At 29.4% G+C, this 70,798-nt stretch overlaps 1 protein-coding gene across 1 annotated transcript; it reads right to left on the bottom strand.

The window, feature by feature from the left end:
- Positions 1-10,846: 10,846 nt before the first annotated feature.
- Positions 10,847-27,676, bottom strand: LOC141904018 (small ribosomal subunit protein mS37-like). The gene is made up of 4 exons (XM_074792458.1): positions 27,501-27,676; positions 23,673-23,791; positions 11,053-11,174; positions 10,847-10,979 (listed from the first exon to the last, which is right to left on the bottom strand). The coding sequence occupies exons 1-3, from the start codon at positions 27,640-27,642 to the stop codon at positions 11,061-11,063; spliced, it is 375 nt and encodes a 124-aa protein (XP_074648559.1). The 5' UTR covers positions 27,643-27,676; the 3' UTR covers positions 10,847-10,979; positions 11,053-11,060.
- Between the last annotated feature and the right edge of the window lie 43,122 nt (positions 27,677-70,798).

Genomic DNA, 70,798 nt, shown 5'->3' with positions numbered 1-70,798 from the left:
AATGAAATACTAGTGTCTATTAATAAACCATGGAAATGTAATAATGTACGTTATAGCTTCTGTATCATCAAAATATATTGGAGCCCACTTAGGACTTAAGTCCCAGCGGGCTATTGCGTTCACTTTTTTTCCATCTTTTTTGAAGGCGCTTCATTGAATCATCTTGATCTACCCTAGACACATCTTCAGCCTTAGGACTGCCAACTGGCAGCTGTTTGTCAAAATCAGCTCTTACCCGGTAACATACATTTTTGAAGTTTTCAAGGAAATTTTGAAGATGCTTCTATCAATTATAATGATCTTTCACATTTGATTGAATTACCTCATGGTACATCAGTCTAAGAAAAATTTGATCAATCAGACGCAAGATGGCTATCCTGTGATCCTGTAATCCTTACCCTGAATTATAAAACCTATAGCTTCCTAATTGTTTGTCATATCTGATGAACCCAAAGATCGGACAGAAGATGGCCGGCGTATGACCTTTTTTGGCAGCCATTCACAAGAGTGAGAGAATTCTCTTTCCAAAATTCTGACGTAGAACATCTAATGTCAGTTTCGCAGTATGGGTTTCATGTGTGTGAATTCTTCATTTGAATGAAGAATTTAGTTAGCACATACTCCCATAGCGTGCTCCATTTATGGTAACAGCTTCTCCATTCTCAAAAATGTAGGGTCCAACGACCTGGTCAACCGTCACATTAAATAAGGATTCCGCACAATAACGCTTTTCAGCAACTCTAAGCAATCTATGTAACTTATTACGGTATTCCCTATATTGTTCGAAATGACACGGTCGCTTTGTTCTTTTATATTTTCGGTAGTATTTACTCTTAGTTCTGATGGACCGAAGAAGCCCTAATGTTAGCCTTGGCTAAATAGAAAAAAGGAGGTTTAAATTATAAAATGCATATTTATATTATATCTGATGCGCAATTAAATATTATAAATTCTCAATTAGATAGTATTCAATATTAAAAATATTAAGTTAAAATTAACGATATATAAATGGGGGTAAAAAACTCCTAATCATAAAGAAAAATATTCAAGAAATTTATATTATAACCCTGAGAGTTCGGTTGCTTATTCTTCTGCAAAAAGTATATGGTGCCAAGTAAAACAAGATAAATTAGATAAGATAATCCCACAAAATTTAGTTAAATATAAAGATATAAATGATTTCATGTTAGAACAACCAACATATACTACACATAAAAAAATTGTTAGAAAATATAAAACTCGTAAAACTATGGTAAGTTATGTAGATCAACAGTGGCAGTGAGATATAATTGATATGAAAAATCTTTAAAAAGATAATAATGATTATTGGTGGATATTAAATATAATTGATATTTTTAGTCGTTATGTGTGGAGCTTCCCACTTTATAAAAAAGATGCTGCACAAACATCATTAGTTTTAAGAAAATTTCTTTCAGGTGGTAAACTAAAGCCAGAAAAAATACAATTTTATGATGGAAAAGTATTTGATAGATATCAAAATATTTCACAGCAAATAATACTTATAAATGGATTGATATTTTACCAAAATTGAAATTCTTTGGAATAATTTATATGGAACATTTCTTGTAGATGATTTTTGTGAACCTAAATTTAAAATTGGTCAAAATGTTAGAATTTCTAAGTATAAAAAGATATTTGACAAAGGATACGATCGTAATTTTACTAGAGAAATATATAAAATAAAAAAGGTAATAACAACAAAACCATGTCTATAAATTAGAAGATTTAGATGGTAAAGAAGTTGATGGGTATGAAGAAGAATTAAGTTCAACTACTGAAAATCTAGAACAAGAATATAAAATTGAATAAATACTAAAAGCAAAAACTGTTAAAAGAAAAAGAAAAAAAATTCTTTTGTAAAATGGGTTGGATGGCCGGATAAATTTAACGAATGGATACTCTCAAGTAAAAAAATTAAAGATATATAAATGAATAAGGAATTATTTATATTTGAACCTCATAATATGTTAATTTCTGGTGTAACAAATTGTGGAAAAACTTATTTATATTAAATTTATTACAAACTTTATAAAAACTATTTTGATAATATAGTATTATTTTGTCCAACGTATGAATTTAATCAAACTTATGAGAGAAATATTACTAGAAATAATAAATTTATTGTATTAGATTCTAAAACAGTTAAAGAAAATTTAGATAATTGTATTAAAATAGCAATTGATATTCATAATGGAGCAAATACATTATTTATCATAGATGATTGTGCAAATTTACATGATTTTAAAATTAGAGAGAGTGAATTATGTTATTTAGCTTTCTCTGGAAGACATTTTGGGATAACAAGGTGGGTTTAAATCAAAAATATAATTCAATTGTTTAAGATTTTAGAGAAAACTTTAGATTTTTAGTATTATTCTACAATAAAGATAGAAAATCGATGAAAAATGCACTTGAGGAAAATGATATTATTCCACATGATTTACATCATGAATATACGGATAAATTGAAAAATAAGAAGAGATCCACGGATATTAATATCTCGGGCGCAGAAGGGTATCTTTGTAATGTATAGGCGCCATCTGATTGATGAATCTTTAAGGTTTTCCTTGAAAACTTCATGGATGTGTAAAATCTGCTGATTTCGGTGAACAACATCATCGAAATCTAATCAGCAATCATCGCGGCAATACACGAGGTTTGGGCCTATTCGATTGTGCGCGCATAATCTTCCGTGAAGTAGCGTATCGATTGAATCTTCGGTTATTTGCATAATGAAATAGATATGGGGAGACGGAATCGATACTACGGCTATCAAATTAAAAATAAACATATAAGACTCTCCCATGACTGGGAAATGAGAAACTAGAGAAACTAGAACCGAGCAGATTAATAGATTAATAGATGAGAAGATCAAAAGACCGGTTTGTCTGCGTCAATCGAATATGCCCTTACATTGATTGACAGCGGGAGCTCAGCCAACCGCAGGGAGCAGTTATTTTACTTCAATGTAACGTTGTACATCGGCCTTCTAGCCGTTTTATGAAACAAAATGCTCCTTGAAATTTCTTTAAAAATCGCCACAAATTCGTCGATTTCTCGATTACGCGATATTCAAAATTCCATTTCCAACAGATTTTAGCAGCTGATGAAGCTACATTTTGCACATAAACATAGTAGATTGCATGACTTCGTGTCAAAGTTATAACCTCGTTTGTAAGCAAAATTTCGATTTTTGGACCCATTACGATTTGTGGGCTTCGCTCGAGATAATAAAAGGTCAAAATTACTATTTCGATTTCAACACCCATTTAAATATGAATTTATTTAAACTCAACTAGCTTGGTAATCTATTATATCTTTAGTTGAAATTAGTTATTGGTAGTTGAAACAAAAATCAAATAAAAGTCAACAAGAAATAAATAAAAACTATAATATTTCAACTAGCTTGTTAATCTAGTATATTTTTAGTTACATTCTAGTTGAATTCTAGAGTGAAATTCTAGTTGCAACAACACAATTAATTTTTTTGTTATATAAATGGGAGGTGAAAAGAAAATAAAATCTAGAAATAGTGATGTTCCAATTGAAAAAACTGGATGATTTAGGTGTAACAGAAACAAAATTAACACCAGATGATAATGGTGCTTTAAATGATATTACTACAAACAATAATTATGAATATTATCTTTATTGCAAACACCAATTTGAAATATTAATAGCATCTGGGAAATATAAAAGTTTTATTAGTAAAAACTTAACTTATAATGAATTAGATACAATGAAATCAGATGAAATTATTAAATTATTTAAGATTTATGAAACTGCGAGAATAGCTGGAATTAATGATGCGATATCAGAAAATGTAGTAAAAGTTTATAGTAAATTATGTAAATATATGCTACCAATTCAAGATGAAAATAAATTATATTTCGATTTAAAAAATTATTATTTAGTTATGACTGAATTAAATGAATGGATTGGATATTTATCAATTCAATTAGGTGGATTTATGACATTATTATCAACTGGAGTTATAACATTTTCAAATATTGAAAGTAAAAATTTGTCTTCAATAAATAAGCGAAGTGGAAGAGGTGAAAGGATTAACTGTGAAGAAAAAACCCGAGAACTCAGAAACAAATTGAATGGTCTCGGCAATTAGGAATTAAATCAAGAGAATTTAGAAAAGCTATAAAAGAAAAAATAAATAATAAAGATGTTAATAAAAATGGTGGAAATATTGTTATTTCTAGTCCTTCTGATAATAGAATATTTGATAAATATCTATATTTTACAACTGGATTTGTAATTGTATTCATTTTGATTGGATGTAGTTGGTAAAAAAAATCAAATAAAATTTATGATATTTATAATTCTGAAACTACTACTATTAAAAATAAAAATACTTCTGAAATTCCAAACTTCACAATAAAAAAAATGGATTAATATTTTAGAAAAAAAGCAAAAAAAAATAATATCATTTTTAAGTAATTGAATATCTCACTACTTTTGTCTATCTATGCGGAGCATAAATTGTCCAGATAAGTCATTTCGGATTCTTAATATTTAATTAATTTTATTATCAATTTATTCTTTTATTTAATCAACAACTTCTAAATCATGATGACCGTATTCATTTTTCCCGTGGTAAATTATTTTAAATCCTTCTAAATCTTTTAATTCCCCTGTACTCAATGAAACCCATTTATCAGGTAAAAATACTTTAAATTCTCGCGTTGTACTAACATTACAGTAACTTAAATTTGCTGATATTGTATCTCCGTATTTAGTTTTTATCTTTTCTAATCTTAATATTTTATGTTCAATTTCTTTTGTAACATCGACTAACTTTTTTATTACAAATCGTTTTTTTTGCTGGTGTTATTCTGTTATTTATTGCCGCTAAGAATGCATTTCTATCTCCCATTTATTTAAACAAGAAAATTAACTTTAATAAATTATTTGACGCCTGCGAAAAAATGTAGAATTTCTGGGATAAGCTAATGTGGAATTGCAAATTTGAAAATCGAAGTTTTAAGAAATTTGGGGAATTATGAGATTTGGCGATTGGGTAGATGATACTGAGTCTTCGACTGGTCTAATTTAAAAAAAGATTGTCAACTTGTGACCGATTTCGATTCACTTTTGCCTCTAAGCTGGTCTGCAACTTCATTGCCTCCATGGTTGAAGAAAGAGCTCTTCTGATGTCTGCTGCTTCATCATGACTTCGAGCATATCGTGTAGCTAGCCGGCCCGGTCGACCGGGATCCCGGGGCCCGGTTTGGCTGTCACTCGATAGATATCCTAGACTTGAGTCTGGGTTGAAGTAGACATTGTCATTTAAATAACTTATTCATGTTATTCTGTATGAATTACCCGTGTGTCTTGTATTTTGTATTTTCTTAGTTTAAAATTTGTAACTTTATTGAATTTAGGAATTTTATCCCGGAATTTCAATGTAATAAGGATCAATAAAGTATTGAATTGAATTGTCACCTTATACACATGCCATCAGTGGACGCGGAGCCGTATATGACAGTTATGCTATTATAAATTGCTAATCTCATGAAACCTGCATACCCCTAATATCGAACATATTTTCTAAAACATTTGAATATTGAAATTATATGTTTACACGTGTTTTTATATAGACCGCTTGTAGCCGCCGATGAAATTCACACCGGCCCTACTCAGATCGTAGATAGCTTCGTCATTCCACTAGCATCCCCATGTCAGGGTCTGACTTTTATATCGGACTTCCAAATCGTGTATACATCCGCCATTTAACCGAATAATCCGATTTACTTATCATTTCTATTTATGCCTGCCGCTCCTGATATAATCAAACATCTTTTACTATTACAATACGTCTTCTCATGATATTCAATGCAATATAACATTCCGGTGTTCAAATAGAGGTCATTATATAATCACAGGGAGCCATTCTACATCTTTATCAATAATATTTTGCCAAATAGCTTGTATGTGTACACATAAACCTGTGACGTTTTGCACATCGATTTACGGTTGTCGTTTGTAAAATGACGCTGAATGGTTAGCATTGTTTAGGTTTCATAATGGTAACGTTTTATAAGGCGTCAAAAAAAATTACTTGTGGTGATGAGTGTGTGTCGCCCTCTGATCTGAAGCCCTGATTTTCCAATTACTACTGGCGTATAAGCAATCAGCTGGCTTTTAGTTTTGTCCTTACGATCAGTGAAACAAATATTACTTCCAAAATATTGAAGTAGTCGTTTCTTCAAGTTTTGGTTGGTGTACTTTTCAGCATCAGAATCAATGACACCATGCTTAATAAGTAGAGATTTGTACACACTTAAAACCATCGACATGTCACAAGCACTCCGCTGTACAAAAATGACTGACTCCAATTCTTTCATCAAATCCTGAAAGGCAAGCTGGTACGCGCCAGATAAAGATTCGATGGTACAGAGAGTCCTGTCATGTTTGGATGACTGCTGATTGCATAAAATACAGCGGTCCCAATTATTTTTCTCGCACTTGGGTCTCACAGCAGATTCGAGAACATTGTTTCCATCCGAGAAAAAATCTTATTTGCATTTAACTATTCTGTTAATATTTGTCTTGCTGGTATAGGAACCATAGCAGTTCCGGTGCCAAAATATAGTATTCTCGTCTAGACTGCCAATTCTGTGGTAAACTCTCCTTTCTTGCGCTGCTGATAGGAAAACATTATATGTTTTTTCTGAAGGAGTTTTTAAACTATTATTTTCCTCTGGTGACAAACTGTCACACTTTCCACAAATTACACATGCTGGTTTTGACTTTCGTGGCTTTATGTTTGTAATTGTTTTCAGCGGTATTCGAGAGGTTATATTAGATATCTCCTAGTCCTACCTCGATTGGTTGCAGAGATATGGTAGAAAACTGCATTTCCAGTGATGCATCATATCATCTATTGTTGTCTTTGTAACCATGGAATTGACTATTTTTGATCTTTTACCAACAATGGACATGAAGCTGTTATCATAGACTATCATTTAATGCATGCAAAGTTATCCAAATATTTTGAGTTAATTTTGTAGGAATAATCAATCTGACCGAACCATGGAAAAAATGCAAATTACGGAAAGAACCGCTTAGTTCAGTGGTAAATACCTACATGAAGTATTTATATTTCATAGATAATGGTTGACAGTTATCCGCAATAATATTTTATTTTGAAATTTTAAGGCTACATATCATAGTTTACCAGTTATTGCTGATTTTGTTGATGCTCAGAAATAAGGTTAAACGAAAAAAGAAAAGCACCGTCGTCACCTTGACAACCGATTATTGCAACACTGCACTTGTTGTCAGGGTGACAACACCCAGCGTCCGAAGCCCCAAGATGTTGTTTTTCCATCGGTACCAAGAAAGTCCGTATGGCTCGCCGATTGAACAAAATCTATTTTCTAGCCATCTTTTTGACAGTCATCTCCCATACTAACATTGTCTGACTACGCACAACGTTGCACTCTTGTTCCGAATACATAACGACGCATAAATGACATTGATATACCTCTAATGATCTTAGGTGACCCAGCTTATCCATTACTTCCATGGCTTATGAAGCCCTATTCAGATAACGGATTATTAACAAGATCTCAACATAACTTTAACTACCGTCTTAGTCGTGCTAGGATGGTTGTGGAAAGTGCACCTGTTTTAAGCCATTACGATAGTATCTTATTAGCGGAGCCATGTTTAGGCCTATATGTTGTCATCATGACAATTTCTTTTTTATGCAGACAGAAAATAACTTGTTAAAATGAGTTGAAGTTCAGTTTAGTGATATTATTGGCCACACTTTAGACTAAAAAGTTGACTCTTGTTTCTAATTTCTAGCGTAAAGTTGACTATCTGACGATTTTCTCCATACATTTTCTTTCGAATCAAGATGTACTTCGAACTCTATAGCCGTCAAGATGATGGATCTGTATAATTAACGCATGGTCACATTTTCCACATAAATAAATTATCATGACTATTTAAATCTCTTTCTGTTCTGATAAATAAATCTATTTGTTTTAACCACATATATTCATATATTCATTTATAGTTCATTTTCATATTTTCTATAGTATAATAAATCTATAACATTTTCATCATCATAATGTTTTGATAAATATTGAAGTTCAGTTTAGTGATATTATTAGCCACACTTTAGACTAAAAAAGTTGACTCTTGTTTCTAATTTCTGTAGCGTAAAGTTGACTATCTGACGATTTTCTCCATACATTTTCTTTCGAATCAAGATGTACTTCGAACTCTATAGCCGTCAAGATGATGGATCTGTATAATTAACGCATGGTCACATTTTCCACATAAATAAATTATCATGACTATTTAAATCTCTTTCTGTTCTGATAAATAAATCTATTTGTTTTAACCACATATATTCATATATTCATTTATAGTTCATTTTCATATTTTCTATAGTATAATAAATCTATAAAATTTTCATCATCATAATGTTTTGATAAATATTGAAGTTCAGTTTAGTGATATTATTAGCCACACTTTAGACTAAAAAAGTTGACTCTTGTTTCTAATTTCTGTAGCGTAAAGTTGACTATCTGACGATTTTCTCCATACATTTTCTTTCGAATCAAGATGTACTTCGAACTCTATAGCCGTCAAGATGATGGATCTGTATAATTAACGCATGGTCACATTTTCCACATAAATAAATTATCATGACTATTTAAATCTCTTTCTGTTCTGATAAATAAATCTATTTGTTTTAACCACATATATTCATATATTCATTTATAGTTCATTTTCATATTTTCTATAGTATAATAAATCTATAACATTTTCATCATCATAATGTTTTGATAAATATAAAGCTTCTAATGTGTAATCATCTTTAATATTTTCACCTGTTGTCTCTGGTAATTGCATTAATTCGAATATATTTATTTTTAAATAATTAACTTAAAAATAATAAATAATATAATAAAAATAAAATTTTATTCAATGTTAAAACAGAAACTTCAAAATATCTTTCCTCGATATGTCTTATAAATTCATTAAATATTTTTTCTAATTTCTTTTATTTGTGTTTTCGAAATCATTTCTTCGGAATGTGTTTGAATATTATACTCCATTTTTTCTTCTGATTTTATGAAATTTACTTTTCCAGAAATACTTATTTTTATAAATTCAACATCTGTTACAGAATCCATTATTTTTCTATTATTTCAATAAATTTACTATAATCTTCAATTGTTGCTCCTTTAAAGAATCTAAATATTATAGCTGCAGGTCCAATTTTACTACGTAATATTTCTAAGATTTCCATTTTATCTTTTATTTCTAGTGAATCGATATAATTTCTAACATTTTCCATATAAGGTTTATTTAGAATAGATGTAGTTTTTTTAATAGATTTTCTCATTTGTTTAGATTTATCATCAAAATATTTTGTTCCTAAAATATTTTTACTTAAATTTTGTTGGTGTTTTTGTGATTCGAGATGTCTTTTATAATTCGTTTTAATTACAAAAATCGCATTTTATTTAATCTTTTTTTTCAAATTATTTAATTGTTCTTTACTTTCATTATAATGTTCTGGAGTTTCAAAATCTATAACATTTTTTCATGACGAGATTTATTAGATTTATTGATGTACTTTTTACAATACGGACAATAATATTAATTTTTATTAACATCAATTTTTTGGAACTCACTGTCTCCCATTTATATAGAAAAAAAATAATGAGTAGTGATGAATGGTGACGAGTGATGTCTCGTCCTCTGATCTGAAAACGTCATTTTGTAATTACTTAAGTTCATACCCATATATTTATTCGATTGTTCTGGAACCCCCGAACACCTTTTGGATCACCAACCATTTGAAAATGATGCTTGAAAATTTTGACCGAGTTGGTTGACATGGTCTAAATCTGCTGCATTGTAGTTAAATGCTTTGTTTTAAACACATTTTAGAATTTCACGATGGCAATCAACGGCTTTTGCCGATGATGTATTATTTATAGCCGTTGACATTGCCATCTATTAAATTTCTTTAAAATGCCGTTGACAATTTCAATCACTGACACCAGATTTTGTTATCAAAATTCTGTAAAAATTCTGAAAAGTTTGGCATGAAATCAAAAGTTACAGCGGCTGATGCCTTAACTGTATGTCGTACAGTGCTGCCACCTTGCAAAATTCCTGTGCTAGCACCAACAACTATTTCCATACAGTGCTGCCACCTAACAAAAACAACTGCTATTAACATGAATTTTGATCTGAATTTCCAATACATGTAAGCCCAATTTTCATTCCTTCAATAGTTATGCACAGTGCCATATTCTATCTTTGAGAAATTATAGATTATTAGAATATAATCTGTTATAAGTTCTTTCAATAATTTAGTAAACAATTATTCAATTTCAATCACAAATCATTATGAACTAACCCAACTCCAATGATTTCATTTTTTGTGTTTAATTTATACAAATATTGTTGACAATATAATAATTGATTTGATACACATTTAAGTGTTTAAGTCAAGTAACCAAATAACAATGACTCTCATATAGAATTGGTTTTCTATGTTCATGGAATACATAATGAACCAGGTATTGTTTTCAAGATAGGCACTTGCTGTGGTGAGAGCTAGACGCCAGTTTTTGGGCTGAAGATGTGTCTAGGGTAGATTCATGTATAAACCAAATATCAAGACATTAGATTGAAGCGTCTTCAAAAACTTCCCAAAATAACTGGATTCTGTCGACGAACGAGGACAACGGACGAAAAGTGAACGCAATAGCCCGCCGGGACTTAAGTCCCAAGTGGGCTAAAAACTAATCTATTATATATAAAATACTTATTTCTTCCATGAATTAAATAACAAACACTTTAGTTTTACTTTGAATTCAATTTTCATTTACATTTCATTTACAAACAACTTGTAACTCTCAGATACAGTTCACGTCGTGTCAACAGCATATAGTGATTACCCATACCTGAAATAGAGGACCAAAATTTACATTCTGCATAAACTAGAGATTAGAGAATGAAGCGGAAGGATACACTTACTGATAATGCTAGGATTTTGGTTGGGGAAATCGTTTTAGTAAATTATTCACTTGATGTTTAGATAACTTGCCATCACTCTGAGTTTGTTCAGTTGGATTTTTTCTTTTAGCCATAGCCGCTGCCTGTTGATAAGATGAAATATGATCATTAATTCCCGTTTTTAAATTCAGAATGAAACAAGAGTTTTTGTGTTCACCTTACGATTACATGTATATCAGGGGCAGATACAGACAGTAGCATCATAGGGACATGCTACTGCCATGGACAATATTTAATCGTCCCTAAAAATCCCAAAAGTAGAAAAGGGCACATTTAAACAAGAAGCACATAATTCTAAACAATCCATCAATATGCATTCATCGTCCATCAATACCAAAAAAAGAAACAAAAACAAACTAGGGGTCCAGGGACACCAACGCTCCCTAGTGACCATATTCAAAAACCAATGACCTTGAAACCCACCACAATCATAGAACATGTCAGCAGCTATGATTTTGTAATTGATTGTGATAACAAAATATGCCTCGTTACCAATTTTATATGGAAATACTAAGTTACTCTACTATTCAACGCCCCCTGGTGACCATATGCAAAACCCAATGACCTTAAATTCACCACAATCGTAGTACATGTCATGAAATACAACTTTGCAATTGATCATGGTAACAAAATATGCCTAGGTACCAATCTAATAAGGAAATACTAAGCTATTCTACTATTCAACGCCCCCTGGTGACCATATAGAATAACTATAAATGTCATTAAAACTCACCAAAATCATGGAAGATGTCATGAGCTACAACTTTGCAATTGATTGTGGTAACAAAATATGCATAGGTACAAATATAATATAGAAATACTAAGTTATTGTATTATTCAAAGCCCCCTGGTGGCCACATACAAAAACCAATGACCTTGAAACTCACCAAAATCATACAACATGTTATGGGCTACAACTTTCCAATTGAATATAGTAACACAATATGCTTAGGTATCAATTTAATGTGGAAAAACTTTTTCCTACCTACGAATGAGTACTGATGACACCAAGATGGCCACCAATTGCGTCATAATTGACTGATCAAAAAATACCTGTCTTAGGTATAAAACATCCCTTTCCAAAGAATACCCATCACAAATTGCAATGAGAAATGGCAAACCAGTAGGAAGTTACAGGACCTAGAATTCTGGCCAAAATTGACATTTTTGGGCACGAAATAGGTCATAGGACGGCCATCTTGAGTCAGATCGACCCAATTTTTCTTATGCTGATGGGGCCTTGGTAGATTCCAATACAAACGAAAGATCAAGGTAATTGATCAAAGCGTCTTCAAAATTTTTCTCAAAAACTTCGAAAATGTGTAAAAAGTGCTGATTTTGGCGAACAACAATGGCTGCCAGTCAGCCATCTTGAATCTGACAGTGCCAGTTTTTGGGCTGAAGATGTGTCTAGGGTAGATCAGAGCTGCCAACCTCAGAAAGATGTTGTCAGTACAATTTTTTGAGTTTGTCAGTATTTTCTTGAGGTTGTCAGTATTTTTCCAAGAATAACGCGACACGAAAAAAGCTTCCAGTTCCTGTCCAAAAATGGAATTTCTAGCCAAAAATAAATGAGTCGACCACAAGATTAAGATATTGTAATAATTAATGCTAAGATTTATATATTTTACATCGAAACTGAAATAATATACATGATTCATTTTACATATTCTATCTTGATATTCAATAGCAATGTGGATATATACATGTTGTGATTTATTCTTTTAATTAAATAATCCATCTAAACCCTCAATAACTTTGTGAAGATACATCATATTGTTTATTCATACTTTAAATCGTTAATCTTAATCTTTAAGCGCCTTATATGTTGCAGACTTTGATTTTCTCAGTAGTTCTTCACTCGGTTGATACTGATGACACAGAGGAACTGATGTTTTATGATCATCAAAGATTCTAGAGTTTTTGGTTCTAATGATGCCCGAAAGTCAGTTACATTCTTTCCTACAGTGCTGAAGACTCTTTCACAGGGAGAATTCGAAACTGGTATTAATGCTACTGACAGCATTAACTTAGGTAGTTGTTTGAATCTGAAAAGACACAAAATTAATATTACAGATCTGAGCGATACTTTGAAATAAATTTATTTTTAGAGACTCCGTAGAATGAAACATACCTTATCGCAGCATTTTTATTTCATTTTTCCGATCATTCTCCATTGGTCGCCTAGATCTCTGGGAGTTTGCTCTCTGTCATGGAAGAAAAGTCCCTGTGGCAATTCTTCATCGCTGAGAGACTGGAAATCCAAGAATTCGAGCTCCAATTCATCTCGTTTTTGATGTCCAAGATACAAGGAAACCTCTCCAAGAAGTATGTGCAATTAATGAAGCTCTTATCTTTTCGTAAAGATACATCTGCAACCTAAAATACATAAAGAGATAAAATAACATGATAATCATTAAATGTACTATCATTTTATTGATATCTAATCCATTTTCACTGCAAGTGGACAGCATGAGAGAAAGTTACCCTACCTCAGCATGTTTCCACATTTCGTTATCATCGGGGTTGATCTTTTTCTTTACATATTGGCAGACAGACTTGTAGAATTCCACAACAGCTTTGAAAAACTGGGACTCTGCATCCTTCATTATTCTTGATTCAGTCTCGAGCCTTCACACCAATTACAATATCCTTTTTATCTTTGATATTGTACCTTTGTTCAAAGTCCACTTGCATTACATCATCAAAGTTTGTGGCTGACGGTTTTACAAAGCAGAGAAGCATCTGCTTATAGAGTTTCAATATTAATCTGCGTATAACATGTATTTTAGCATTCTCGCTTTGTAGTGATGCATTTGTACTCTCAAGCAGCTGAAAATATTTTAAAATTAATTAATAACAATGAGAAACTTATAAAAAGTTTGATCGAAATCCACAATTAACTAGACCGGTACTTACAGCAGGAGCATGCACTAGGAAAGCACAATATAATTCAGCTGTGCGTCGCTGGAAGAATTTCTTGGCAGTCTTAACAATTGACTCTGATGAAACTATCTCCCCACTATCTTCATCACCGTCATTATCGGGAGACTCTTCTTCGAAGAACTTCTCTAACGCAGCCCATTGTTCCAGTAATTGGTTAAGCGCAGGCCCCAAAGATAGCCATCTTGTCGGGACATGCTTGAAAATTTTATGTCCTGGACAACCAGTTGCCTCCTGACACATTTTGAATTTGTGCGATCTTTTACTTGATTTTCCAAGATACCAATTGACCTGACGGAGTAAATTGTCGAAGTCAAACAGGTCACCTTGAAACATCTTCACACCTTTTTTCGTTGCAAGGTGCAGCAAGTGACACACACATCCTGCCAAATGAAAGTCCTTGTGTTCATCTCGAACAAATTTAATAACACCTTTATGACGTCCTATCATTGAATTGGTGTTGTCACACACGAGTGAAAGACAATTCTGCCAATTAATGTCACGTTTCGAGAACTCTGTTTTCATCACATTAAATATCGCTTCCCCAGTATGCGATTCTTTATAAACTGGATTAGCTAATAATTGGGTGCAAATCAAATTTGCATCATTGACGTCAGGGTCTTAGCCAGATATGAATATGTACTTGTCAAAATTGGAACATCCGATATAATCAGCCAGTCCAACTCAAGTGGCGCCGCAGGCGACACCCGAGGTACCGCAGGTACTGAGACGGGGGAGCTCGAGGGGGTGTCCCCCCTCTTCAAAGGGGGATTTGGGGGCCCAACCCCCCAAAATTTTGAATTTCGGCCACAATTTAAGTGATTTTAAGAGCACTTGGAGTCAGAGAAATGGATAGGTATAAAACCTGTCTGAATGTGAGCAATGATAGAAATAAAAGAAAAAAAAAACGAAGCTTAATTTAACTGATTAATTTATCATTTACTAGGACTATCGGAGGTTGAGCAATGTCACTAGACACTCGTCTCAGCACTGATATACATACCAGCTGTTTGTCATACTTCCATACCATGATAGGTGCGGAAGCTATTTTTAAGTTTGCAGGCTACAGTATCATGACATACATTTTTCGCTTTTGTCCGTCCACATGCATATTTCTATGCAATTGAATTTCCTGGGAACATAATTTTAAACAGTTTTGATGCATGGTCTGAAGCACTAAGGGAAATATTGTGCTCAACGAGAAATATCGTAAACATTAATTCCGCACGAATCACTGATGTGTCCACTGTGCTTGATTCAACGTTTGTGAAAAAGTTTGTGATTTTCTTGGACTTAAGGCTGGTGTATGTCGACAAGCAACGCGACGCCTAGCGACGCAACTGGGTTTATCGCTGATTAGCAGCAACAAGCGGCCTACGAGAAGCCGCCAGTTGCTGCTCTATCGGTTCGACATAAGCCGGCTCACGACGGCAACCCGACGCCTACCGACTTGTCGCAAGCCGTATCCGGCTAGTTGCCCATGTTCTACTCCGGCCTACGGTAGGCGGACAGTTGCTTTCGATCGCAACCGACATAAGCTCATCTGCGACGCGACGGAACTGATCACAAGGGTTCCAGCCAATAAGAGACCGCATATACATAGTACAAATTATGATCGCTAGTTAGCGTCATTCGTAATTAGTCATAAACTTTCAAATTTAAGTATTTCGAAACGTAAACCAAACCTACAGCACGGCAGATGACTGAACCGAAGATCTAGAAGCGAAATTGGTAAAATTATGGTGTGAGCGGCCATCTTTATATGATGTCGCTAGCACATTGTATTCAAAACAGAATCAGACAGATAAAGATCTTAAAGAAATAGCTTTTCTAATAGAAACATACTTCCCAATAATTCAAAACAAACCTAATTCATCCTCAAAATGTTTATCACGTGACCATCTGAGCCGTTGCAGTTGCCAGTAATCGTAACCGACATAAGCAAGGAAGCAACTGGGACGATCTCGTATCCCGATAGTCGACCTCAGTTGCTGCGAATCGGAGCGCAGTCGACATAAGCTGGGCTGCGATCGCGGTCGCTCTCAGTTGCGTCGGTAGGAGTCGCTAGGCGTCGCGTTGCTTGTCGACATAAGCCAGCCTTTAGATTTTTCTATATGACTCTTGCATATAACATGTCGCCGAATGTCATCCTTGCCACCATGCGATATGACAAAGTCGTAATCACAAACAGTACATTTCGCACGGTATCGACTGCTTTCTGACGGCTTGATGCACGGAAATTCCACTTTTTCAAGAAAACTTGTTTTCTTAGCGATTTCCCACCTACTTTCTTCTTCAATTTTGAGTCCGTTCTAACACTATCAGTATCTAATGCTTGCAATTCCGTCAATATATCATCATTAACTTCCATAATATCCAGAATCGTAAAGGCGCACGGGATTAAATGAAATCCAAAACAAGAACTGCGACATTTGTCACCAAAATAAAATATCAACTGACGATGCTGAACAAAACTCTTCAATAAATAGCGGTTTTCATTCTAAATCTAATTGCTTTATTAATTTATAGCCCCTTATATCAGTTTATGATTCATAAATCTTATTATACACGTAATTTAAAGCTTTTATTATCCTTGAATTAAATTATAAGACGCGCGCCAGAGCTCTCCGCGTGCGTCTCAGAAGTGTTGCAATACAGCGCATGTATTAATAGCCATATATGTTCTCTATTGATCACAGCTAATACAGCAGGGAAGTGTGTCTGTGTGTGAGACTATAGTATTACAGAAGCATTGAACGGTGCGCAGGCTGCGCGCCAACACAGGTGTTGAAAGACAAAACAATACTGACGGGAATAATGACTGTCTACGTCCAAAATTTCGTAGGGTACAGGTAGGCGCGGCATTGGAAACTATTTTATATTTTCGAAAAAATATTTTTCACAATATGAAAAAATATTCAAATAAAATTCATATGATGTCACATATCAGCGGGTGGCTGAATATTGAGTCTTGGAAACAAAACCTCTTCCAATGTATGGCCGCGGAAGCTAAAACACCGGGGCGTAGTATTAAATCCTGGAATTTACCACTACAAAATTGAGACCTCGACCTATACCTATAGTTTGCAGCTTAGTATTTTCAGGTTACAAGAAATTAAAATTTATTACAAATTCTATCAAACAGAAAACACAGCGCTCATCTTCTACTACGACGATTATTCAGCCTGTTATCATACCAAACGTGCACGCGCCAAGCAGCGTTACAGCATCTCCGTAGTCTGTATGAGCGTGTGTTTGTGTGTATGTTTAGCACTCCCGTCCCGCCCACGTGGAGGCCTTGTGTAGTGAACCTTCGCTTCGCTTGGCTTCACTTCAATCTCAATCAACACAATCACCGGGTATTAAAATGAAACAATACCTATGGCGATATGCGAAATAGTTATATTCCCACCAGCAATGAGCATTTAGAATTCGCACCTAGTCCAATGAAACGTTCGCCATAAAAGGCTTCCCCATAATTATTTTAGTAGCGCCGGAATTCCCCGTTTATCCCAAAAACAGCCACATTCACTCGTAGAGACGACGCCCCCAATGGAGGTCATTGCAATTTTATACTCGAGAGCTAAGAATTTTCCCGCCAAAAAAGTTTTTCGTCGAATTTAAACAGTGTTGACCATGTCATCGACGGAGGTTCGTTATGTCTTCAATCGCATCGATTATACCTCGTTTAACCCGAGAACCAATGAAAAAAATGCTCACATAAAAAAACGTACCGCGATTTTACATGAATTGGCTCGATGCCAACTTCATACTGCTGACAAAGGTAAACCAAAAATTAATTTTTCCACTCATTTACCAACTTTTCCACCGATATGTCGGAAGGCTGAATGTAAGGGGTTTCATTGGGGTATAATTTCAGGCCTCATCATATACGAGCTGCTGAACCGTTTCATCCAGCCAAATTGTTTTTTCCTGGCTGTTGCCATCTTGGATTTTATGCAGATGGCAGCACCGGCTGATACTGATAGATATGCCCTTCTAGAAGAAGGGTTAAGTGATACCGTATCACAGACGGTACGGGTATACTAGCTTGACAATTTGTACCGTATGCCATACGGTAGTGGTATTGTAAGGGTTAACACTAACATTGCGGTGGCAATGTCCCTTGTATTGAACTCAATTCTAGATACACATAATACTTTATACCACTCCAGGTACTCTTCCTGCAGAGCCGATGGTAGGTAATCAAATCAGTAAAGGTTTAGGAGGCATTTAACATTGAGTGGGAAGGGTTTGATTCATAATACTAATGGCTGACTATCGGGGTAAGGAACCAGTGCAAATACACTTTAATGAAAATAAAATAAATAATACTGTGGAACATGGTTGAAAACTGTTAATTTCCCCAACATGTTCCACTGATCTTCAATTGGACGTGTTTTGTTGATGTCTTTTGATGATGGAAGGGTAAACAACTAATGACGTAATTCTGAATCTTGTAATGACGGAAGTCCAGGAACTCCATATGTAACTCATCTTGGTCAACAACATCTGACAGGCAACCAAATCTCTCGAGGAAATATTTGATACTAGCCAATGACGAAATCTGCCTTCTCGTGATATCAGCCACCTGAAGCGAAAGAAATTTCAAAGATATGTTCCTTTTCAAAATACATGGAGCAAATGACTTATCATTTAGACCTGGGACTAAATAAAGTATGCATATTACTTTCGTAGATTTGAATAATTTGCATCAAAGGCAAAGCTGATTGTGGTCATAATTAAACAATCGATAGTAACCTTTCTTGTTGTAGGGCACCAAACTTAAGACATCCTTTGATCATTGTGGCTTATCAATTTCAGTGAAGATATTGACCTGAGTATGATACCACAATGGTTCTTTTTCAGGGTTGATCTTTTCCTTGATACAAGAACATCCTGCCCGGTAAAACAAGACAACTGCTTTGTAGAATGATGATGACTTTTCATCATTCACCAATTTGAGGCATTCCATTGCCTTGGTTCCTATTATATTTCTTGTCCTACAATTTAAATCATAATGTTCAAACTAGGCCAAAACAATCTAGAAACGCTAAACACAGCTGGTTTAGAATTGGTAAGGTTGAAAACAAGAAGGTGGCAGCACCAGCTTGCTAGATGAAACTGATGTTGGGACAGATTATCAGTATCCAGGCAGTTGTGATTTAGGGTCAAATAATACAGGCTATACCAACTACACATCGGTATAGGTCTTTTCACTAATTTTCAAGTGCACTACACTTACCCGTACCAGATTAGAAAGGCTATTTGAAGTAATCAATACTGACAAAACGTACGTAAATATTGTAACCATTTTACTTACATCCAGTCATATATCATCAGCCAGACAATGACAGTCATTCTCGCATTCTAGCACTTTCTAATTGGTTTATATCTGTGCACTGAATAAAAAAACGAAGTCAACATCAATAAATAAATCAATTTATCTTTTATTTCAAATTGTCATGTGTTGAAGATCAATGATGAACCAGTCTGAAAATACTGCTCCTTCTCCCGCCCTCCCATGGGAAGTGCAGAAAATGCCTCATCTTCACCAGCCATCGAACTGAGAATACAAACATCGGAAAAGACAATTCTGCCCAGATGATGATTTAGAATAGGAACATTTAATAGGGGCCTACCACATTAAAAAAAATTATGGCTATGCTTTCTTGATTTATATGCTTTAGTTGGCCAAAAATGATGGACTGGATTTGATCTGAACGATTGTAAAATTCTGTACCAAGCAACTCCCCAGGGGCGGATCTAGACGGGAGCACGCGGAGCACGTGCTCCTGTCGCAAATTCTGAGTGCCCTTTTTGCAAAAAGTGCGAAAAAAATTTTTCATTCTATAAAGTTCATTATCACATTGTTTCCATATCAATAAATTCCCATCTCTTAAAGAATTGTTGCAGAATGTCATTTTTGTGTCTCAGGTGCCTGGAAATTGCATTAAAATGGGTTGAAATTCAAATATTTTCTGGGAAATGTCTCCATGGATAGTGCCTTTTCTTATGAATTGCCCTTTTTTAATGGTATGGTAATATATAGCCTAAGTCAAAAAATCCATGAAGTCACCAAAATTGATTCCTGGTTGCTGGAAGCCCCCGCTAAACGAGGAATACATTACTAACCTTTAGGTTATATCTGCTGGTGAAATCAGTGGACAAGACACAGGCAGTACTTTTCAGTGCAGCAGGCTTTATGAAACAGTCCAGCATCTTTTGGAATAATCTCTCCAAACTCCTATTCACGATGTGTATGGTGCCATGATTCGTCTGCAAACTTTCGTTTGTGAACTCGAGACTCTAAAGATAAAAGTTTATTGCAGTTTAAAAACAAGCGGAAAAACGAGGAATTATTTTTGTTTAGCCTGAAATTTCAAAACCAGGCCTTTTGTTGACTGATTAAATATTCTTTTACTGTTACTGTTAACACAACTGACCTCGAGTGCTTTCACCAAGGAGGCAGCATATAATCTTGTTGTCCTCCTGTTGAAAAACTTTTTTAATGTTCCCTCGTCACCTGGCTCGTTCATAGCACATTCTTCGTTGAAGAATATTTGTAATGCCTGCCACTGACCTAGAAGTCTCATCAAAGCAGGTCGCATAGAAAGCCATCTAGTTGGTACATGTTTAATTATTGCCTGCTCGGGAATGTTATTATCTCTTTGAATTGTAGATAGTTTTGCTTTTCGTTTAATTGACTTTTAAGGGTGTTGTCAAAATCAATATCCCCTTGGAAGGCTGTAATTGCCTTTCTAGTAGCCAAAGCCAATAGATGACACATACATCCAGCTAAAAAGCAGTCTTTATGTTTGTCTCTATCATAAATCTAATCACTCCTCGGTGTCTGCCGACCATTGTATTCGTATTGTCCGCAGCTAGGGCCAGACATTTTGACCAATCTATATCGTGCCTTGAAAATTCATCTCGGATCACTTCAAAGATACAAACTCCGGTATGCGATTCATTTTGCGTAGGTTGTGCTAAAAGTTCCATGCGGATATTGCCATTTGCATCTATGTATCTAACCACTATCGGGTAGAAAGTATCATTGTCAAATGTGGATCCATCCATCCCAATAATGAATGGGCCCTGTCCCATTTGCTCCACGATTTGCGCTTTCACCTCCTTAGCCAAGACTCGCATGATTGCGGTAGACTTTGTTCTCCCGCCCGAAAAATTTTCACAATCTTTTTTGAACACTTTTTTGAAGAGTCGTGTAGCATGATCTGATACAGCAAAAGCTATGCTGTGTTCGACCAAAAAATTAATAAACATCACCTCCGCCCTCAGGGTGACCTATTTGTCTGCTGTTGGAGTATTTGATGTGAAATAGCGAGTGATTTTAGACGATTTTGCCGTAGCTTCGTCACTTTTGCTTTCTTTACAATGTTTCCTGACATCCGTCAGCCCACCATGTGTAACAAGAAAATCAAGGTTACAGACAGTATACACAATGCATCACTATTTGATATTTGAGATGGAACAATGCATGGATACTTGGACATATATTCTGCTTTGAATCTTTGATTAGTGACACTGGTTTTTTTCTTCTATTGTTCGTTACGAGTCCTTTGTTTGGATTTTCTATTCATCCCAGTTACTTCACCTTCCGATTCGCCTTCATCATCATCAGGATTCGATTCTTTTACAGAAAAATCAGACAACTTGACATTCAATTCAGTCACGTTAACAAGTGTACACTAAATCCAACCCCCGACTATCACATTTCATGATCGCTTATTGATAACTCCACATGCGCACACGCCAAAGACTACCATCCTGTGGATAGGATTTAACAATGACAAAATTGAATTGGGCGTATTCGATTGGCATTCTAAGGGAACATCAGAGTGAAATTGATTATGAGCGTATTCGATTGGCATGCTAACGGAACACCAGAGTGCAATTGATTATGAGCGTATTCGATTGGCATTCCATCGGAACACCGGAGTGAAATTGATTATGAGCGTATTCGATTGGCATTCTAACGGAACACCAGAGTGAAATTGATTATGAGCGTATTCGATTGACTCTTCGGCGGAGTACCGGAATGAGACCAACGCTCAAGAGTAGTTTTTTCACCACGTTCTACTGGTGTTACCGTAGCAAACTCTTGATTGGCAGACATTGGCAGCCGTGCATTCAGACTATTATAAAGTTTGAAACCCAAGCCTCAGATTATTCAATTTGAAGAAATTGGAAAATTGTGAAAATTCATAAGAGATGGACATGGACAAGTTTACATTTTGTTGTGGTACTTACAGAAGGGACAATAGGAAACATAAGTTGTCAATTTCACCAATAAATATTTAACCATTTGGCCTCACATTGTATTGTGTCCATCTCAATGAAGTTATTTCAAACATTGTAGCGCTCATCAGCTTTTTCACTTAGACTGAGGTTTTTTTTGTTCCCAGTGATGAGATGATGAAAAATACGTAACGTTTCTTGTATTTATAGGATGAAGGGCAGGTGGTAAAATACCTAATTTGATACAATGGCAAACTTCACACTCATTTGCGTAACTGTATATTTTTTCACAAATCGATAGTTATCACATGTATGTATGGTTCGAATCCTGTTCATAATTCAATTCAAAAATATTATTGACATTATTTTAAAATCAGACAGATCGTCATTTCAATGGCAATATATCGACAGACATTCGCCATTCGGCCCTAGTTCATAATGCGAGACATTAGACATCCAAACGACGCATCCTTACGCATGTTATCGACAGGCTTTCGCCATGCTTACAAAAACTGATCGTCGATTCATCAAAAAAGTTGACATTTATCGTCTCAGGGGGGTAGGTACAGACAGCAGAATGATAGCTGCATTAAGGCGAATTTATTGTCATGAAAATTCCTTTATTGCAGAAATTTAAAAGAAGTATACACGCAAATCATCATAAAGAAATATTCCTGTGTAGCAGAGCACTAGATAAATTTGGAATCTTTCAGCTTTTTTCGAGGAAAGATTTACTACATGTCTCAGAAATTAATAACTTTAAAACAAGCAGTCCGTGGGCCTTTCAACGGAACTACAGGTAGACCTCGCCATCAAAAAGCAATGGCGGTGGAAGCTTATTCAATTTGGTCCTACTACCGCTTGTTTTCACTTCGCATAGACACACTACCCTATAGGTTCTGAAGCCTTAAACGCATCTTACTCAGAGGTGGGCAGGGATAAAATTAAAAAGGAACAACCAAATTAAATAGTAAAATATTGGTCAGGCCAATAACGCCCCAAACGCCCCAGTTCCGCAGACTGTGAAAAGCCATACTATCAAAAGTAAACATTACAAATTTAAATCACAGCTCATCGACCTATTTACAATTGATTTATTTGCTCCTTTCGAGCATCGATGGCTGAAATTACATCGCCAACTCATGTAACTTGTCTTAAGCCAAATTTTTCATGGTCACAGATTTTAAAATGAGCTGAGTTTATACTTTCATCAGCCAATGAATCAGCAGAGGCATTCAGACTATTAATATCAGTTTCCAGGCATTGTTTTTTTTCGCAGTAAGCTCATTCAATTTCCTATAATTTACACAGTACAATCGTGTTTTCATAAGTACACAGACAGGGAGCTGGCGAGACCAGGGAACTGTTTGATTACTTACAATGGCATCGTCCCAGCATTTATTAAAAGTCTGTAGTTCTTTTGAACATAATGATTGATTATAGTCGTTCGACTTCCAACACGATAATAACACTGATAGGTCGTGAATGCAGATTGGCTCTGGAAATATATGAAGAAAACATTGGTCAATCAGCAGCAGAATCACTAACAACTGAAGAACAGAAGAAAGTGTCTTTTGAAGCTACAGTCAACCTAGTTAGTTACCTAATCGTTGGTGGTAAGCTTTTTATAATCGGATGGGCTAATACCAACGTTAGGGATGACAAGGGCCAAAACACGGTTGAAAAAAGTAACACTTCAAAAATATGCTTTCTATTGACTTCAGTCCATAATTAATGGCTTAATTCACAAACTAACACAGGTACCTTTTGAAATAATCCAATTTTATGTATGTTTCGAGTGATTAATCAACATTATTTTGAGAAATTAATTCATTTCTCTACAAATTTCGCCATTAGCTACCATTTCTGTGTATTGCATACATGTGGCATGATAGACAAGGTGACCTACAAGGATTTATATAAAACTTCCAAAACGAAACGATAATTTTTATTTTTGATAGTTTTCCAACTTATATTTCAAATCTTTGTGTTTTCCATAATAAATAATAAATAAAATAAATTCTGGTTGAAGAAAAATGTAAATAAGTGTTGATTTCTTAATTTTTTTCAATTTTGTCGTTTCGTTTCGTTAGTTTGTGTTTGTGTTATTAGTGTCAATAAAGTATTTTCAATTGGTCCTGGCCTCAGTCCACAGGTGCCAGCACCCTCCACAAGTTTTCAAAATGGCCGCCGTTGAATTGACGGAAATTTACTCTCACTTTACAGCCGATTTGCACATGGATTAAGATCGTCAGGTGAGGTGTTATAGGTATCAAACAAACTACGAATCTGTTGTGCGTTGATTACAACAAAAATTAGACGGATATCTCAAAAGACCAGAAAATGCCAGGCAAATTACTCGTGAGTCAAATTGACTCACGAAGATATCATTGAAAAATGACCTTCCCATTCCTGACTGTGGTTTGTGAAAATATTCGATCGTGAAACTAAACCACAGTCAGGTTACCGACTACAGTCAACCCCACATAAGTCGTAGTCCTCGGGACTGACGATTTTACTACAACTTACGTGATGTACGAGTTACGTGTAAGTTGTATTTTTACGAGTTATTTATAAGTCGTGGTTTTATACAAATTCCCTGAATAACCCGTGAAAACACGATATATACGACGCTCAGATTCCAGCATGGTTCGTCATGTTCCCGATCGTATCATGAGCAGATCCTACAGATCCTATATCACTCAATCAATCAATTAAAGCTGCCACGTGCACCATGCAGACAACGTCACAAGAAAATTACATTGTAACTGTCTGAACACTTACACTGACAATATTTTAGCGTATTTTTATCTGCTGCCGGCATTTCGGGCTACGACTTGTAAACGCGGTGTATTTTGAATGGAATCAGAAGATTTGGCTTCTAAAATTGATACGACTTATATGAAAATACGACTTATGAAGTACGAGTTATATAGTGACAAGTGACATACCTATCAACCGATCTGACGGAGAGTTGGCTCCCTTGTTTTTTTATACGCTCAGACAATTTTTACGACGCCGTAAACAGACGACACTAGCTATATTTACGATGATTCATTCTGATTGGCTAATTCACGTTGCGCACGCGCACTAGGGTGCGTGACTTAGAAAATTCAAGGCAAGTGTGGAGAATCGAGAGAAAATAGAGCGGATAGAGCGAGACTCGAACCCGGGCCAGTAGCCCTACTAGCGCAGCATAATACCACTAGACCACCGAGCTCGTTGGAAACCGGTCAAATGTTTCAACTAAATATAGCCTCACCTTACCCTAATCTTATCCCTATGGGGTAAATAGGACTCTTTACCCTAACCCTAACCCTCTTCTCACCCTCTTGACTTTAATCCTCTCCACTCTAGACCATAATCCTATATTCAATATAAAACCGTCGTAAATATAGAATTTACGACTGCTTCACGATGCCGTAAATATAGCCACTTTGTTTTTTATATATAGTACCTAGGATACTGGGGTCAAAAATTTTTTTTCAGAACCCTGTGGTGTTTTGGCCCTTGTCATCCCTAACGTTGGTATAAGCCGATCTGATTAAAAAAAGCTTACCATCAACGATTAACCATAACACTATTCTTTAATAACACTAGCGCCACCCACTGCCAGTGGAGAGGTGACCCAAACTGCAGAGACCAAAAGGTCAAATGAAATAAATAAATATCGAAGTGGCTATTCATACGGACCCGTACGGATTATTCCGGAAGCTATTCGTACGGATTACTCCGGAGGCTATTCGTACGGAACCAACGGACTACCGCGCATATGTATATGCTATAGGCCTTAAAATGTTCTATTTTAAACTTGAAAAAAATAATTGTTATTCATGTAAAGTAGTTTTAATCATTTCTTTGGTGCTGTTGTATAAATTATTGTAAATTGTAGAAATCTTTGTTGATTTATTTCATTTGTGATACTTTATGATAAAAAACCTGCATTTAAACACAAAAATGTTGTTATCTTAAAAAAAGGAACCGTACTACGGAGGACATAGTCAATCTGATTGCGGTCCGTCAGAATAGAAAATGTGTTAGGCCCCTATCCGTATGGACATTCTCTTCACGTAGCGAGGTCCGCCAGAATAGAATTTATGTGTTAGGCCTATCCGTACGGACATTCTATTTACGGAGCGAGGTCCGTCAGAATAGAATTATGTGTTATCCGTACGGACATTCTCTTCACGTAGCGAGGTCCGTCAGAATAGAATTATGTGTTATCCGTACGGACATTCTCTTCACATAGCGAGGTCGTCAGAATAGAATTATGTGTTATCCGTACGGACATTCTCTTCACATAGCGAGGTCCGTCAGAATAGAATTATGTGTTATCCGTACGGACATTCTATTTACGTGTAGCGAGGTCCGTCAGAATAGAATTATGTGTTATCGTCAGAACGGTCATCCTTATTACCGAGATGACGTATTTTACCGAGATGAAATGAAATATAACATATCTATTTATTGCTTATCGATTTTAACAATTGAAATCATATTATATCGGTAATAAATGCCTGCTGGAGTCATATTTTAAAATCGGAAAATTCGCATTTGCAAAGCTGGAAGATCGCATGGATTAACGAAACAACCGCAATATTTAGAAAATATAGAATGTTTTGCGCATTTGAAGCCCTCGATCATCAAAATCGGTGAAGGATTTCATGTCGAACTCAACGTTTTAAATTTCGAAATCGGCAAAAACCGGCGTCATAGCATTTTCGGTCCAGGCGATTTTGGCCCTAATTTCGCGTTCAAAGACATATAATTAATGAACTATTCATTGGAAGTTAACAGGATTAGTTTCGTTAGAATCAGTAAGCTATTAGCTTTCATATCATGCCTGGATTATCAAAATCGGATGAGAAATAACGAAATAGTAAGCGACTGACGTTGAGTAGTTTGTGCGCGTCGTTAGCCCCCTTGTAACATATACATTGGATTAACAGATTATCGTTTAATTACCTACATTACAACTCTGATAGCTTTCGGAGTGGTCCATACGAATAGCATATACCATACGAATAATACAGAATTTGTTATGTTTTTTTCTTCATTCACAATCGTACTCTTGATTTATGATGAATAAACATGAATAAATTGAAATTGAACAGGTCCGTACGAATAGCTCCCGGAATAATCCGTACGGGTCCGTACGAATAGCCACTTTGAATAAATATTTAGGCCTAGGTTTTTGCGCTACTTACTATTTCTAGGGTCCCCTCTACTGGATACTTTATCCGCTAACTGCAATGGTAAAGCTGGGTTATACCTGTAACCCGGTGGTGCTTGTTTTATATATTGTTTCAATATATTTTTGTCTACTGTTTGTGTTACTCTGCGAGCCATGTTTTAGGGTGCGATCTAATACGTACCCGCTGGAATGACAGTAGCCCGGATGTAAACAAAACAAATCATAACAATAACACCAGCATCTAAAATATTGAAGGCGGTTTCGAATCCCACCCGATCGAATCATTTCTTATATCAGAAATGAAAAAATATAAAACTTTTATATCAATAATTATACAGCACAATTATTTCGTCTAGACATGAATAAGTTTTCTGAAATCATCGACGAAAATGTCTTCCCTTTTTGATTGGCTACTTACACAAAACGGTTTCAGACCGACTTTTTTGAATTTGAAGAAAATTCAAACTGAATGTCCAAAAGTTCGCAATGAATTCCAATAAATCCTTAATTACATTTGAAAAACCAATCAAAAAACCTACAATGGTACTAATTTCATACCGGTATCGAAGTTGCTCTATCTTTTCGATATGTTTTGTTAGTTAATGTGAATTTGGTAAAATTCCTTCAATTTCTTTTTTAAAGAGTGATATCACCGAGCTCACCTTCTGCCTTAGCTCCTCTTGTGCATGATTGATAAGGTTTCAGAAGTAATACTTAATCATTGTCGAAAAAATTCAAAATATGAAGGTTTTGTCATTAGCTTATCATCAGTAATTTTTGTGAAACTCCATGCTATTTAAGGGCTCTCAATTACAATTTTCGTCATCGTATTTCTTTATGAATGATTTACAAGAAGTTAGTTTTCTGCAGGAAACGATGTTCATTGACGTGAATCTCGTAGACTGTCCGTAGAGCTTAAATATAAACCCACTGACTTTAGATGTTTCATTGATGAACTTGAACTTATATTTTTGCACCATATATAACATTTATAGGATTCATGTAATAAATCGACAAAATAAAACATTGACAAGACATTCATTAAATACTCAAGTGTTTACATTCTCCCTCTGCTGGGACTCGAACCCGATGACATTACGAGAAATCCGGAAACAACGTGTTTTCAGTCACCGGAAATACATGTGCTTTGTTACTAAATATAGACCGTCATTCCAGCGGGTACGTATTAGATCGCGCCATGTTTTAGGGGATTATGTGACATGTAGCGCCACTGCGGCGTGGTGTACCAATTCAAGTCAATTCAAAACTTTATTGCTCATTGTGATTTACAAACAATACAGGAACCGCACCATCTCCAAATATTTTCGCAAAACTGATATAAATCATGGTCAAAGCTAAAAGAGGAACCTGTGAAACTCATTCATAGGAAACCATATTTAAAAAAGCGGGACAGTATTTTCTTGTCAGCCGTTTGGAACAGGCGTCAAATTCATCGTTGTGCTAATCTTAGGCGAATTTATCTTGTTAAATCAGATTTGATTTTCCTAATTATAATTTGCTACTCACGTGTAATCTAATGAAATAAGATTTGCACAACAGGATGAATTTGACGCCTTGTTCCAAACGTCTGACAAGAAAATACTGTCCGGTTTTTAGAATATTATTTCCTATGAATGAGTTTCGTTTCTTTTACAGTTTTGACTTTTATATCAGATTGTTGGCACAGGCCAACAATCTTATACCCAAGTGTCAAATAGGGTATCAAAAAAACACCCGTACTGCTGACCATGTGCTCACTCTTAAATGCCTTATCGATAAGTTCACAAGAAAGTTGGCTAAAGGTCGTCTGTATTGTTGTTTTGTTGATTTCAAGTCAGCTTTTGACACCATTAACCGAAAGGCACTGATCTTTAAGCTGCTTAAGTTAGGTATTGGAGGTAATTTTTTACGCGTTTTAGATAACATGTATTCTATAGTTTCATACATGGTTAAGTGTAATAACGGCTTAAGTGCACTCATTAATCCCAACGTTGGTGTAAAGCAGGGCGGTGTCCTGAGTCCTCTTCTATTTAATCTATTACCCAGGACTTGCCCTCGATTTTTAAAGAATGTGATCCAGTTAGGCTACACGATACAGATCTGAGCTGGCTAATGTATGCAGACGATCTAGTCATTTTATCTAGAACTAACGCTGGTCTCAATTGTGCGCTTAACAAGCTTGCTTCATATTGTGCTAAATTGGGTCTTACCGTTAATCTTGAAAAAACAAAAGTAATTGTCTTTAACAGAGGAGGGAAGCTTTTTAATTCAGAAAAATATTACTACAATGGTGTGCCAATCGAAGTTGTCAAGGAATACTGTTATCTTGGTATCCTATTTTACGTCTCTGGTAATTTAAAAAAAGCCTGTGAAAGACTTGTAGATCATGCTAGAAAAGCTCTTTTTAAACTAAAAACAATGAATATTCCTGACAATGTTCAATCGGCCTTGAAACTGTTCGAGCATCTAATCCAACCAATCCTAATGTGCTGTTGTGAAGTATGGGGAGCTTTTCATTTCAACAAAAGAAACCCAATCAACTTTTACGCTCTATGCGAAGTAACCCCAGCTGAAAAAGTCAATCTAAACTATGTTAAATATCTTTTGGGGGTTGGTAAACAAACATCAAATGCAGCAGCCAGAGGAGACATTGGTCATTTTCCCATTCTGGTAAAAATTGCCCCTCTAATTATAATATATTGGTTAAGAGTTTGTGATTCTGACAGTGCTAGCCTTATTCACAAGTCATACATAGACTGTCTACAAACCAACACAGATGACAACTGGGGGAATTGTGTTCGATCTCTTTTGTACCATTTCTTCCTAGAAAACACTTGGGAAAACCGAGGGAGTACCGCATCTGCCAATAAAGTGGCCTTTTCTCTAAGCAAACGAGCAATGCACTTGTACTCATCACAATGGTATGATTTTGTAAATGACTCTGTCTCAAACCCTAAACTGCGCAAATTTAAACTATTCAATTCAAATTTTTGTTTGGAGAACTACGTGGTCACAAATTGTTATAGTCGTAGCAAAGAATTTTCAAAATTAAGAGTCAGTAATCACAAATTACGAATTGAAACGGATCGTCATAAAAGACCAAAAATCCCGATAGAAAATAGAGTATGCCTCCTCTGCAAAAATTGTTCGATTGAGGATGAGCCGCATTTCCTCCTAGATTTGCTCGAAACTTGGGCAAAAAGGCATTCCTTTTTTTCCCAAATCTCTGACTTCACTATATTACAGAGTTTATCATATGATGACCAATTTAAATTCATCATGTCATGTAACCAAAATGACACTGAAGTGGGTAAGCTGGTTTGCAACTTTATTGCCTCCATGGTCGAGGAAAGAACTTTTCTGATGTCTGCTTCACTGTGACTTGGGTGTATATCGTGTGGCCTTGCCCGATCGGTTTTGGCTGCCACTCGATATCCTCCTGAGTCTAGGTTGAGGTAGGCATCGTCGTTTGAAATAACAGTTTGACCTATGCATTGTAGATTGTATTTTCAAGTTTAAAAAGTGACCGGCGGGGAGTGGTATTCTTTGAAAATAGCTCAAATTTTTCTCTCTCCTTTTATGTTATGTTATCATTTGTCAGTGTCTCTTTGTATTAATATTTTATTCCCGTGTCTGTCCTATGTAATTTTGTCGTTATACGGATGCAATAAATTTTGAATTGAATTGAATTGTCTATCGTTGTGTTTAATGTGCTTAATTCTAATAGCCCTTCACCCACTGGAACATCTCCATCAAAATCAACGGGGGTGACTACAGGTCCAGGTATGGGCGGCAGCGTTAAAAATGTTGATGTTAGTATTAGGAAAATGGCGCTTTCAGATCAGAGGTCGGAGGTCGAGCTCACTAAACCTCTCTCCCTCTAAAATGAAGCCTAAATTCCCTATTGCTCTTAATAATTTCATATAAATGAGCATTATTTACATGGATTTCATTTATTTTAAAATTATTAATCCATTTTTTTTTATTGTCAATTTTGGAATTTCAGAAGTATTTTCATTTTGATAGCAGTTGTTTCAGAATTATTAATATCATGAATCTTATTTGATTTCTTATACCAATTACACCCAATCAAAATGAATACAATTACAAATCCAGCTGTAAAATATAGATATTTATCAAATATTCTATTATTAGAAGGAGTAGAAATAACAATATTTTCACCATTTTTATTACTTATTTTTTCTTTTACAGCTTTTTTTATATTCTTGTGATTTAATTCCTAATTGCCGAGACCATTCAATTTGTTTCGGAGTTCTCGGTTTTTTCTTCACTTCTTCCACCTTGTTCATTTATTATAGAAATATTTTTACTTTCAATATTTGAAAATGTTATAACTCCAGTTGATAATAATATCATAAATCCACCTAATTGAAATGATAATTATCCAATCCATTTATTTAATTCAGTCATAACTAAATAATCATTTTTTAAATCAGCATATAATCTATTTTCATTTTGAATTGGCAGCATATAATTACATAATTTTCTATAACCTTTTACTACATTTTCTGCTATCGCATCATTAATTCTAGCTGTTCTCGCGGTTTCATAAATCTTAAATAATCTAATAATTTCATCTGATTTCATTGTATCTAATTCATCACATGTTAAATTTTTACTAATAAAACTTTTACTATCTAATATAATAAATTTATAATTTCTAGTAATATTTCTATCATAAGTTTGATTAAATTCATATGTTGGACAAAATAATACTATATTATCAAAATAGTTTTTATAAATAGTTTCTAATAAATTTAATATAAAATAAGTTTTTCCACAATTTGTTACGCCAGAAATTAACATATTATGAGGTTCAAATATAAATAATTCCTCATTCATTTATATATTTTTAATTTTACTTGATAATATCCATTCATCAAATTTATCTGGCCATCCAACCCATTTTACTAAAGAATATTTTTTTCTTTTAACAGTTTTTGTTTTTAATACAATTTTATATTCTTGTTCTAGATTTTCAGTAGTTAAACTCAATTCTTCTTCATAAAAATACCCATCAACTTCTTCCCCATCTAAATCTCCTAATTTAAAGACATATGATTTTGTTGTTATTACCTTTTTTATTTTATCTATTTCCCTAGTAAATTTTCGATCGTATCCTTTATCAAATATCTTTTTATATTTAGAAATTCTAACATTTTGACCAACTTTAAATTTAGGTTCACCAAAATCATCTGCAAGAAATGCCCCATATAAATTATTCCAAACAATTTTAGCATTTTCAGGTTTTCTAGCATCAATAGGTTTCATTCCAATAGAAGAATGATAAGAATTATTATATCCTTCTATCAATTTTGGAAAAACATCAATCCATTTAAAAGTATTATTTGCTGTAAAATATTTCCACATTCTTGTTCTTTATGTTCTATTAAATCGTTCAACAACTGCTGCTTTTTTATCCGATTTTGTTGAAAAATATCTAATATTATGATTTTCTAAGAGTTCATGAACAAGTGAATTATCAAATTCTTTTCCATCATCAAATTGTATTTTTTCTGGTTTTAGTTTATCATCCGAAAAAAATTTTCTTAAAACATGTTATGTTTGTGCAGCATCTTTTCTATAAAGTGGGAAGCTCCATACATAACGACTAAAAATATCAATTATATTCAATATCCACCAATAATCATCATTATCTTTCTTAACATTTTTCATATCAATTAAATCTCCTTGCCACTGTTGATCTACATAACTTACCATAGTTTTACGAGTTTTATATTTTCTAACAATTTTCTTATGTGTTGTATATGTTGGTTGTTCTAACATAAAATCATTTATATCTTTATATTTAACTAAATTTTGTGGGATTATCTTATCTAAATTATCTTGTTTTATTTGGCGCCATAAATTTTTTACAGAAGAATAATCAACCGAACTCTCAGGGTTGTAATTTAGATTTCTTAATTATTGTTCTTTAGTATTAGGAGTTTTTTTATCCCCCATTTATATATCGTTAAATTTAACTTTATATTTCTAATATTGAATACTATCTAATTGAGAATTTACAATATTTAATTGCGCGTCAGATATAATATAAATGTGCATTTTTAAAGTTAAACTTCCTTTTTTCTTTTTCATGAATAATTGTATTCCATCTTTAGTGTTCTGTAGTTTTTTCCCAGAACCATGTAATAAATTATCTTCAGTTATTCTGAAATCTAACCATAATGCATATTTATTGCCGGTATAATAATCAATTTGATTAATATTACAATTTTCAGATGATTTTACTTTTTCATTCATAAAATGTTTTCTGATTTCTGGCCATTGATCTATCATTCTCATTCCTTGACAAAATATTTTATTTGCTATTCCTTCGATAGTTATTTCTACTTTTGTTATTTCAGGATTATAATAATTATCAACATTTATTGCGCCATTAGAATATGTTGCAATGGTAAAAAATATTAATACGCCTTTAATAGATCTTCTTGGGAAGTTAATATTCTCATTAATTATTTAATCATTTGCATTAATAGTTACAGTTTTAAATTTATCAATATAATGATATGATGATGAAAATCCTTGATTGTATTGAGTTTGAATTGAGTTAGCAATATTTTCATCAGTTACTGTATCATATTCTAAACATATATTTGATAATTTATAACCCATATCTTTAACAACGCTAGATAATACAATTTCATTTACAGGAGCAAATGTTATTTCGAATATAACATCTTCTTGAATTGCGTATTTATATAAAGGTGCATTATTATTTATCAATTCAAAATCTAATGGAATTTTATATCTGCTTCCATAAATCTTTTTAATCAAATTATCTACGTCATTAGTTACTACTGCATTATTGGCTTCAGATCTGAATTTATTTTGGTTTTCTGATTGGATACCTTGAAATATCATATTATTTCTATTTTCTTTAGTTAACCATAAATCTTTGTAATGCGTAAATAAATTATAATCATCTAATGAGAAAACTGTTTCTGGACCAATCTTTATAGTTAATTTTTTAATCAAATATCTTCCAACATTATCAACAACATAATTATTATTATTACCAGTTACTTTTATATCAGCTGATAAATAAATACTATTTGGAACATAAAAAGTATTTTGTGTTAATCTAGGGATTCTAACATATAAAGTTTCATCGGGATTAATATTAGAAGGATTATGAGTAATTATATGATGAGATCTTTCTGCTTTAATAGCATTAGATATTCTAGAATTCTTAGAAGGACTTATATAACTCCCACTCATTTATTTAACAAAAAAATTAATTATTTATTTTTTATCATGTTTAATTGATATTTTTTGATATCATATTCACTAACTCAAAAATAATTGCACTTACAACTGAAATTAGAAATAAAATAATATGTTCAGCAGCAAAGTTAAGAATATTCCCAGCAGATTTCAATATAAAACCAACAATTGATGCAATAACTCCGGGTAATGCTGCAGCAGATTTTTTAGATAGTTCCCATAAATATTTTGCTAATTTTTTTTAAACCATCCTTAACTTTATCTTGTATAGAATTATCATCATTCGGGGGTTTATCTGGTTTATTTGGAGTAGGAGTAGATTTTAATGAATTTGACATTGCTAAACCAATTGTTGTAAATACCATAGTTACAGCGGTTAGAATTGAAAGAATTGTTATACCTTCTAACTTAAATAATAATTTTATTCTATCTTTCAATGATATTTCAGAATCTGGTTTAATCAACAAATCTTTAAAAATAATTTTTAATCTATATTAATATTATAATCATATGATTTTAATAATAATTTAATTTCTTCTTTCTGTACTTCTAAATTATCTTTTAAATTATCAATTTCTTTTTCTAAACGTAATTCTTTTTGCCGATATTCTATTTCATCAATTACTTGATGATCTAAATCAGACTTTAATTGTTCTATTTCTTCATTTGTATTATTCAATTTTTTTTTCTAAAAATCTAATTTTAATATCTCTTATACTTTTATTATATGCAATTTTATCAGCTTCATTTCTTATACTAATAATTTCTCTAATTGCTTCATCAGAAAATATATTTAAATCTTCTTATTCTTGATCTGTTGCATCAAGTAACCCATTTTGTAAAAGTTTTTCAGTTTGAACTTCGGTTGATTTAAGTTTACTAGTTTTGTAATTAATAACTTCTTTAGGAATTGTTTCTGGTTCTAAATGTTCATTAATTATCTTCAAAAAATCATCATTTCTTCGTTTAAATTCTATTCTATTTAGAGTTATCTCTTCTTCTGTAACATCAGTTATAACATCATTAATGATTTTCTTAATTCTAGATTGTTCTAATTTAATTAAAGTTGGTTTTGTTATTATTTTATCGAGACTTTTATTAGAAGTTATCTTAAAATAATAATCATCTTTCAAATGCCAATAATAATCACCATTTAAATATTTCAAATCTTTTACTAAATAATTCATACCTTTATTAGTTATATTGAAACCAGATTTTTTTAATATTGGTTTAAATTTATCAGTTAATTCTTCATATTCTAATTCTTTTTTTAATAAACCTAGATTTTCATTTTCAATATCCAATCTTGAACGTGCTTTATTAACATATTCATTAGTATCAGGTCTTGCTAAATTAGAATTATGTGCTGTTTCATTATCGTTACTAAAACTTGTTTCATCAAAATCAGGTGGTTGTTCATCACTTATACCAGGAGCGTCATCTAAAGGATCCAATGGAATATCTACTTTTGCCATTTATATAATAGAAAAATTAAAAATTAAAAATATAATATTCCTCCGATTACAATTCCTATACAAGTTATAGCTAATTTAGCATTTTCATGGGATTTATTATCATCATTTAGTTTAATTATTTCACCGTGTGGGTGCCATACGGCACCATTATCATGTTGAATATTGTGCCGTACGGCACCATCTTCTGATGTATTATAATCTTTTATTTTAGAATCATTATTTAATTTAATATTCTTAGTTTTAGTTTCTGTCGATTGAATATGTTTTTTATTTTTTTCACCTTCCATTAATTTTGGAGCAGTAATAATCTTTTTATTTATATCATTCAATCCAAATGAATTATATATTGTTGCAGTCTTAATTAGATTATTATAACCAATTATATTTCCCACCTTTATACTAAATCATTAGAAATAATTAATAGATTAGGGCCTATACAATAATTTAATCTTATATGTGATTTATCTAAATAATTTTGATATCTTACTATGTTTTCTGGAATCGATCTATTTTTATCATTATGAATTGTATCTTCAAATGATACTTTGAATTGTTTCTGTGTATCAAATGATGTATTTAAATTTCCAATTATTGGGGATCTTGTTTCAACTTGCGCACCTAAAATACATATCAAATAAGTTCTAATTGATTGATTTATTCTTTGTATTCCAGCTTTAGTAAAACCTTCACTATTTTCTAAAATAAAATTAATCCAACCATTATTATTGTCAATTTTATAATTATGATAAGCCCCAATTCTATGCATACAATCAATTCTTTTTATTTCATACTGTCCACCAAAACCTTGCAATTTACCATGCGCTCTAAAATCGGAATTAATATTTATATTAAATTCATTACATATTTTATAAAACTTAGATACATTAATATTATTATCCAATTCTTTAAAATATTTAGATCCGGGTAAAGGACATTCTAATTCATTTAATATTATTCTGATTTGAAAATATGTGTGAAATCTAAATATTGTGTGAATTAATTTTAAATCAGAATAATTCAAATTTGTATCTAAGTTATTTGAATGATCATTCCAACTTATACCACAACCAGTTGTTGCACAATAAACAGCAAAATTTAATTGATTCTGCCAATAGATTTTACTTTATATATATGATATTCATCTGGAGTAAAAGTAACTTCATATGTATTGAATATATTTTCCATTTTAGAAATAAAAAACTGTGATTCAGTAACATAAATTTCTAAATTAGTTAATGAATTTAAAACTAAATTTTTATATGTAATATTTTTGTTAAAATCTATTGCAGGAATATTATATTTAATTGATTTTTTATATTGGAAAGCTTTTGGAAACCCCATTTATATAATAAAAAATTGATAATTTATTAATTCTTCTAATAATTTACCTTGTTCTTCAACTGTTATATGGCCATTTAAACTTATTATATAATCTAGTGTATTCTTCAATTTATTAATTTCTTTTATATTAGTTTAAATTTTTTCTTTATGACTTTTTATATTTAATTTTTAACTTATACCAGTTAAAACACTTGAACTTAATCGTAGCACACCAATTGATATAGCTAAAGGTGTTAATGGACTGAATATTGCTAGAAATGTTATTACAGAACTAATCGTAACTGAACCACTGATAATAAAATAATATATAGTTATACTTTTTAAATATTTTTTTTTGTTTTTTATCTTTAAGTCACTTTCAAATTCTAATATCTGTTTTTCTAAATATATTTTTAATTTAGTTTTATTTATATCATGAGGAATAATATCAATATTATCAACTTTATCATCCATTTATTTAACAAAAAAATTAACTAATTAGTAAATTTATACGCTACAAATATAACAATAACTGTTCCACCTAAAATCCAAATTATTTCATATTTCTGTTGTTCTTTACTTGGTGTATAATAATCTGATAATTTAGGTTTATATAGATGTAATTTTTCTTCATTTGATACTGCATTATATAAACTCATTGCATCATCAACTGATTGAAAATCTCTATGTGAAATCTTCTGATCATATAATTCCTTGCTAATATAATCCATATAGTTTTGCCTCTTTTCTCTATATTCTTCTGCAGCTTATATTTCTCTAATGCTAAGTTATGTCTTTTTTGTTCTGATAATGATCCATTTTCATCAATATGCTTAAATAAATAACCACCACCAGTAAATGCTAAAGCGTTAACAATTGCCGATCCTATAATAGTTATAACTGCAGAAGCCATTTATTTAATGAAAAAATTATGCACTTCTTATATGGGAGGAATATATTTTTGTTTTTCCAAATAATCAATAGTTAAATTAGATAAATAGTTAAATTAGATAAAGTAACTGCTAATGTTAATTTTAAAATATCATTTATATCAAATCTATCAACATTAACACTTTCCATTTTAAATACTTTTTTAATACCATTGAATAACCAACAGTTCCAACTGATAGTACGGCTCCATTATATAATCCAGTTATTATCCACTTATTATCACTCATTTATTAATCAAAAAAATTACCATCTTCAAAATATTTAGTTATCTTAGTGATGATTATTTCAACATTTATTTCATTACTAGTGTCATTTGTATATATTTCAATTATTTTTTTTTAAATATCATCGATAATAAAATCTTCATCTAATTCATAAAATCTTAAAGATTCTCTAATTAAATTAGTAATCTTTTCTACATTTAAAGTTTCTTTATCTATTGTTTTTTCATACTCAAATGTTGTTTCATTAGAAAATGCAATATTTTTAATATGTGTATGTATATGTATCAGTAATGTTAAATTTCATTTCTTTCTCACGTTTAAAATCAAATCCAAAACATATGCTCGGCCCAACAGTTATATTCATTTATATATCAAAGAAATTACTCTTTACATCTCATAACTAATTCGTAAATTACAGGAAAGTTATTCAAATCAATTAAGTATCCATTGTGATTTCTTACTTCTAATTTGAAATTATTGAAATGTGGAATACAAGGTTTAAAATCACACTCAGCTAAATTATAATTTATTTGAGTTCCAAATTGTTTAACGTTCTTCAATGGTAAAATATCTAATATACTAGAATTACAAATTGTATCTTAAGTTGCTTCAAATGTTTTTGTAGGATCAATTAAATTGCAATAAATATAAAAGTGTGTAAAAGTCATTAAATTTGTATAAGTTTCGATACTTGAATAATCTCTATCTGGAAGAATTCCGAATAGTTTAGCTAAAGGTTTTCTTACTAGAAATCTATGTTGTTCATTAGTTAAGTTTATTCTTATTTTATTCGAACTATCACTTTTAATAAATTTAATTTCAAATCTAGCAGCTGCACCCATTATTAAACGAGCTCTTCTATTAATTTCCTGCGCTAATGTTTCTAAATAATATAATCCTGGTTTTAGATAAAGATGAAACCATTTATTCAAATTTCTAACATGAATTTTAAAAGCTAAATGATCAAGACTTTTATTCGATATATTATGAAAAGAATTACATAAACTTACATTAACTAATTTTAAATCAACACAATTCTTAAATTCTCTATCTAATTGTACTAGTAAATTATGTGATTTATAATTAGTAAGTCTTCTAGAATCAACAAATATTCTGTATTCTTTTAATTCTACCATTATTTACAACATAAAAAAATTACCGCTCATCACTAAAAATTAATTTTAATAAAATTGTTCCTAAATAAATGGATGAGAAGATAACAGTGAAATTTGTGGTGAACTTCTAAGAAAAAGTAATATGGCTCGACATATGAAAAAACATGATGAAAATTATAAACCCCCTAAAATAAAATGCCCAAATTGTAATAAATTATTCTCAAGAAATTATGTTAAATAAAAAACATTCAGAGAAGTGTAAAGTTAATGACACAACGGTTAATGTTGATAGTAACGAAAGTAATAGTAATTCTGTTGAAGTTGAACCTGAAATTATTTGGAAAAGACCTTTCTTATTCTATGATAAGGATAATATAAAAGATCATTTCTGTGAGCCTTGTCGAATAAAATATAACCCTGAAAATATAGAAGATTGGGAGAATCATCAATTTCGTAAAGTACATATAGATAAAATTTCTAATAAATTTGAAACAGAATTCAATGAAAGAAAAAATAGTTTATTAGAAAAAATAAAATGTGAGAAAACGTTACCAGATAATGAAGAAACAGTTGAAAAGTTAGAAAAACAATATTATGAGTTAGTAAGAAAAACATATTGTAAATATTGTAAATTGATTAGAGTAATTTAAATCTACATAATAGAACAATAAAACATAAAGAAAACGTAAGTAAATACCAAGAGCTAAATGAAGATCTATTACCAAGAAATGATAGAAAAAATGCCCACAATGTATTTATGAGTACTTAAGACAAGAAGGTCCTGTGATATTTTGTAATGAATGTGGATGGCAAAAGAATTTATGGGGTGATGAAAAAACTAGAGATATTCTTATAGAACCAAAATCAAAATATCTAGATGAAATTTTTAAGATATTTTCTATAGAAGATCATACACCAGAATATAAGCAATGGCTTGAAAAAATGAAAATGATAGAAAATAAAGATGGTGAAATAACAAAGATATAATAAAAACAATTATTCCATCAACATGTAACACAAAAGAAAAGAAAATGTATTTATATTTATTATTCAACGATTATTATAAAAAACCTAAATTAACAGAAGATATGGAAAATATAAAAGAAACATTCAAAAAAATATTAAGATATTATATGGATAATAGAATAACAGATTCAATTAATTATGAATTCTTTTTAAGATGTAACAATATTGTAAATTTTTAAAACCTCGATATTATAATTCCATTTGATGAATTAACGAACAAAAAGAAACAAAGAGAGCGAGATGAAATGTGGTACAAGATAGAACTTTATTTAAATGAGAAAAATGAAATGGAAGAACCTAAACAAATTATACAAGAACAATTAAATGAAAAAGAAGAAACCAATAGTGATTTCGAGTTTGATGATATTGATTTTATGTTTTAATAACCATAAGGTAATGTTTTTATTCCATCATCTAAAATATGCCTTTTATCATTCAAACTAGTTTTTTCAACTTCATTAATGTACATCTCGTGATCTTCTGATCTTAAACAATTCATTTTGTGTTTCATTACAATTGAGTTATATAAACACTTTATATAATCTTGAAATTCTATATGTTTATCAACCACGTGCTTTGTTATTCCTTTTAACTTTTTAGCTTCATGATCCTTTGTTCTATAACTGTACATTTTACTTCTTATCCCAACAAATTCAATCATTTCATCACCCCCTAATTCATCTTTAAACTTACCAAGAATCTTTTTATTATCATTTCTAAATAGTTCATGATCTTTGGGATAATTGCTAAAATCAAAATAATGTTTTAATGTTTTTAAGTCTTTTGTTATATCATTTGTCTTGATTTTTAGTATGTAGGCGTCAGTATTTTTTTAGGATTAATGGGAACCCAGAATTGAATGTTCCATCATCTGTTGATAAATCATAAACATAATCTGTTGGGTTATATATTTCGAATAAATCATTAACTTCTTCTGTTAATTCTTTTTCTACTTGCCTTAAATTAAAACAATTTGGTTTAGATTTAATTAATTCAATATTCATATTAAAACCTAATGAATTTCATTATATATTTAACCCTGATATTGCAACTTTTCCTTTCTGTGCAAAGGTTATCTTTTTATCCTTTGTAAATTTTTTAGTGCCATCTGCAGCATAGAATCCAATGAAGAACCATTTTCTTAAATCATATTTTGCATTTAATACATAATCTGGCACTATCTTTTCTTTAGTTGAAGTATTACTTTTCACTATTGCATGAATATAGAATTCATCATTATATTCTGTAGCAAAATCTTTAGGATTATTTACAAATATTCTATAAACCGCTGATGATTTCATATGATCCACGATTCTAAATATTTTATGTGAAAATTTCTTAATTCATTCTAATAATTTCAAGTCTTGATTGCATAAATACCAACGATATTGAGTGCGATTAACATAATTATACACACCTGCTGAACCATCTCCCATAAAAAATCCTTTGATAAAATATTCTTTTTCTTCTAATGTATCGGGTTCTACATTATAAATATTATCAATTATTTCATAAAATGACATATGATTCATTCTTTGGAAAAAACTTTTATGTAATAATTCATCTCCAATTTTTATATCAGTTGGTTTTATTTCATCACCATTTCGTTTAATTAAACTATGATCTTCTGTAACATCTACAAACCCTAATTTAGTTCTAACTCTATAGATTTTCTTATTTGTTTTATGCCTAATAATATTCTTTAATTTTTTCCATCCATTTCTTGTCCAAACATCTATTAATTCATTTATTTGTATTAATTCTTTTTCACCATATGAAATATAACATTCATTTTGTTTTGGAATTATTTCTGAAATTCTTCTTACCAATATTTTTCTATTACATTTAAATAATATTGGGGTGTCAGCTGTTACAGAATCAAAATATAATATTTCAATATGCTTTTCCCCAAAAAGTGGTTGTAAAACATTATAATAAAAATCATACATTAATAATTTTGATACTTCTAAAACAGTTGAACCAATGAATATAGGTTTATTAGATTTCATTGACGTTCTTTTTAATTTAACTGCTGTTAAATAATCTTCAAATCTTTTATTTCCTAAATGTCTAGGACTTGATTGTAAATGTCTTAATCTTTCAGAATTATTTACTAATTCAATATCACTTCTATTTCTAATATTTTCACATGTTTTACCATAAAAACTATTATTCATTAATTTGAAGAAATCTTTTTCAAAATCTGTTTTTGATATTTTTGGTATTAAAATCTATATATTTTTCTAACCTCTTCGAATGATTAAATTCAATAAATCCATGTACTTTCTTTAATTTCATTCCTTGTTTTAGATAAAATTTTAACATTCTATAATGAACAATATTATCATATTTATCATTTTGAGTAAGTATTAATTTTTCTGTAAAAACATGATCTTTCGGTTTTATTTTCTTCTGGTATTCACTTAAATAACCATCATCTACAGCTAAATTTTCTGGACAATATGGTAAGTTTCTTGTTTTAAACTTTATTTTATCAGGATATTCTAAATCAACTACAAAGAAATAACCAATTGGTGCTTCATCTTTTAAACTCGCAATTGCGCTTTCCCAATCAGTTTTATCATCATTTTCAACTTCTGTTAATATAAAAATTTTGTGTGGTTGAGGTTGCATCATTGCCCAACCATATAAATTATTAGCGTCAATATATAATAATTTATATTCATCATTTGCTTTAAAATGTCTATCTCCTATAACACCACTAATTCCACCTCTAATTGATTTTTCAAATAATAGAACCATGTCTGGTTCTTTTAATAAATCCAATTCTACATTTGTATATTTTAAACCACATTGCCAGGTTAAACCAGGAATTGAATAACAATAACAAGGATCAACATTAAAATGATTCAAATTAACTTCTCTAAATTTTTCAAATATGTCAGCTAATATCATAACATCTGATTTTAAATACAAATCTACTAATTCACCATGATTTTTTATCTTAAAGTGATTCCAAATATTTAATGTTCTATTAAAAACTTAATCTTTCACATACTCCTTTTTTAATTGATCATAAAATTGTCCTTTTAATAATTCTGTTACATTAAAATCATCATGTGTTTTATAAAATGAATAAGGAATTGCGCCTTTATATCTCAATAATTCAAAATCTTGTTCATTTGGGTAATAATGTCGAGTTATTATAAAATCATTATCAACTAAACTTTATGCTAAATTATCTAATGAACTTGCTAGAAATCTATAAGAATCTAAAGATCTAATGCATCCAAATTGAAATGAAATGTAATTTTCAGATGTCTTAGCTAATAGTTTAAAATCATATTTTCTTACATTTGCGCCATTCATAGCATTATATTCTTCTATTTCTTAATTAATTGTGCCCAATTTTCCTGATAACTGTTTTATAAATAGATGGGTATCATAACCCGATAAATTATGAAATAATATTGGTACGAAATTAACTTTCTTAGTTTGTAAATTACAATCTTCATGAGCAGCTCCACGATATTTTGAATTTAAATGATCATGATCTCTAACTTTTTTATCAAATGAATGAAAACGTTTTTCACAGTAACAACAATGAGTTGAGTAATTAAAATCAATTTCATCTTCTTTTGTCATAACTATTCTTTTATTTTTGTTTAATAATTTTGCAAAATCACTTTCTAATTCAATTATTTTGTTTATTAACTACATCTTCACCTCTAAAAGGAATATATTGACTTTGATATAATTCAGGATAATTTGATTTTATGTAAATTCCATAAGCAGCAGCTCTTTGATGAACTTTTTTAATTGTGTTTATAATTGGTGGATCTTGAATTATATCTTCATTTAATTCATTTCCTTTATCCATTGATTTTAAAATTTGCTTTTTATTATATATTTCTTTTCTATCTTGATTAGTTAATTCGTTATTTAACGATTCAAAATCCCCATAAATTACAAATGGAACAATATTTTTAAATTTATGATTAGTAAATTTCAATTTATAATCTTTTTCTGTTGGCATTATTAATTTGCAAAAATCTTTATTATCACATAATTCTTTATGTTTTAATAATGTATTCTCAGTTCTAAATTTAGATAAACATTTTCTACATAGATAAATCTTATGATGACTGTTGAAATCACTTTCTGTTCTAAAGAATAAATCAATTTGTTTTAACCACATATAATGTTCATTTTCATCTTTTTTGTAATATAACAAATCTATAACATTTTCATCATCATAACATTCTGTTAAATATAAAGCTTCTAATGTATAATCTTTAATATTTTCACCTTTTGTCTTTGGTAATTGTATTAATTCGAATACATTTATTTTTAAATCATTATCTTTTTCTATTTTAGGAATCATTTTTATAGTTACTGGATATTGATCAATTTTATGTTTTTTTTCATATTTCTGGTAATTTGTTGTTCTATAAACATTTTCCTGAGTTGGGTGTAAGCGACTAATAATTGACCATAGAAAACATTTATTATCTTCATTTTGAATATTTAGTACTGCTTTTGTTGTAAATGGTAATTTGATATAACTTGATGCTTTAATATCCTTTTCTGTTATAAAGTTTGAATCATTTTTAAACATTGTTTTACTTTTTGATGTTTTAATCATTTTTGTATTATAAACATTTAAATCTAAAAATATAATTTCATTCAATGTTAAACCAGAACCCTCAAAATATCTTTTTTCAATATGTCGTTTAAATTCATTAAATATTTTTTCTAACTTCTCTTTTATTTGCGTTTTTGAAATTATTTCTTCAGAGAGTGTTTGAATATCATAATCCATTTTATCTTCTGACTTTAAAAAACTTACTTTTTAGAAATACTAATTTTTGGATATTCAACATCTGTTACCAAATCTAGTATTTTTTCCATGAATTCAATAAATTTATTATAATCTTCTATTGTTGTACCTTTAAAAAATCTAAATATAATAGCTGCAGGACCAATTTTACTATATAATGTTTCTGAAATTTCAATTGTATCTTTTATTTCTAGTGAATCGATATAATTTCTAACATTTTCCATGTAAGGTTTATTTGAAATGGATTTAGTTTTTGAAGTTGATTTTTTTACTTGTTGAGGTTTATCATCAAAATATTCTGATCCTAAAACATTTTTATTTAAATTTTGATAGTGTTTTTGTGATTCGAGATGTCTATTATAATTCCTTTTTACTATAAATTCATTACAAACTTCACATTTTATTTTATCCACATTCATATTTTCTATTCGTTCTTTTCGTTCATTGGAATTTTCGGGGGTTATAAAATCTATTACATTTTTTATATGATTTGTAGATTTTTCATGACGCGATTTTTGATATTTATAAATGTACTTTTTACAATATGTACAATAATATTTATTTTCATTAACATCAATTTGTTCAATGTGTTGTTCACTCTCTCCCATTTATTAGGAAAAAAAAATTACTTGTGGTGATGAGTGGTGTCTCGACCTCTCGACCTCTGATCTGAAAGCGCCATTTTCCTAATACTGACGTTAAGCGTCTCCGTTTTCGCTCTAAAAACAAAATGTTAATATTTTAAACATCAGCAGTTATTGGTTTCCATAGACAAGTGGCTGTCCAATATCAATAGTAGATAAAACCCACAATAAAAGGAAAAAACTATCTTGTAGCTTAACGTTTCAACTCAATTCTATGAGCCATTTTCAAAAACTGATTTATTGTACAGTTAGAACAATACAAAAAATAGCAACAAGGTAACTAAGTGATCCCTATAGCTGTTAGTATATAGTGACTAAGGAGTTTATTTTGGGGGGAGAAACCTAAATTGGAATTGACTGTGAAGTCAGAGTTTTTTTAGAATAATAGCTGACTCAAGGATTCGACGTTTATATAAATCAGAACAAGGGTATATCAACTGGCTAGAGGAGAAGTCAAAAATATGGCCAGTTTCAAATGTGTGTGAAAAAATAGCACTCTGTGGTTTGGCATTTACGACGTCTTTTTGGTTTTCTTTTGTACGTATATTCAATGATCGTCCTGTTTCACCTATATAGAATTTATCACATTTACCACAAGGTATTTCATAAACTCGGCAGTCAATAGTATTATCTTTAGGTTTATAGGAACTTAAGTTGTTGATAAGTTTATTACTATATTTGAAAACTACTCCAATATCACACTCAAAGGTTTTTTAAACCGACTAAGGGAAGGAATATATGGGACAACTAAGCATTTTTCAAACTTGTGGGAACAGGAAGCCTCATTATTTCTGGAAATACCGAAAAATCTAAATCTAGCTTTCTTATGGGCACGATTCAAAAAATGTGTAGGGTAAGCTAATTTAGACAAAGGTTCAAATATATGTTTAATTTCATCGTGCAAGAATTCATCACTACATGTTTTATAGGCTATCAACAGATTTGAAGCGACTCCAAGTTTGATATTTAATTCAGTAAATGAGAAGAAATGAAGATATGATTCAGCATGAGATGGCTTCCGATAGACGGAAAATCTTAACATGTTTTGGCAATTGTGGATTAGAACATCAAGAAAAGGGATTTTTCCATCAACTTCTAATTCAAATGTGAATTTCAAACTGGGATATAAGGAGTTGAGATAATATAAGAAGGAATCGATGTTAAAATTGTCGTTAACAAGGCATAATATGTCATCGACATATCGAAACCAAAAATGTGGTAAAATATCATTATAGAGTGGGAGCAGTTCCGATTCAACATGTTCAAGGAAAAGGCAGGATAAAATAGGTGAAAGTGGGTTTCCCATACTCATGCCATATATTTGTTTGAAAAATGTTTCATCAAATTGGAAGAAAGAACTTCCGACACATAAGTCAATCAATTCAAAAATACAATTAACTGGCATATCAAAACTGCTAGAAATATCAGGTAATTTCGCATCAAACGAAATAATTCACAGCCCTGAGGATTATAATCTTTAAGTCTGTCCATTAGATCAGCACTATGTTTAAGATGTGATTCAGAAAACGTACCGAGTAATGGTGATAATAGTTTAGCAAGGTATTTGGATAGTTTATATGACGGCGAGTTCCGTGTAGAAACAATGGGTCTCAGAGGGGTCCCTTCTATATGAATCTTAGGTAAACCATAAATATAAGGGAGTGATGGTAATTTCGAAATGAATTAAGAAAGTTTGTCTTTAACATCGGGATATCGATCTCTGATGTTATTAAGCTGGCGATTGTAGGTAGATTGAAAATGGTTTAAAGGATTTTTATCAAGTCTTTTTATAGATAGAGGAATCACTGAGTAAAGTTTCCATTTTCTGTTTATATGTAACAACGTCTTGTATGACTATTTTTCCGCCTTTATCAGCTTTAGAAATACGAATATTAGTTAATTTCTGTAATTCACTAATAGCTATTATAAGCCGTCTGGGAAGATAATTATTAATATCATTAGAAAGATGGTTGAATATATCACCAATGTTCATAAAGATGAAGTTCCGTTCAATGCTTTTATCAGGTAGATAGTCCATAGTAGAAATAAAGTCAAAGAAATCTTTTTTCGTGTGAGGCATGGAGAAGTTCAATCCATATCCTAAAACTTGCATTTGATGTTCTGTCAATTTAGTGGAGGATAAGTTAATCACATTTTCCGAGTTGCTAAATTTGGTCCAATAGCTTTTTCTTGATGAGGTGCGCGAGTAGATCTTCATAATGTGATATCTTTTTGTTTCTTTGAAATTTTTGAACTGAGTCCCATGTGATACCCATGTACATAGTACACCCATGAGTGATGTCCAGATGAAAACATCGTGTATTCTACCTTTAAGATCTCTCCGAGCCATACGTAACTTGTAGAAATAGTAATCACATTCATCTTTGGCTTGTTTAATGGATAGCTTTAGTTGAGTGGTAGCTGCTTCTGGAAAAGGATCATCAGGACAGCTTCTTCTTATCCAATTCAACGATCTTGGTATTACCTTTTCTTGCAGACAGTTCTTCAAGAAATTTACTCTGTCTTTAGATGTGTGAGAAGTCCAGGATATAATACGAAGAAAAATTGTAGAAAAAGTCCAAAGTTCGTGGGTGTCATGTTGGTTTCCATAGACAAGTGGCTGTCCAATATCAATAGTAGATAAAACCCACAATAAAAAGAAAAAACTATCTTGTAGCTTAAGGTTTCAACTCAATTCTATGAGCCATTTTCAAAAACAGATTTATTGTACAGTTAGAACAATACAAAATATAGCAATAAGGTAACTAAGTGATCCCTATAGCTGTTAGTAAATAGTGACTAAGGAGTTTATTTTAGTTTATTTTTAACTTTCTAAATTCGGTCGAGTGAGTAAAGTGAGTAAAAACGGTCGAGTGAGTAAAAAATTAAAATAAATCCTCGCAAGCTCGAATTTATTTTAATATTTTACTCACTCGCCACTTCAACCTTTGATATGAACCCCTATTATCCCTATTACTCTTAAAATATTCATGTTTTAAAAGTGAGAGTAAAATGTTAACAGAATAATCTAGAAAATATGATCAAATATAGATTTCGAATGATAAAATATAATCTTTAACATAAAAAGTAACGAGTATTAACGAGTAAAATAATTCATATTTAAAACATTAAATATTTATATTTATATGCGTTAGATTCTTATTTTTAAACATAAAAAGTGTGAGTAATTAACGAGTGAAATAATTCATATTTAAAACAGCGAATATTTATACTTAAATTACTTCTAAAATCAATTTTAATAAAAAATTTGATATTAAAATTGAGTGTAGTAAACAAGTACACAGTGAGAACAACAAATCATTTCTATACAGAATAAAAGATATTACAAATAATAATATTAGTAGTAATATTGAGAATTAAAAGGAAATACATATAAATTCAGAATATATTTACCAGATAGATTTCATAGATTATCAAGTGAGGATTTAGAAGAATTATGTTCTGGTGATTTCTATCTCATATATAAGGGTAAGAATGAAAAAGGGCACCATGAAATAGATTTCGAATAAAATATGTAAAATAAATGGTAGAATTAAAAGAATATAGAATATTTGTTGATTCTAGAAGACTTACAAATTATAAATCACATAATTTACTAGTAAAATTAAGATAGAGAATTTAAAAATTGTGTTGATTTGAAATTAGTAAATGTAAGTTTATGTAATTCTTTTTATAATATATCAGATAAAACTTTTTAGATAGAACATTTAATTTTTACAATCTTTATTAGGAGTAAGAATAAATTTAATCATCTATTTTTAAAACCAGGATTATATGCCTAATGCCTTACACACATTTTTATGTTTATTGTAATTTAATTGATCCTACAAAAACATTTGAAGCAACTAAAGATACAATTTGTAATTCTAGTATATTAAATATTCTGCCATTAAAAATGTTAAACAATTTGGAACTCAAATTAACTATAATTTAGCTGAGTGTGATTTCAAGCCTTGTATTTCACAATTTAATAATTTCAAATTAGAAATAAGAAATCCTAATGGATATTTAATTGGTTTAAATAACTTTCATGTGATATATGCATTAGTTATAAGATGTAAAGAGTAATTTTTTGATATATAAATGAATATAACTGTTGGACCGACTATATGTTTTGGGTTTGATTTTAAACGTGAGAAAGAAATGAAATTTAACATTAATGACGTAATAATTCATATTAAAAATATTGCATTTTTTAATGAAACAACATTTGAGTATGAAACAACAATAAATAAAGAAACTTATAATGCAGAAAAGATTACTGAGTCTTTAAGATTTTATGAATTAGATGAAGATTTCATTATTGATGATATTAAAAACAAATTAACTGAAATATATAAAAATTAAACTAATAATATTATAAATGTTGAAATAATTATAACTAAGTTAACTTAATATTTTGAAGGTGATTTTTTTGATTAATAAATGAGTGATGATAAGTGGATAATAACTGGTTTATATAATGGAGCATTATTATCAGTGGGAACTGTTGGTTATACAATGGTATTAAAAAAAGTATTTAAAATGGGTAGTATTAATGTTGATAGATTTGATATAAATGATATCTTAAAATTAACGTTAGCAGTAACTTTATCTAATTTAAGAATTGATTATTTAGAAAAACAAAAATATATTCCTCCTATATAAATGCATAATTTTTTTACTAAATAAATGGCATCTGCAGTTATAATTATTATAGGAACAGCAATTGTTAACGCTTTAGCATTTACAGGTGGTGGATATTTATTTAAGCATATTGATAAAAATGGATCATTATCAGAACAAAAAAGACATAATTTAGCATTCGAGAAATATAATAAAGCAGGAGAAGAATGTAGAGAAAAAAGACAAAATATAGATTATATTAACAAAGAATTATATAATCAGAAGATTTCACATAGAGATTTTCAATCAGTTGATGAAGCTATGAGTTTATATAATGCAGTATCAAATGAAGAAAAATTACATCTATATAAACCTAAATTATCAGATTATTATACACCAAGTAAAGAACAACAGAAATATGAAATAATTTGGATTTAAGGTGGAACAGTTATTGTTATATTTGAAGCTTATAAATTTACTAATTAATTATATATAATTTTTTGCTAAATAAATGGATGATAAAGTTGATAATATTGATATTATTCCTGATGATATAAATAAAACTAAATTAAAATTATATTTGGAAAAACAAATATTAGAATTTGAAAATGATTTAAAAGTTAAAAAGAAAAAAGAAATTTAAAAAGTAAAATTATATACTATTTTATTATTAGTGTTTCAGTTACAATTAGTTCTGAAATAACATTTCTAGCATTATTCTCACCATTAACACCTTTAGCTATCTCAATTGGAGCTTTAGGTTTAGGTTCAAGTGTCTTAACCGGAATAAGTTCAAAATTAAATATAAAAAGTAATAAAGAAAAAATAAAATCTAATATAAAAGAAATTAGTAAATTAAAAAATACATTATATTATATAATAAGTTTAAATGGTAATATAACAGTTGAAGAACAAGACAAATTATTAAAAGAATTAGTTAATTATTAATTTTTTTATTATATAAATGGTAGATAGTTTTCCAAAAGCTTTTCAATATAATAAATCAATTAAATATAATATTCCAGCAATAGATTTCAATAAAGATATTTCATATGGAAATGAAGTTTTAAATTCATTAATTAATTTAGATATTTATGTTACTGAAAGTAATAATTTTAATGTAAAGTTGGAAAATATATTCAATGTTTATGAAATTAATGTTGAAAAAGAATTAAGTAAAGCAAAATTATGGATGTTAAAATCAAATATGCAATTCTGGCAAAACCAATAAATTTTGCAGTTTATTGTGCACCAACAGGGTGTGGTATAAGTTGGAATAATCATTTAAATGAACCAAATTTACCATTAATATTATCACTCTTTAGATTTCATACAAACTTTCAAATAAGATTAATATTAAATGAATTAGAGTGTCCTTTACCAGGATCTAGATATTTTAAAGAATTAGATAATAGTATTAATTCATCAAATTATCAATTCATCAATCATAAGATATGTAATGAATTTAATATAAATATAAATAATTCTGATTTTAGATCAAACATGGGAACAATTACAGGGGGGATTTATCTGAAGTAGAGAAAGCTATGGATGCAATGAATAATTCAACATTTCCAATCGGAGGTTTTGCTGTCCCTTATACTATAGAATATAGAAAAACAATAAAAAATATTAACTCAAAAACGTTTAAATGGAATGAAATGCAAAAAATATTATATTTATATCAAACAACAACAAAATAATGATGGTTGGATTAATTTCATTTTAAAAAATAGTGAAGGTTTTACTAAAGCTGGTATACAAAGAATAAATCAATCAATTAGAACTTATTTGATATGTATTCTAGGTGCTCAAGTTGAAACAAGATCCCCAATAGTTGGAAATTTAAATACATCATTTGATACAAAAAAAAACAATTCAAAGTCTTATTTGAAGATTCAATTCATAATGATAAAAATAGATCGGTTCCAGAAAATAAAGTCAGGTACCAAAATTATTTAGATGAATCTCATGTAAGATTAAATTATTGTATTGGACCTAATTTATTAATTATTTCTGATGATTTAATATTAAAGATGGGAAATATAATTGGTTAAAATAATTTAATTACGACTGCAACAATAAATAATTCATTTGGATTAAATGATATAAATAAAAAGATTATTACTGCTCCAAAATTAATGGAAGGTGAAAAAAATGAAAAACATATTCAATCAACAGAAACTAAAACTAAGAATATCAAATAAAATAATGATTCTAAAATAAAAGATTACAATACATCAGAAAATATATAAACTGATATTATTCAACATGATATAATTAAAACTAATAATGATGATAAATCCCATGAAAATACTAAATTAGCCATAACTTGTATGGGAATTGTAATAGGAGGAATATTATATTTTAGATTTTAATTTTTATACGATATAAATGGATGTAGAAGGTGGAGAAGCTTATGAAATGGGAGAAATGGGAAATGATAATGAAGGATATATTGATGATGATTATAATGATGATGAAACTAATCTTGATAATGATAATGAAACAGCATATAATTCTAATTTAACAAATAGTGGTTCTAAAGCCCCTTCAACAGGCGAGTTTGATAAAAAAACTAAATCAAGAATAAATCCTGAAAATGTAAATCCAGATTTAGTAAAACTAAATTTAGAAAATAATGAATTAATATATAATTTCCAACCTATATTTGAAAGATCTGGATATAATATAAATAATAAAGGTGCTAGACTTTTAGTACAAGAATTAAAATCTTTAGATGGTGAATATTATTATCATTTGAAAGATGATTATTATATTAATATCATTTATAAAAATCAAGATAAAATATTAGCAGAGTCAACTTTGCTTAAGTTAGACCCATCTAGAATTAAAAGAAGAAAAAATAGTAATGAAATAGAAAATGTTACTGACGCAGAAATAAATATAAATGAAACAGTATTTAAGAAAAAAATTAAAAAAAATTTTATCAATTAATCAATAATAATTAAGAACCAGAAACAACTTCTGAACAGAATATAACTTCCAAAACAAGTAAACCTAATTCAAGAGGAGTTCAAACTGAAAAACTTTTACCAAATGGATTACTTGATGCAACAGATCAAGAATTAGAAGAATTAGATATATTTTCTGATAAAGCAATTAGATAAATTATTAGTATAAGACTTGCATCTGATAAAATTGCGCATGATAAAAGTATAAGAGATTTTAAAATTAGAACTTTAGAAAAAGATAGAACTGATAAAATAAAAGAAATAGAACAATTAAAATTAGATAGAGATAATAAAGTTATTGAAGAAATTGAATTTAAAAAAAGTAATGCATATTTAGAAAATGAAAAAGATGATTTAGAATATAACATAGAATTTCAAAAGAACAAATTAAATTATTAAAAAAATCACATGATTATAATATTAATAGATTAAAAGCTATTTTTAAAAATTTGTTGATAAAACCAAATTCTGAAATATCATTAAAAGATAGAATAAAATTATTATTTAAGTAAGAAGGTATAACAATTCGTTCAATTCTAACAGCTGTAACTATGGTATTCACAACAATAGGTTTAGCTATTTCAAATTCATTAAAATCTACTCCTACTCCCAATAAACCGAATAAACCACGAAATAATAATTCTATACAAGATAAAGTGAAAGATGGATTAAAGAAATTAGCAAAATATCTATGGGAACTATTTAAAAAATCTGCTGCAGCTTTACCCGGAGGTATAGCATCAATTGTTAGTTTTGTTTTAAAATCTGCTGGAAATATTATTAACTTTGCTGCTGAACACATTATTTTATTTTTAATTACAGATGTAAGTGCTATTATTTTTGGGTTAGTGAATATGATCAAAAATAAATATTTAATTTTTTTGTTTAATAAATTAGTGGGAGTTATATAAGTCCTTCTAAGAATTCTAGAATATCTAATGCTATTAAAGCAGAAAGATCTCATCATATAATTACTCATAATCCTCCTAATATCAATCCCGATGAAACTTTATATGTTAGAATCCCGAGATTAAATCAAAATAAATTTTATGTTCCAATTAGCATTTATTTATCAGCTGATATAAAAGTAACTGACCATGACAACAATTATGTTGTTGATAATGTTGGAGGATATTTGATTTAAAAAAAATAACTATAAATATTGGACCAGAAACAGTTTTCTCATTAGATGATTATAACTTATTTATACATTATAAAGATTTATGGTTAAGAAAAGAAAATAGAAATAATATGATATTTCAAGGCATCCCATCAGAAAACCATAATAAATTAACATCAGGAGCTAATGACGCAATAGTAACTCGTACTGCAGATAATGTGATAAAAAAGATTTATGGAAGCAAATATAAAATTCCATTAGATTTTGAGTTAGTAAATAATAATGCACCTTTATATAAATATGCAATTCAAGAAGATATTATATTCGAGATAACATTTGCTCCAGTTAATGAAATTGTATTATCTAGCGTTGTTAAAGATATGGGTTATAAATTATCCAATATATGTATAGAATATGACACAGTAACTGATGAAAATATTTCAATTATAATTCAAACTCAATACAATCAAGGATTTTCATTATTATATGATTATATTGATAAATTTAAAACTGTAACTATTAATGCACATGATGAAATAATTAACGAGAATATCAACTTCCCAAGAAGATCTATTAAAGGTATATTAATATTTTTTACAATTGCTACATATTCTAATGGTGCAATAAATGTTGATAATTATTATAATCCTGAAATAACAAAAGTAGAAATAACTATCGAAGGCATAGCAAATGAAATATTCTGTCAAGGAATGAGAATGATAGATCAGTGGCCAGAAATTAGAAAACATTTTATGAATGAAAAAATAAAATCATCTGAAGATGCTAATATTAATCAAATTGTTTACTAACCGGTAATAAATATGCACTATGGTTAGATTTTAAAACAACAGAGGATAATTCATTACATGGTTCTGGGAAAAAATTACAAAATACAAAAGATGGGATACAATTATTCATGACAAAAGAAAAAAGGAAGTTTAAATTTCAAAATGCACATTTATATTATATTTGACGCGCAATTAAATATTGTTAATTCTCAATTCAATAGTGTTATGTATTAAGATATTAGTTTTAATAAAAAAGTTATATAATAAATGGAGGCAGGTAAAGTATATAAACATATTCCATACATTGATAAACATGAAAATAATGATGGCTTATATTATGTAATACCTTGTAATATAGCTTTGATATTTGATCCTATTTTCAAAAATTATAAAACTAAACTAATAGATAATAATAAAAGTGAAGTTGTTGATAATTTAAGTAATGAAATTGATAATAATGTTTTACCTTCTACATCTGATAATGTAACAGCCCATCAAATTGGAATAACCATACGAACACAGTTGTACATATTACTAATGCTATAAAACGTGTTGGTTTAAGAGAATTTATAGAAAACCCATTTAGACATGTAACAAAGTTTATTACAAATAAAAAAGTATCATTAGGTGGATTTTAATCTAAGGAACCTAGTAATGATAAATTAGATTTAACTGACGCTAATAAAATATTAGGATCAAACATTGTGAAAAAAATATTTAGGTCAAACACTAAGAAAGAGGATATAGATACAGATAATGAAGATTATATAGATACAGATTGGACAAAACATGAAGTAGTAACTATTGATGATGCAGTAGATAGGTTGAAGAAGGATTATAATGAAGAAACTTATGATGATCCGGTAGAAAGGTTTAATAGATTGTTAGAGTCTGATGATGAATTAGAGGATGATGATGAAAATGATGTTAATTATCTCACATTCACATAATATATTAGTTGAGAATGGTATAAAATAATAGTTAATAAAAAAGGGGGTTTTAAGCATTTAGGTACCTTATACGTATCTGATACGTATTTAAGTATTTATGTATCTAATATGTATTAATCTAAATAACCTTTATTATTTTCAAACTTAGTTGAAAAAATAAAATATATTAGTTGAAAAATTAAAATAAATAATACATATTTCAAAAAGTGGGTTTTAAGCATTTATGTATCTAATACGTATCTAAAACGTATCTAATACATAAATGCTTTAAATGCCTTATTTTATAAATTCATATTCATGAGGAAATTGAAGCCTCAGAAGTAATTTGGAACCTTTATTATTCTTTAATTTATTCATATATTCATCATGTAATTCAGTAGGTATAATTTGATTTTCTTCCAATGATTGTTGGATTGATTTTCTATCTTTATTGTAGAATAAAACTAAAAATCTAATGTTTTCTCTAAAATCTTTCACAATTGAATTATATTTTTTATTTAAAACCCATGTTGTTATCCCAAAATGTCTCCCAGAGAAAGCTAAATAGCATAATTCACTTTCTCTAACTTTTGAATCATGTAAATTAGCACAATCATCCACAATGAATAATGTATTTGATCCTTTATAAATATCGATTGCTATTTTAATACAATTATCTAAATTTTCTTTCACTGTTTTAGGATTTAATATAATAAACTTTCTTAAATCTTAACTACATCTCTATTATATGTTTTATTCATTTCATAAGTAGGGCAGAATAATATTATATTATCAAAATGATTCTTATAAATAGTTTCTAATAAATATAATATAAAATGTGTTTTACCACAGTTGGTTACTCCAGTAAGCAACATATTATGCGGTTCAAATATAAATAAATCTTTATTCATTTATTCTTTTAATTTTACTAGATAAAATCCATTCATTAGATTTATCATCATACCCTTTATATTTCACCAAAGAATATTTCTTACCACGCAACGTTTTTGTTTTCAATACTTTTTCTATTTTGTATTCTATTTCATCCGGGTTTGGTACAAGTGATAATTCTTGTTCATAGAAACAACCTAATATTTCTTCATTTTTTAAATCTTCTAATTTATATACAAATGGTTTAGTTAATATTATCTTTTTAATTTTAAATATTTCTTCAGTAAAATTTGGAGTATAACCTTTATAAAATGTTTTTCGATATTTAGGTATTCTTACATGTTGTCCTATCTTAAATTTAGGTTCACCAAAATCATGTGTAACAAACGCTCCATATAAATTATTCCAAACTATTTCTGAATTATCTTCTTTTCTAGCTTTTATAGGTTTCATATTTATAGAACTATGTTTAGAATTATTATAACCTTTCACTAAATCATCTAACACATCGATATATTTATATGTTTCATTAGCAGTAAAATATTTCGAGTGCGTTGAAAAATATTCTACATCGTTATCAGATAATAGTTTTTTAAAATGTTTATTATAAAATTCCTTACCTTCATCAAATTGTATCTTACCTGGAATAGCTTCTTTAAATATTGATTTAAAAGCATTGGTAACTTCTATACCAGTTTTATTTTCGATTGGAATTGACCATGCGTATCTGCTGAATATATCTATATTATTCAGTATCCAGAAATATCCTTTATTGTATTCCTCTAAGTTCTTCATGTCAATCAAATCTGCTTGCCATTGTTGATCGATATATGAAACCATTACTTTTCTTGTTAAATAGTTTTTATCCATTTTCTTATGGATTTGATATGTTGGTTGATTTTGTAACCTTAATCTTAATTCACTATATTTTATATTTTCATTATCAGATTTAATTTTATCCCATAATTCTGAAACACTAGAATATGATACTTCACTCTCTGGGTTATGATATAAATCTCTTAAATATTGTTCCTTTTTCATCTTATTTTAATCCATTAATAATAATCTTGATTTAGTTTCAATGACTTTATCATTTGACTTATTTTCTGGTATAATAGGTTTATCATCAGATTTATACTTATATTTATATATTACACCGGAGAATATAATAACTGTTACTAATCCAATTGTAATATATAATTTATTATTACTTCCAGCATTAGAAGAATCAGATGGATTATCATTCGAATCAATAACAGATAATTTCTGTGATTCATTTATATCAGTTAATTTCTTTTTCTTAGCTCTTTTTAATTCTGAAGATCTTTTACCCAACTCCCTAGCCCATTTAATTTGTTTTTCGGATCTAGGTTTCTTCTTTATATCATCACTAATTTATTTTAGTTAATTTTTGTTCTGATTCAATATCTTCTGCTTTATTATCTTTACATACTATAGGTTTAATGTTAGAAAATGTTATAACTCCAGTAGAAATTAATGTCATTATTCCGCCTAATTGGAATGATGCGTATCCAACCCATTTTTGTAGTTCTGTCATAACTAAGTAGTCATTTTTTAAATCACTATATAGTTTATTTTCATCATCAATTGGTATTACTCGGTTACATAATTTAGAGTGACATTTTATAATACCATCACTTATAGAATCATTTATTTTAGCTAATCTAGCTTCTTCATATATTTTGAAATGTTTGATTACTTTATCTGGTTTCATGGCATCTAGTTCTTGAAAAGTTATAATTCTATTTAAGAATTCCTTAGATTTTCCACCAGCAATTAATAACTCATGATGATGCTTACTTGTTAAATAGTATTCATAATCAATATTATAATCAATATTATTTTCAATTTTGGTTGGAATATCCTTATTATCACTAATGCCCAAATCATCTAAGGTTTTTTCAATATCAATACTATTCTTATAAGATTTCTGTGACATTTATATTAGAGAAAAAAGCGAAAAAAAAAATATTATACTTATTCTTCAAATGATGCTAATAACTCTTTAGGTTAATACTAGCTTAGTTAAGTTAAAGAATTCTAGTATTAGTTATTGTTTTTTTAGTTTTTTTTTATTTGTGATATAAAGTATTCCCCCTTTGAAAAGAAATAATAGATTTTGAAAAAAATTAAAACAGAAATAATGGCTAGTTGAAGATATGTAATTTTTAATATATTTTATTTGAATTAGGATTCGATATCTCACTACTATTGTCTATCTATTAGGAGCAGTTAAAATAACTGTCCAGATAAGTCATTTCGGATCCTTGATATCAAATCTAGTTAATAATTAGAGTTAGTTAAGCTATTGTTTTACTTGAATGTTGTATTACAGACGTTAATTATTACGTTGAAAGACGGCAGCACTGAGTGTGATACTAAAATGAAAATTTGAATTCAATATTCAATTAACATGGGTAATTGATTACTAATTTGATTAAAGATTAGATCATAATTAAGTTAAAAATCCATAATTCATTCATCAGTTTTCATTCCTATATTCTTTTCATTCGGAATAATTTATAATTTCAAATAACGTAAACACCGTTTATATTTATTTCAGTGTTTTAGCTTAGTATATAATGCAATTCATTCCACCACTGGAGTGCTGCCGGGCCTGGCTTACAGGGGCATTTCGAAAATGCACCTTTGTCCACCCTCCGTGGTTCTCCTTCAGTTTCGACTTTCGATCCTCTCTTCGGGGGTAAGGGGTTGATAGGAAATGCATTAGGCGCCTTAAATAAAATGTGTTTCCTGTCAACCATTGAAGGAGAATTGGTGAGGCGTGGGTCACAGGGGTTAAATTAGAAATGCTTGGGGATAAGTATCTCGTGGCGCCTCTCAATAACGGGATGCTAATCCCCTAAAAACTCTGCGATTTAGGTCGGGTGGTTTTGCTAAAACTTACCTTAAAAACACTGAAATATTCCTTTTAATCACGAGAATCCTGTGTGTATCCTGTGTGTATGTACTGCGTGCTTATATATCTAACTGCTAGCTATCCACATATAAACATAACACATTAAATGGCTGGCACCTGTTTGATCGATCGTTTTTTCCATTATTTGGATCACTATTCCATAATTCAACAAATTTCTTTGCTTTACACAGCTGATCCAAATATAATTTCATATCTAGTTTATTTCCTTTCCTAATATTTTCCTTCTTTTCAAGAGGTCTTAATTTTTTCCAATTCCAGATTAATTTCTGATTGTGTTCATCATTCATGTTAAATTTAGAAATCGGCAACACATGATCAATATGAAAATAATCTCCATGATTATTCATATTCATTTTTTCATTGAACTGATATATAATCCATGATTTGAGAAATTTATCTGTACAACCCAACGAATTAGATAGTGTTTCTGAATGTGTTTCTTTACTGAATAAATGTGATAATCTTGAACTTAAACATTGTTTCAATTTAAAATTAAAATCTGTTTGACATCTTTCTTTTTGATAATTTTTTTTATGTTTATTATGATATTCTCGATTATCTGTTCGCCATTGTCTCACGTATTCTGTCATATAATCTGGATGATTTTCTCTCCATTGTTTATCTTTTTCTTTACATTTTTCTGGATTATTTGCTCGATATTGTTTACTTTATAGTTTATTATAACTTTTACAATAACTTTGCTTACCATATTTATTCTTTTTATCTTTATTAAATTCTGCTAATGATTTATTCAATTCACATATACAACATTTCTTATGATAAATATTAACAACACTATTTGTAATATTGATAGTTTGTGATTGTTCTGACTCCATTTATGATACATATTTTAATTTAAATTGAATTAACACGCTAGATTCCTGTTCATAATCTCATTCTCTTTTGTTTCTTCTCTTTTAAATTTTAGATATTCTTCTAAATTGCAACCATAAGCAACTGTATGAATTCCATCATCTAAAACATATCTTTTATCATCGAAAATATTTAAACTAACCTTCTCTATCTCTTCAATAAACATCTCGTGATCTTCAGATCTTAAACATTTCATCTTACGTTTTCTAACTTCTTCATTCAATATGCAATTGATGTAATCTTTGAAATGAATATTCTTTTCTACTACGCTTTTGGTAATTCCTTTTAACTTTTTGGCTTCATGTTCCTTAGTTCTATAACTATACATTTTAGATCGAATTCCAATGAACTCTATCATTTCTTCACCTCCTAAGTCATCTTTGAATTTACCAGGCACCTTTTTATTATCATTGCTAAACAGTTCATTATCTTTAGGATAATTACTGAAATTGAAATGATGTTTTAATGTTTTTTAATCATCTGTTATGTTATTAGTATTTATCTTTAATATGTAACTGTCAGTATCAAAATATAAGATTTCAATATGCTTTTCTCCAAAATGAGGTTGTAATACGTTTTAGTAAAATTCATACATTAATAATTTTGATATTTCTAAAACTGAAGCACCAACATAAATTGGTTTATTAAATTTCATAGAAGTTCTCCTCATTTTAACTGCAGCTAAATTGTTATCAAATATTTTGTTACCAATAAATATATTTTAGGATATGTTTGTAAATGCCTAATTCTCTTACCATTACTGACTAACTCAATATCATTTCTATTTCTAATATTTTCACAAGTCTTACCATAGAATGCATTATTCATTAACTTGAAGAAATCTTTTTCGAAATCAGTTTTAGCTTTAGTTCTCTGTTTGGTGTTAAAATCTATATATTTTTCTAACAATTTAGATTGACTGAATGAAATATATCTATGTACTTTTTTTAGAACCATTCCTTGATTCAAATAGAATTTTAAAATTCTATAATGTACTACATAATTATATTTATCTTCTTGAGTTACCATTAACTTTTCCGTATGAATATGATTTTCAAGTTTAATTCTTTTTTGGTAACTTGATAATTCTTCTTTTTTATCTTCAGGATATTCCAAGTCTACAACGAAAAAGTATCCAGTCTCTGAATCATCTGCAATACCTAGAATTCTTTTCTTCCAATCAAATTTATCATTATTTTCATGTTGTAAAACTTCAGTTATTTCAAATACTCCATAAGGTTGAGGTTCCATCATTGCCCAACCATATAGATTATTTGCATCGATATATAATAACTTATATCCAGGGTTATCATTTACATTGAAATATCTATCACCTAATACACCCGAAACTCCTGCTCTTATAGATTTTTTTCAAATAATGATAATTGATCCATATTTGTTAACAAATCCATTTTTATATCTGTAAATTTTAATCCACAATCCCAAGTTAATCCTAGTGATGAATAACAGTGGCAAGGATCAATATTGAAATATTTTAGATTTACATCTCTTAACCTTTCAAATATATCAGTTAATAATAATACATCTGATTTTAAATATAAATCTACTAATTGTCCATGATTTTCTATTTTGAAATGATTCCAAATATTCAATGTTCTATTATAGACTTCATCTTTAACATATTCATTTTTTAATTCGTCATAGAATTGTTCTTTTAATAATTCAGTTATGTTAAAATCATTATGTGATTTATAAAATGAATATGGAATTGCACCTTTATATCTCATTAATTGAAAATCATCATTATTTGGATAGTGTTGCTTTGATATTTTCAATTCATCATCAACTAATGATTTTGATAAATTATCTAATGAACTACCTAAAAATCTATATGAATCTATAAATCTTCGGCATCCAAATTGGAAAGATATATAATTCTCAGATGTTTTAGCTAACATTTTAAATTTATCAGTTGGTATTTTAGCAACATCTTTTGATATATATGAATTTACTCTTTCTATTTCATTATTGATTTCTTCTTTTTCATCGCACAGTTGCTTGATGAATAAATGTGCATCATACCCTGATAAATTATGAAATATAACTGGAACAAAGTTAATTCTCTTAGCTTGTAAGTTACAATTCTCATGCGCTGCGCCTCTAAACTTTCCATTCAAATGATCATGGTCTCTTACTTTTTTATAATTAAATATCTTTTCACAATAATAACATTTATCTGCAAACTCAAATTCTTCTTTATCTTCTTCTGTCATAATTATTTCTTTATTTGTATCTAATAGTTTACTAAATTTGATTTCATAGTCAATTAACAAGTCACAAAAATGATTGATAACATTTTCATTTCTGTAATGATAATATTCACTTTCAATTAGTTCTGGATAATCAGATTATATATATAATCCAAAAGCTGCAGCTGATTGATGGATCTTTTTAATAGTATTTGTTAGTAGAGGATCTGAATAATCAATTATATCATTTTCACCAGAATTTAATTTCTTTCATTTATGATATATTTCTTTTCTATCTTGATCAGTTAATTCTTTATTTAATGTTTCAAAATCTCCATATATAACAAATGGTACTTTATTCTTGTAATTATATTTTTTTGAATTCTAATATTTTATCCTTTTCATTTGGTAAAATATTTTACAATAATCATGATTTTCACATAATTGTTTATGATTTAATAATGCCCTTTCATTACTGAATTTAGTTATACATTTTCTACATAGATATATTTTATTGTGATTATTATCTGTTCTAAAAAATAAATCTATTTGTTTAATCCACATATAATGATTTACATAATATAATATATCTATAACATCATTTGAATCATAATCTTTTGATATGTATAAAGGTTCTAATGTAAAACGTTCAATTTTATTACCTTTTGTTTTTTGCAATTTGACTAAATCAAACACATTTATCTTTATATTATTATCTCTTTCTATTTTTGGGATATTTTTAATTCTAACAGGATAATATCTTCTGTTGGATGTAAGCAACTTATCATTGACCATAGAAAACATTTATCATCAGAATTGTGTACATTTATTACAGCATTAGTTTAAAATGGTAATTTAATATAACTTGATCCATTTATATTATCATCTTTATAATATGATAAATTATTTTCATCAATTGGTTTTGATTTAGTTAACTTATTATATTTTGTGTTATAAACATGTTAAGTCATAAATATTATTTCATCAAATATTAAACCAGATCCTTCAAAATATTTCTCTTCTATTTTACTTTTTATTTCATTATAACATTTATTTAATCTATCATCTATATGTTGTTTAGATATAATATGTTGTGAATGAGAATTTATATTATATATTGGTTTATCTTCAGATTCTATAAATTTAACATTAGAAGATATACTCATTTTAGGATATTCTACGTCTGTAATTATTTTTATAATATTTTTCATATTTTCTAAATGTTTTTTATTTTCTTCTAATGTTTTGCCTTTATGAAATTTAAACTCAATTGCAGCTGGTCCAATATCACTTTTGAATGCTTCAGTAATTTCTATTTCTTTTTTATTATCTAATGCATAAATCTAATTTCTTACATCTTCCATGTATCGTCTTTAATTGTTTATTTTATTTTTTAGTCTTTTAATTGTCTTCTGTTTCTTATCATTATATTTATCAAAATATTCTTCACCTGAAATATCATTATTGATATTTCTAATATGACTTTTAGATTTTAAATGTTCTTTGTAATATCTTTTGTTACTGAATGATTGATTACATGTGTCACATTTGTATGTTTCTTTTTCATTCTTTAATTCTTCTAATTTAGTTTCTAATATATCAACTTTATATTCTAATTTCAATTTGTTCACTAAATGTGTTTTAGTTTTTTTGTGTCTTGCTTTTTGAGATTTATCTATATCAATTTTACATGTTAAACAGTAGTACTTATTTGCTTCCATTTTAATATCCAATTTTTTATTAAAATTGATTTTACATATTTTATTCGAAATCTATTTCATGGTGCCCTTTTTCATTCTTACCTTTATATATGAAATAGAAATCACCTGAACATAATTCTTCTAAATCTTCACTGGATAATCTATGAAATCTATCTGGTAAATATGTTCTTAAATTAATATTTATTTCCTTTTAATCCTTCATATTCTAAGTGAATAACTAATTTATCTCTGTATTTGTTAGTAACTGTATCAATATTTGTAATTAGATATTTCTTATGAATTGTTAGTTCATTTAACTTCTTAAATTTATAATCTACAGATTTAGCATTTGTGATATCTTTTATTCTATCTAGAAATGATTTGTTGTTCTCACTGTGTACTTGTTTACTACTCTCCATTGTAATATAAATTTTTTATTAAAATTGATTTTAGAAGTTATTCAAATATAAATATTCGCTGTTTTAAATATGAATTATTCTCGTTAATTACTCACACTTTTTATGTTTAAAAATAAGAATCTAACGCATATAAATATAAATATGAATATTTAATGTTTTAAATATGAATTATTTTACTCGTTAATCCTCGTTCCTTTTTATGTTGAAAATTATATTTTATCATTCGAAATCTATATTTGATCTTATTTTCTAGATTATTCTGTTAACATTTTACTCTCACTTTTAAAACATGAATATTTTAAGAGTAATAGGGATAATAGGGGTTCATATAAAAGGTTGAAGGGGCGAGTGAGTAAAAAATTAGAATAAATTCGAGCTTGCGAGGATTTATTTTAATTTTTTACTGACTCGACTGTTCGACCTTTGGTATGAACCCCTATTATCCCTATTACTTACACGGAACTCGCCGTCATATGAACTATCCAAATACCTTGCTAAACTATTTTCACCATTACTGGGTACGTTTTCTGAATCACATCTTAAACATAGTGCTGATCTTATGGACAGACTTAAAGATTATAATCCTCAGGGCTGTAAATTCATTTCGTTTGATGCGATATCTTTATTTACTAATGTGCCTATTGGACCCACTATGGATTTTCTGGTGTAGATATGCCAGTTAATTGTATTTTTGAATTGATTGACTTATGTGTCGGAAGTTCTTTCTTCCAATTTGATGAAACATTTTTCAAACAAATATATGGCATGTCCCATATATTCCTTCCTTTAGTCGGTTTAAAAAACCTTTAGGCGCGTGTGATATTGGAGTAGTTTTCAAATATAATAATAAGCTTATCAACAACTTAAGTTCCAATAAACCTAAAGATAATACTATTGACTGCGGAGTTTATAAAATACCTTGTGGTAAATGTGATAAATTCTATGTAGGTGAAATAGGACGATAGTAATAGGGATAATAGGGGTTCATACCAAAGGTCGAAAGGTCGAGCTCATAAAAATAAAAAAAAAAATAAATTCTCGCACTCTCGAATTTATTTTTTCATTTTTTATGTGCTCGACCTTTCAAGCTTTGATATGAACCCCTATTGTCCCTATTACTCTTAAAATATTCATATATATGAACATAATTTACATGAATTTCATATAAGTAATAGGAAATTGTGGGTTTCAAGCCAGAGGTCGGAGGTCGAGCTATTATAGATAGATAGATTAGATAGATAGATAGATAGATTAGATAGATAGATAGATAAGATAGATAAGATAGATAAGATAGATAAGATAGATTAGATAGATTAGATAGATTAGATAGATTAGATAGATTAGATAGATTAGATAGATTAGATAGATTAGATAGATAAGATAGATAAGATAGATTAGATAGACTAGATAGACTAGATAGACTAGATAGACTAGATAGACTAGATAGACTAGATAGACTAGATAGACTAGATAGACTAGATAGACTAGATAGACTAGATAGACTAGATAGACTAGATAGATTTGATTGATAGATAGATAGATAGATAGATATATTTTAAACATATTTCAATATTTATATTTGTATGAGTTAGATTTTTAAACATTAAAAGTGTCAGTAAAGTGTGATTGAAATAATTCATATTCATATATATGAATAACATATAAATGAATAACTTCTAAAATCAATTTTATTAAAAATTTAGTATTAAAATGGAAACAAATAAGTACTACTGTTCAACATGTAAAATCAATATAGATAAATCTCAAAAAGCAAGACACAATAAAACTAAAACACATTTAGAGAATAAATTAAAGTTAAAATATAAAGATGATATATTAGAAACTAAATTAGATGAATTAAAGAATGAAAAAGAAACATACAAATGTGATACGTGTAATCAATCATTCAGTGATAAAAGATATTATAAAGAACATTTAAAATCTAAAAGTCATATTAGAAATAAGAATAATGATATTTTAGGTGAGGATTATTTTGATAAAGATAATGATAAGAAACAGAAGACAATTAAAAGAATAAAAAATAAATTAAACAATAAAAGACCATACATGGAAGATGTAAGAAATTATATTAATTCATTAGATAATAAAAAAGAAATAGAGATAACTGAAGCATTTACATATCCCACCTTTTTTACCTGTACAAGATCAAATGTATGTTGAGGATGTTGTGAAAACAAAGTTTAAGTGGATCAATAAATCAAATATGTATGGACAGTATGTGCTCTTTTAACACTGTTCCAAAACCCAATTATATATGTATCAGTAATAGGGATAATAGGCTTTCATACCAAAGGTCGAAAGGTCGAGAAATTTTCCAAATGTGAAACTAACAATAATTTCTACTTGAATTAGTCGCGTACACTCCTAATTCAAGTAGAAATTATTATTATTTTAACATTTGGAAAATTTCTCAACCTCTCAACCTTTGATATGAAAGCCTATTATCCCTATTACTCTTAAAATATTCATATACATGAATAAAACATAAATGAATAACATATATAAGTAATTAGAAAAGTAGGCTTTCAGATCAGAGTACGAGAGTACGAGCTCTTATAGAATAGATATATAGATATATTTTAAACATATTTCAATATTTATATTTGTATGAGTTAGATTTTTAAACATTAAAAGTGTTAGTAAAGTGTGATTGAAATAATTCATATTTAAATCATTGAACATCTAAAATCAATAAAAAAATAAAAAAATTAGTATTAAAATGGAAGCAAATAAGTACTACTGATCAACATGTAGAATCAATATAGATAAATCCCAAAAATCAAGACACAATAAAATTAAAACACATTTAGAGAATAAATTGAAATTAGAATATGAAGATGATATATTAGAAACTAAATTAGATGAATTAAAGAATGAAAAAGAAACATACAAATGTGATACATGTAATCAATCATTCAGTGATAAAAGATATTATAATGAACATTTAAAATCTAAAAGTCATATTAGAAATATGAATAATGATATTTTAGGTGAGGATTATTTTGATAATGACAATGATAAGAAACATAAGACAATTAAAAGAATAAGAAATAAATTAAACAATAAAAGACCATACATGGAAGATGTAAGAAATTATATTTATTCATTAGATGATAAAAAAGATATAGAGATAACCGAAGCATTTAAAAGTGATATTGGTCCAGCAGCTATTGAGTTTAAAATTCATAAAGGAAAAACATTAGAAGAAAATAAAAAACATTCAGAAAATATGAAAAATATTATAAAAATAATTACAGATGTTGAATACCCTAAAATTATCTTCTAAAGTAAAGTTTATAAAATCTGAAGATAAACCAATATATAATATAAATTCTCATTCACAACATATTATATCTAAACAACATATAGATGATAAATTAGATAAATGTTATAATGAAGTAAAAACTAAAATAGCAGAGAAATATTTTGAAGGATCAGGTTTAATATTCGATGAAATAATATTTATGACTTCACATGTTTATAACACAAAATATAATAAGTAAACTAAATCGAAACCAATTGATGAAAATAATTCATCATATTATAAAGATGATAGTATAAACGGATCAAGTTATATCAAATTACCATTTAAAACTAATGCTGTAATAAATGTACAAAATTTTGATGATAAATATTTTCTATGGACAATTATAAGTTGCTTACATCCAACAAAAGATATTACACATAGTTTAGATTAAAACATTATAAACCATTTGAAAATGATTATAAGATAGATAATTACCCAGTTAAATTTAAAAATATCCCAAAAATAGAAAGAGATAATAATATAAAAATAAATGTGTTTGATTTACTCAAATTACCATAAACAAAAGGTAACAATATAAAACATTATACATTAGAACCTCTATACCTATCAAAAGATTATGATTCAAATGATGTTATAGATATATTATATTATGAGAATCATTATATGTGGATTAAACAAATCGATTCATACTTTAAATCAGAAAATAACCAAAATCAAATATATCTATGTAGAAAATGTATAACTAAATTCAGTAATGAAAGTGCATTATTAAATCTTAAACAATTATGTGATAATCATGATTATTGTAAGATAGTTTTACCAAATGAAAAGGATAAAATATTAGAATTAAAAAAATATGATTACAAGAATAAAATACCATTTGTAATATATGGAGATTTTGAATCATTAAATAAAGAATTAACTGATCAAGATTGAAAAGAACTATACTATAAAAGAAAGAAATTAAATTCTAATGAAAATGATATAATTGATTATTCAGATCCTCTAATAACAAATACTATTAAAAAGATTCATCAATCAGCTGCAGCTTTCGGGTTATATATAAAATCTGATTATCCAGAACTAATTAAAAGTGAATATTATAATTATAGAAATGAAAATGTTATCAATCATTTTTGTGACCTATTAATTGAGTATGAAATCGAATTTAGTAAAGTATTAGATACAAATAAAGAAATTATAATGACAGAAGATAAAGAAGAATTTGAGTTTGCTGATAAATGTTATTATTGTGAAAAGACATTTAATCTAAAAGATAAAAAAGTAAGAGACCATGATCATTTGAATGGAAAGTTTAGAGGCGCAGCGCATGAGAATTGTAACTTACAAGCTAAGAAAATTAACTTTGATGTTCCAGTAATATTTCATAATTGAAAGCTATGTCATAAATAGAAAGAGCAAAGAGCATATAAATCAAAAGATAAAATACCAACATATAAATTTAAAATGTTAGCTAAATCATCTGAGAATTATATATCATTCCAATTTGGGTGTCTAAGATTTATAGATTCATATAGATTTTTAGGTAGTTCATTAGATAATTTATCAGAATCATTAGTTGATGATGAATTAAGAATATTAAAGCAACACTATCCAAATAATGATGATTTTCAATTAATGAGATATAAAGGCACAATTCCATATTCATTTTATAAATCACATAATGATTTCAATATAACTGAA

Source organism: Tubulanus polymorphus, chromosome 4, assembly GCF_964204645.1.
Source record: "Tubulanus polymorphus chromosome 4, tnTubPoly1.2, whole genome shotgun sequence".
NCBI classification, from domain to species: Eukaryota; Metazoa; Nemertea; class Palaeonemertea; order Tubulaniformes; family Tubulanidae; genus Tubulanus; species Tubulanus polymorphus.
This window is presented reverse-complemented; position numbering and strand designations above follow the sequence as displayed.

Bases quoted from the DNA above. Each gene is read 5' to 3' on its own strand.
- LOC141904018 (XM_074792458.1), bottom strand. From the start codon at position 27,642: ATGGCTCGCAGAGTAACACAAACAGTAGACAAAAATATATTGAAACAA. The intron at 23,792-27,500 runs GTAAGTAGCGCA...ATATATTTCCAG, and splicing joins TAGAGGGGACCCTAGAAATA to AGCCAATCTGCATTCACGAC. The intron at 11,175-23,672 runs GTAAGTAATCAA...TCTTATCAACAG, and splicing joins AATGCTGGGACGATGCCATT to GCAGCGGCTATGGCTAAAAG.